Source organism: Channa argus, chromosome 12, assembly GCF_033026475.1.
Source record: "Channa argus isolate prfri chromosome 12, Channa argus male v1.0, whole genome shotgun sequence".
Classification (NCBI taxonomy): domain Eukaryota; kingdom Metazoa; phylum Chordata; class Actinopteri; order Anabantiformes; family Channidae; genus Channa; species Channa argus.
In genome coordinates, this window is record NC_090208.1 from 16,048,962 (window position 1) to 16,116,207 (window position 67,246).

General features: G+C 38.5%; 5 protein-coding genes across 8 annotated transcripts in view; 2 read left to right on the forward strand and 3 right to left on the reverse strand.

Moving 5' to 3' along the window:
• poln (polymerase (DNA directed) nu) overlaps positions 1-9,927 on the forward strand; it is a 52,248-nt gene extending 42,321 nt beyond the window's left edge. Inside the window, exons 22-27 of the mRNA XM_067523082.1 lie at positions 596-727; positions 5,828-5,938; positions 6,056-6,134; positions 6,880-6,947; positions 7,169-7,230; positions 7,844-9,927. Coding sequence (XP_067379183.1) covers positions 596-727; positions 5,828-5,938; positions 6,056-6,134; positions 6,880-6,947; positions 7,169-7,230; positions 7,844-7,936 — 545 coding nt within the window. The 3' untranslated portion in view covers positions 7,937-9,927. The remainder of the gene's footprint in view (positions 1-595; positions 728-5,827; positions 5,939-6,055; positions 6,135-6,879; positions 6,948-7,168; positions 7,231-7,843) is intronic.
• Positions 9,928-10,223: 296 nt separating this feature from the next.
• Positions 10,224-29,624, reverse strand: nat8l (N-acetyltransferase 8-like). The gene is made up of 3 exons (XM_067523682.1): positions 28,596-29,624; positions 27,066-27,230; positions 10,224-17,619 (listed from the first exon to the last, which is right to left on the reverse strand). Exons 1-3 carry the CDS (start codon positions 28,897-28,899, stop codon positions 17,252-17,254), a joined length of 837 nt encoding a protein of 278 aa, XP_067379783.1. The 5' UTR covers positions 28,900-29,624; the 3' UTR covers positions 10,224-17,251.
• Positions 29,625-40,889: 11,265 nt separating this feature from the next.
• Positions 40,890-46,257, reverse strand: nicol1 (NELL2 interacting cell ontogeny regulator 1). Of its 3 annotated transcripts, none has more exons than XM_067525303.1 (4): positions 46,097-46,257; positions 43,833-43,959; positions 43,163-43,275; positions 40,890-41,970 (listed from the first exon to the last, which is right to left on the reverse strand). In XM_067525303.1, exons 1-4 carry the CDS (start codon positions 46,097-46,099, stop codon positions 41,899-41,901), a joined length of 315 nt encoding a protein of 104 aa, XP_067381404.1. In that variant the 5' UTR covers positions 46,100-46,257; the 3' UTR covers positions 40,890-41,898. The 3 variants fall into 3 exon arrangements, with proteins under 3 accessions (XP_067381404.1, XP_067381405.1, XP_067381406.1); XM_067525304.1 differs by having other exon boundaries at positions 43,187-43,275; positions 46,097-46,251; XM_067525305.1 differs by lacking the exon at positions 46,097-46,257 and adding an exon at positions 44,154-45,557.
• Positions 45,568-51,482, forward strand: nelfa (negative elongation factor complex member A). The gene is made up of 11 exons (XM_067525302.1): positions 45,568-45,830; positions 47,243-47,414; positions 47,658-47,819; positions 48,012-48,101; positions 48,311-48,438; positions 48,555-48,624; positions 48,738-48,826; positions 48,978-49,086; positions 49,207-49,535; positions 49,670-49,769; positions 50,325-51,482. The coding sequence occupies exons 1-11, from the start codon at positions 45,621-45,623 to the stop codon at positions 50,507-50,509; spliced, it is 1,644 nt and encodes a 547-aa protein (XP_067381403.1). The 5' UTR covers positions 45,568-45,620; the 3' UTR covers positions 50,510-51,482.
• Positions 51,483-51,713: 231 nt separating this feature from the next.
• faah2b (fatty acid amide hydrolase 2b) lies at positions 51,714-60,587 on the reverse strand. 2 transcript variants are annotated; one of them, XM_067525300.1, is made up of 12 exons: positions 60,240-60,587; positions 59,355-59,604; positions 58,553-58,635; positions 58,166-58,302; positions 57,542-57,751; positions 56,390-56,509; positions 56,070-56,205; positions 55,482-55,599; positions 55,241-55,360; positions 54,215-54,326; positions 53,724-53,912; positions 51,714-52,575 (listed from the first exon to the last, which is right to left on the reverse strand). In XM_067525300.1, exons 1-12 carry the CDS (start codon positions 60,299-60,301, stop codon positions 52,400-52,402), a joined length of 1,713 nt encoding a protein of 570 aa, XP_067381401.1. In that variant the 5' UTR covers positions 60,302-60,587; the 3' UTR covers positions 51,714-52,399. The 2 variants fall into 2 exon arrangements, with proteins under 2 accessions (XP_067381401.1, XP_067381402.1); XM_067525301.1 differs by having other exon boundaries at positions 60,210-60,584.
• Positions 60,588-67,246: the final 6,659 nt, after the last annotated feature.

Genomic DNA, 67,246 nt, shown 5'->3' on the forward strand with positions numbered 1-67,246 from the left:
TGCTGCAACCCTCCCATTTTCATCCGGGCTCAGGAACGGCACCAAGGTGGCCCTTTGTTCAAACCCGCAGCCTTCTGCATCCCAACCGAATGCTCTACCACTGAGCCACCAGATGGTTATAATCACATAATCTTGATAGTAGTGGAATATTTCCACATTTTGGGAAATATGTTAAATTGTTTTTTGAAGTTTGATTCCACTCTAAATTGTATAGAAAATATTAAGTTTCAACTTGCAGCTGACTAAAGTCTGGAAACAAAATCTTACTACCAGTACCTCTAACCGTCACTAATTAAAATATTAAATCTTGTTTTTTAATCTATAAAGTGATTGAATTATAAAATTTGATGGCTCGATGTCTCAGCTCAGTACCTTCCTAACTTGAGCAAAACATATTTCCAACATTCTGAATAATAATTTAACATACTGAAGATTTGCTGTATTTTCTGCTAGCCAATGCAGTGCTTATTTTAGTATGAAATATACTTAAAAGCAATGATTAAGGTAAAGTGCATCACAAGACCAGTCCTTATAGATCTGTATTTAGTAGTTAAATATGAGTTAGATAATGAGTTGTTAATGTTGCTCCTTACAGGTCTTAAGCTTCTGTCAGGGATCCTGGGGGTAAGCGCTGAGCAGGCCAGCCAGTTCCAGGACAGCTTCCTCCAGACCTACAGGGAAGTTCAGGCCTTCATTCAGAGAACCATCCATCAGTGCCACAAGCAAGGTCTGTCTACATTTATATTGGGTTGCCTTTATGAATTGTTAATTTAAACAAGCAAATGCAAATGTGTAGGACTAAAAATCAGGCTCAATATCAAAGTAAGGAATATTAGGCAATAATGTTAAGGACTGGAAATGGTTGAAGTCAGCAAGATGTCCTAGGCAAATGTGTACGTGCATGCATATGTCTGGGTAAGGCTCTGCACTTTTGACATTTACTACGTAGTTTGAACTTTTTTGGCTCACACACAATGCTGTGTGTGTGTTTAGCTGAAGAAGAAAAGATGTGCTTGCATTGGCAGGAATAAGACAAACTGCTATGGGTCAATACTTGAGGGGGACGGGTCGAGGGATGGGAAGGGGCTGATGGCTGAGACAAGACACTATTTATATTCTGCCTGAACTGCCAACACAGCACACCTGAGACTAACACACGCTCACAAAATATAGTGTAAAGTCTACGCTTTAACCCTCATGGTGCACAGTACACGAGCCTAGTGTCGAAAGGCAGAGCGATAAGGTCAGAATGCACCAAAACAGATCCCACAACCAAAGGACTGTGTTTTGTTAAGTCCTCAGCCTCTGGCCTGTGATCTATTCCCACCATACCTTTATCTCATATTCCCCCTGGCTAACACAAATACTGATAGTTTTCAGTTCAAACCATTTCCTTTTTAAATAAATTAAGAAAAAGATCTAATTATGTCACAATGCTGCAGCAACTATAGCTACTCTGTTCCTGCATAGGTCATTTGTCATTTTATGTTGGCAGACACCTTTGTCACAAACACTGGCCGGCTGTCACACACAGTCAGGTGTTCCAAGACCCACAACAACCTTTCTCCAGTGACACAACTCTCTTGCTGCACATCTCTTCCCTTTCTCTGGTGTCAGCTTCCTTATCAAAGCTGCATAATAAACTCATTCTTCTAAAATACTGCACCCACATCACTGTGGAAGCCTCCTTGTGTGTAGGGGCACAGTGATGAGGCAGCAAACAGTCTGTTGTAATTTAGCTCATCACCATGGTGATTCTCCCATTGGAGACTGTGCTGGGAGTTATCTGCCCCACTTGTCCCACAGTCTCTCCCTGTTTTGTTGGCCCTCAGTCTTTCTGTCTCAGTTTTTCTTTTTTTTTTTTCTCTTGTCTAATCTATGTTAATGTTTTCACATCTTTCTTTCGTTTGTAGCTTCCTCCCTCATTCCACAGCAGAAATCCATGATCAGAAATCAATGATCTATAAAATAGTACTGTGTAATCCTAAATAAGAAGAGATGTATACTTTCACGCTAGAAACAGTGGCTGTTTTAGCTTCTGTGATGTGACTCAGGGAGCAGAGAATAATCTGTGCTGTGGCTCCTTGTCCACTCTACACTGAGTTGATTGCTATCTGATACAGCAATATTTAGCTCACAACTGGTGGGTGCAGGTAGGTTGTAGGGAGATGAGTTGAACTGTGCAGACTCAGCCACTGTGATACTTGTTGGAAATGTACTAGAATGGGCCCAGTATCACAGTTTAGATGTAATAGATGAGATTTAGATGTAATACCAAAAGGAGGGGAAAAAAGAAAAAAGAGGCATTGCTTATAATTAAGGAAGATGTACAAAATGCCATTCTCAGGAGGCTAAATACAAAGATAAAGATTTTTTTAAAATAGTTTTTACTATTGTTAAACTACAATATGTGATCTCCATGGATGTGTTCTCTGAATGGTCCACACTCATGACTTTTTTGGCTTTAATATGAAAATGAGATATGAAAAACAACAGGACAGTGTTGTGAGATCGAGCCTGAGAAAAAAGATGAGAGAAGGATATTTTCTTTTAAGCACAACAGAGGGAATCACAAAGGCAAAAATGGGCCAAGTCTTCTGAAGGCCCAGTAGACAGGGAAGCCTAGATTTGCATACGTGGATATATAAACACCCTACTGTGCCAACACAGACGCAAACACATTCTGTCTCTGATGCACTGTCAAACTGTTCATGCACATTGACATGTGGACGTGGATATTTCAACTGCAGACTTGCAGAAAAAAGAGCTGGCAAGGATTTGTAATTAATAAAAAGAATTTAAAGCTTGCCTCAGCTTAATATTCTGTTATGGATTTTGGCACATGTCAAAACAAATGGCAGCAGCAATCAGCTATGTGGACAGCTTATGTTCAAACAGTAATCTTTTATTATTTCTTGTAGGGCAAATATATACGATATCCATGTGTTCTATAATTGATAGAATGCACTTTGGCATTTAATAAATATTTTAAATACATGCTAAAGGTCCTGTAACTTGATAATATCCAGTACGCTGGGTGATATAACCAAAGTCTCTGTCACAATACTGATAAAAATACTAGTACTGTACTTGTAGGTATATCAACAATATAGCTAAAATATGCTTTTACATCTGAAAAAAGCAGAATAAACTCAAAGGCCCTACAGTTCTGAAAATGCGGTCTTGAAAATAAATGTTATGTTATAGTAGAGTTTAATATTTAAAAGGAATTTGTCATAATTGGCAGTTCACTTATTATCCACCCAATTATTATCATGTTTTGATTCAAATATTGCTAAATCCTGAGTGGTGCAAGGAAGTACATTATATGTGTAAGTGTGGCAGCAAATTGTGTCATTACTTAGCTCATAATAGGAAGCTGATTGGGAAAGTTGGTTTTCAGGACATGAAATACCACAACAAATAATATTTTATGAAATTACTGCGCATCCCTAGTTTCCAGGACTGCCGCCCATCAAATTTACAGCCACTGTGTGCACACGACTGACCATAAAAACTACTTGAACTTGAAAAGCCAAGGTTCACTGGCTTGAAAAAACACTGCACTGGGTATGACAAACAGACACATTCTACTGTGATTTACTGTCATTCCTGTCTACAGATGGAAACAGCATTTGTGTGTTGTGAAATCACTGACACATTATGCACCTCACATTACTGACATTGTGCCGCACAACAAAGGTCACATTCCTAGTGAAAAGATTACGTGCTTGTTATTATGGGTCAATTAACAGTGAGTAAAAGGTTTTGTGATTGTTTCTGTAGTGTTCACTTCCTACGCATTTATGCTTGTGCATTTGTATATGTGCCTGTGTTGTGGGAAGAGGGTCATTCAGGTTTTATGCCCCGGTTGTCTTTCTTCATAGTAAGGGATACTGGCAGGATTTAGCTACAAAGCCAGCTCCATTGTCCAGCTGGTGGAATGTACTGGTCCCTCTGTGTGTGAGTATGAGCGTTTCTGTGTTTTGCATAGCTGCATATGTCAACATACATGTTTGTGTATTATGTTCACATTAGTGCACACTCTTGTGTTGCCTCCCAGCATGTTTGTGGGAATGTGTTTTTTTCTTTGCATCTCTGTGTATCATGTGGAAAGCAGGGTTTGTGTGTGTGTGTGTATGTGTGTGTGTGTGTGTGTGTGTGTGTGTGTGTGTGTGTATTGGGTGCTTATGTGTGGGGAGTGTATGCTTGTGGTATTGTAAGCCTGCTGTTACCATAATCACCTATAATGCTGTCTCAACAAATGACTTTTCATTTAATTGTTTGAATTACACACCACAGCTTTGGTCGTGCTCAGCATGTAGTTATGGATGAGTCACTTGTCTGAAAGGAAGGACATGGTTCAGACAAAGTTGTCTTTTCAACCAAATTGTTACAGACCAAAACATGATAGAGTACTTAGACAGTTTTCCTACTAATAAAGTACTAGCAATGATTTTACTTTATATCAAAAATATACAGTACACATTATGTCATTCAAATATCAACACAGAAGTTCATAAGATGTTAAATGCATTCACTTGTGTGAACTAAATAACCATAATTCACCAAACAGCTAGCAACCAATTAATAAATCAGTCCAATAATTTTACAAATTATATTATTTTACAAGTTATAATACACAACTTATAATTTACACCTACGGTAAATCAGTCCAGAGTTGTTGATTAGATGTAGGTAAGCTGTGTTCAAAAACTGAGTTTATTTAAAATGGACTGTAGTGAAGTGGAAAACTGTCCTGTGGTCTGAGTCAAAATTTTAAATTCTTTTTGGAATTCATGGACTGCACATCCTACATGCAAAAAGGGACCTTCTGACTTGTTATTAGTGCCTAATCAATGATGTTGTGGAGGACAATTAGTGTAAAGTATGGGTAACTTACATTCATATTAAGGAACAATTAAACTAAACTAAATAATATGCCCTGGTTTTGGAGCAGTATATGCTGCCATCCAGACAGTTTTTCAGGGAAGGACTTACTTATTTTAGCAACACATTGCCAAACCACATTCTGTAAATATAATAACAGCATGGCTCTATAGCAAAAAAATTAAAATAAATGAGGTCTTGAACTGTTGAACTGCTTAAATCCTATATCAAGCAAGACTAAGGAAAATTTTGCCTTCAAAATTAAAGCAATTCATGTTGCCAGCATCAAATCCTGAATGAACAAATACTATAAAATAAATATATATATAAAATAGATATTTTTCTGTTTTTCTATGTGTCAACATTTGATGTGTTGGCTTTTTACTATTTATACACAAAAACGGGTTAGAAATGACTTCCGAATCATTGCATTTTCTCATTGCATTCTGTAACCATAAGCATACTGTAGAACAGTAGACAATGTTACATTCATAGTAAGCAGGCTAAATATGTAACACTGCAATGCAAAGCAAATACAAATTATGTATCAATTATGAGCAATAACTAATTTAAATGGTAATCCCTGTACTCACATCCTTATATAGGTTTTAAAGTATGTAAGGTTTAGGAGTAAGTCAAGCAAGGATGCAGACAAATCTTGGACTGACAGAGTTTTTCCTCACCAGTTGTCAAGAAGCCCGTATTCCTATTTAGGCATTTCTACTCAGCAGAGCTACTATACCTCCAAAAACCCATTGTGTAACTTGTCTTGTCTGTGTCTGCATCTACTTTATCATGTTGACTGATGTAAAATGTATTTATAGTAATGTATTTGTTTTGCTATTTGGTTAATGCTGTATCTTGTATGTCAAACAATGTACTCCTTAGCATGATAGAAAAAGTAAAATCAAATTTTTTAAAAATCTATTTTGTCTAGGTTATGTGCTGTCTATCATGGGTCGTCGACGGACCCTCCCCAAAATAAAATCTGCAGATTGGCGCATTCGCATGCAGGCTGAGAGGCAGGCTGTCAACTTTGTTGTCCAAGGTAGGATCACTGACATTTTAGGGGTGTTACATCCAATTGTATGCGCTCTGTGTGTGTGTGTGTGTGCGTGTGTGTGTGTGGGGGTTATTTTTGTTGTTCATGTATATGTGTGCACAGGTTCTGCTGCTGATCTCTGTAAGATGGCCATGATCAGAATCTTTAACCTGGTGTCCTCCTCCAGCTTGCTCTCTGCCAGGTATAACCACTAAACATGGCACTGAGACTGAGCTATTACAAGCTCATGTCTAACACTGTATCCCTTATTTTCTCTCTGAAATTCTAAAAAGCAGATTTGGTGACATGCAAGCTTTATTTTGAGTTTTCTGTCTAATATTTCTGGGCTGTTTGCTCAGGATACAATTTAGAGAATATATTTTGTGGCCAGTTTCTGACTCTGAGCCCAAAGAAAATTAATATTTTAGTTTTATTCTAAGCTAAGTTTAGCTTTCATAACTTCTGTGACATCAAGACACTCAGATAAAATCAAAATAAAAAGAACATTAATTTGACCCGTGTCATAACACTGAGGGGCAACCATATACACAACACTGTACATTAAAAAGCTTGTGCCCTTAAAGTTGATCCACTGTGAATCCCGCAGGTTATTTTTCTATTGAACAGTTAGATCAGCAATTGTATCAAAAGCAGTATTTAGGTCACACAGAGAGTTTATTTGCATCTAGATTTGTCTCGGTATCACCGAGCACTTTCATTAGGCCTTCATTGGTTCTATGCTATGATAGGCACAGAAACCACACATTTCTAACTGTGTATTAAATGGCCATTTGCTATATTTCTAGACAGGACTGTCTATTGCATCGCAACAAACAAGCAAATATTCACTGGTTTATTAGACAACTAAATTTGTTACCAAATTAGCTGCTGTTACATGCATTCAATAAGAGTAACTACACTACTACTACATATGTTTGTTTCTGTAGGCTAATAGCACAGCTTCATGATGAACTTTTGTATGAGGTGGAGGACTCGCAGGTGGAACACTTTGCAGGTAAATATACTGCATTTAGTATGATCATTGGGGATTGGTTAAGAAATATTTCCAAATTAGTTTTAGACATTAAACCCTATTGTTATTGATTTATGTAAAAATACTTTACAATGTGTTTTCAGTATGATTTAATACTGCCTTGCACTTATAAAAAAATATATGTGTATGTATATATATGAGTTATTAATATTACTGTTACATGTGCATGCTTATGTATGCAGCTTTGGTGAAGAGCACTATGGAGTCACTGCAGCACATCAAACATTTAGGTGTCCACCTCAGGGTGAGAGAATACAAACTGTACTTACCATTAGTCAATAAAGTTATTAGTATTTGGTTCACAGATGGTGAAATGCCTAGAATTTCCTACCTTTGTTAAATTCTGGATGAACATTTTTAAATTTGGTTTTGTTGCCATATGACCCAGGTCACTGAAGATGAACACAATAACAACCTTAAAGTATCAGACAGAAGAAGACTGTAGCCCAAGAAACAGGCACATGTTGTGCTTATTTTTTAAATGCTTGTTCTGTGGCTAAGACTCAAAGCTTTATTATCCATCAACCCACAAATTAAATATTATAAGCATTAGAAATTACTGGTGTTTCAGTAAAAGGAATACATTTTCACAGGAAATTACAAACAAGAAGCTACAGGCCAACAATCTTGTATTTGTTAAGATTTCTATAGATCCCATTTAATTTCTTTTAAAAAACAAACTGCAGTTGAAAATAATTGTCAGTTTAAGGCTGTTCTTGGTTATGCAGCAGTTAGTTGAGTAAGTAAAATCAATAACTGTAAGAGGTCACTGCGAACCCATGTATGCAGACACATTAACATCAATGCCTTCTGTGTGTGTGTGCGTGTGTGTGTGCGTGCGTGTTTGTGTTTCCCAGGTCCCCCTGAAGGTGGCAGTCTCCAGTGGCAAGTCTTGGGGATCCATGTCTGAGCTTAAGATCTCTTCAGCATCCCCCCATCCCTCTCTTTGAGCCTTCCTCCTCCCTTTATTCACTGTCCATCTTGCCATGTCCTCTGCCGTGCCTCTGTGTTTTGCTGTATTTGTATCGACTTTTTTCTTAATGTTAGATATTTCTCTTTTTCCCATCACCCTGGTGTGGTCTCATCTTTTTGCCCTGTTCTGAGGTTCTCCCCCTCGTACTCTTACTCACTCCCTCTCTCTTCACTTGTCTTCCATCCACATCGCTATGGAAACCAGGCAGCTGCAGCTCCTTGCAGCTCCCAGTTCTTGCTTTCTTTCCATCTGTATCCGGGGGCAACGGCTGGAGCCACAGACTGGATTGCACCAGTTACTCTTTTTTTTTTTTTACTTTTTTTTTCTCCATCTAGAAAAAAGATTTCCTTGTTATCTATTTTCACACATTTAAAGTGAAATGCACCTTTCACTGTCTTGTTGTCAAGGTGAAGCTGCACATTTGAGGGAGTGTTTCATATGTATTGGTTCATAGAATGGGTTGTTATATCATTTTCTTTTTAAACTGCAGTTGAGCTAAAACAGTGGTTGAGCTACTGTTTCCCTGAAATATGGCATACTGTGATTTACAGAAAAATACCATTGTTTAAATTGTTTTATGCTATGTTATTTTTGCATGAAGCTGAATTTATTCTCTGTGCTAACAGGACAGCATCCTTTCTCATCAGTTTTTGTAGTTTTTCTAGTCATTAATCAATTCTTTTTTTATTTTGCCTATTACATTTTATTGCAGTTTCTTATTAACTAAGACATGGGAAAATTGAAGCACCATAACCTTACATTACAACATCTAATAGTTCCCTGGTTCCATTCATTTCAACTTTGACTGGTGTTGAGTGGTTCAATAGACTTTTAAAAAGTCAGTTTTGTTTAGCGAATATTTGATTTCCGTAATGCTTTAAGGCCACAATATTTCTGTGATATTTTCCCTAATAAATTCTGTGTTTGCATTCAGCTGGTTTAAAACAGATTATCTAATTTTGCTTAGCTGTGAACATCCTGCGACTTGCTCTCTGCCGCTCTTCGTCAGTCTGCCTTTTGTTTTTTCATGCCTCTGTCACATGCACATTCCACCAATGCTTGTACACACACTTAGAAACACAGACACCATAAATGCACTCATACCAAGTCTAGCTTCCAGACACACTGACCAAGTTTCCTTGTCTCTGGCAGCAACAGAATTCGTCATTTTTATACTGTCCTCCAATTAGGACAGTTTAAGCCTACGGATCTAGGCAGAACCACACACCCCATGACATTTTAAACAAAGCCTATCCTTCATTACCTATTTGAAATGTCACCTCATATTGCCTGCTAATTATAGGAATTGTCACTTTTCAAGTCAGTACAAAGGTAGCTTGTGGGATATCCAGTAGACCCACTAGTTCTGTTTTTTCATAAATATGGAGCCCTCTAGTTTCCTTTCTTTTTCAGTTGAGCAGCCATACATTTTGCTTGTACCCACTGACAGGAACGCGCTCTCTGTGTGCTGATGTGAGAGGAGCTTTTCTCACCAGGTCAGTCTGAGTAGTTCTGTGCCACAGCAATAGACTGTGTTATGGAAATCTGCCCCTTTATACTCTCATTGTTCTCTGGTTGAAGGTTGCGAGGACTTCCCCCTATTTAGGGGGTGTGTGTATAATGCATGTATAATTTCTAGAGAGCACTTTTGGAGTACAAGTGTTCAAAGTAGTTATATTTAGTTATATATGGAGATAAAACAAATTATAGCTCTTTCATCACAGTTTAAAACCTTTTGGTGCACTTTTAGACACATTAACACTGCAATACAGCTGCAATAATTTGGAATATTTTCACTTTTTTTATTTCAGTAATGTTTCATGGTCATTATCTTATGTTTTACCAATTTTAAAGCAGTGTTGTAAACACAGGAGCAAAAATGACGTTAAACCACTTGGTTAACCTGGTTAACCACAAAATGTCTTTTACATTAATATAATTTAAAGATGAGAAGGAGGCAATACGCATTTTCAGTTGGATGAGTGATGCTCTCACTTTATGGTGTGCCATTAACAGAAGCAAAGACCTCAGGGTTCTCATGAAGTTTCCAGTTGTCAGTGGCAACAGCATGAGCTTCCCCTAGCTGCCATGGTGACCAAGAGATGTGTAAGTAGATCCTGCATCACATATCCTCATGACTGTTATTATTGCCATTTACATTGCTTCAAATCTAATGTTAACCTCAAAATATTCTGTGTGATTCATTTCCTTTCTCTTTTCTCTTGACATGAATTTCAAAAATCAGTTTACTGTTGCAGCATATAAAAGCTTAATGCAATGCATTTTTAATTGATACAATATATGTACATCCATGTTTGAGTCATCATCATAATGCAAGAATTCCCATCTTTACATCTTTACAGTGTTCCAATTGTTGTCAGTATAAAATAAAGGGTTAATAATCACAATTATAATTGTAATCCCAGTTTCGTAAAACAGCAGTCTTCTAAAGGAATGGCAGAAAGGGAACTGAATGGTAATATACCCCAATAAAACCAGGTTGTCACTGCAGGCTTGCTGAGGTTGAGGCAGACTGGATAAACCAACAGAACCAACATTATATTACAGTCTTGATGTCTGAAAGGCTTCTTTATCTCAAACCTAGTGTTGCTGGGAATCCCTAAATTTGCTAAATCACCACACTTCACGTTAGTGCATGAGAATCCCATTCTCTATAATTTTGACCCTGATATCCCTCTTTTAAATTTGTATTTCTTCATGTAACCTCTTTAACCCAGAGGGCCTCACTGCACTACTTCACATTTCTAAGAACCTCTTTCCTCAAATTCCTCACTGTAGCCAAAGTACCCCTCATTCCCCTACAGGCCCCCTAACCCTTAGTTGCAGTTTATCTCCCTTCCCCCCAAGTCCATCTATCTCTTCACCAGTTCCTCATTCTATTTGTCTGCCATGGCCGCCTGGTTGACCTGCCTGCCTCCCCCTCAACAGTGTGGCTGCATATCAATCCCCTGCTGTGCTTTGTGCGGGTCAGTCTCCTGGCAACGGACAACAGCCATGACAGGGCTCCAAGACAGACAGAGCCCCTTGCATTGCAACAGCTTGATATAGCTTGATGGCCCAGTTCAGAATCACTGATAATGATGGCTATTGCTGGTTTATGCTATAAGCTAACAGAGATGCTGCTGTTGCAGTTTTTAGACTTTGATGACTTGAGAGTTCAAGCAGACAGGCAGAACAAAGAAGGCTGTGTCTGATCCTGTCAGGGTGGGACTGAAACACATGGGCTTAGATGGTGTGCTTTGTAGCCCCAGAAAGTGGCTGCAAGTAGTATGTGATTATGGTAAAGCAGTACGGATGAAAACACCTGTGCTACTCTGGAATCTCATTATTAGTGCTGCAAATATCTTTAAAATATGTGTTTATATATTTTAAATCCAGTTTCTGTTAGAAAAGGAGTAAAAATAGCTTCCGGGTGCTATTTACAGTAAAACATAGTTTACAACTTTACATTTACTCACTTGCAGAAGAAAAAAGGAAGTACAGTTTGAGAGTTCTAATTATGGCAGCTACTGCATGTTTTAGATCTTATTGCCAGAGGGGTCATAGAAAAGTTGCAGTGCTTGTTTCAGAGATGAAGTGAATCAAACTCATAGTCTTTCTGGTTAAATAAAAGATTAGTTGAAGAACTTACAACAGATAGCACTTTGAGAATGTGGCCATGCAATATTTTTCCTGTCTGCTTGAACTGCTCATTTTAGTATTTCATCCAATATCCCCCTCTTGTCCTTTTCCCCATTTCTAAATGGCATCTGTACAAATACTGTATGCAGAGGTACACCTGTGTGCTTCAACCTTGAGTTTAAAAAACACATCTTTCACAACTCTGTAACGAAAAATACAAAAAAATAACCATTTTACAATCAAACATCCCTTCAGGCTTGAATAGAATGAGTAGTGATGTAGCAATGCTAATACTGTAAAAGCATTACTGCCACTAATTACTGTAGTACAGCTTAAGGGATACAACATCAATGCAGCATATCATGTTTTCATAAGATCCCTATAGATTGTATGTCATTTTATGATTTTGTCTGTCTATATTTATTGCTTGAATAGATGGCACGTGGGCTGGATTTTTCCAAATAATATAATGTAAGTATTGGGCCAATTTAAATAAAATATAGTCACATAAGCAATAAAAATGAAGAAACTATTAACTTTGGCAAATTTCCATCTTTAAAAATAGTTATGGTTTGTAGTCTGAATTGTACATTATGTTATCATGTTTTGTACCTATACTTTCGATGCGTACAGTCAGTAATAGAGGAGAAAGATAAACATTTTCCATATTCTTCATAGGAAATGTAAAAAATCAGAACTGCTTGTACTGTAATAGCAAAACAAGACACAGTTGTGCTACAAGTGCTTATGTGTTCTTGGCACCTGTGGCCTCAGTCCAAAGTTAGTCCTTTTGTATTTGCCACAGTGAAGAAAAGTCCTCACCAGAGGGAGAGAGAGAGAGAGGGAGTCCATGCTGTGGAGCTCTGTTTCTGCAGACCTCCTCCCACCAACCACCACACACCCCTTTTAACTGCCAATATGGCACATTCCTCCCTCACCCCTCAGCCTCCTTGTTAGGTGGAACATTCCAGGCGACAGCCATCTTCTGAGACAAAAATGTTTAAAACCAGCAAAGATGATAGGTTGCAGTAAATAATACATTAGCAGTAGGTCAAGATACAGCTATTTACAATCACACAAAATGGCTAACATCTAATGTAGTGGTGTAGTCACTTAAAGGAAAAAAAACAGCTGCTCTTCACTGCTTTTAGATGGTTCTTTTCATTCCGAAAGTAAAATAGCAACATGGAAAGATTCAAAATGTAAAAATCATTGTTAAACCTTTTGGCAGTTTACATTCATGCCTGTGACTTTTCTTCCCCAAGGTTGCTGGGCATGGGCCATCAGACTAATAAAACACACCCACCACAGGGTCTTTACATTTCTGTAGTTTGAAATTCTATGCTCCTACACCAGTAGAGAAACTGAATGAAATTTTGATATTGACAGATATTAATATTTTCAATGTTTTGGTATTTAAAGAGCCAAACCGGAATGTGGTCACATTTTATGATTTTAAAAAACTGCTGAAATTGACCTTTGGGTTAAGTAGCTTTAGCTTGTGACCCCGTGGCTACCTTTAGATTCTCATTTCTGGGTTCTAAAGCACTCTTGACAAAAGTGCTTTCTCCAGCTGGAGAGGCCTTTATGCAGCATACCTTCTTAAATCTCAACCACTAGGAAAGCACACTCGCACTCAATCAAACAACAGAAAACCAAATAAAAAATATGTGACATTGTTTTTGGATTGTACATCAGCAGAACATTACAGCGGCATCATTTGTAACTAAAATTACACTCTGATAGAAGTTGCATACACTTTAATTACTACATTCTAACATTAAGTATGCAGTACCAGTTGCAAATATGAGTTGAGATGACACTGGGCATAGCATTCACTTAAAGTAGAAAACATACATTAATGTATTTTAGTCAGTGCACTTCATAAAAACAACCTCTAACTAACTTGAACCATGCAGTCCGCAAGATATTTGAACACTAGTGTTTGATTCCAGTGCATAAGGCCTTAGCAGAAATGTTCTGAATAATGTTTCCTTCGTTTAGAATCTGTACCAGTTAAGATAATAATTTCCCCCAGAATTAAAGGAGTATTTTAAATTTCAGCAGAAATTTCCTGCGGCAGAAATGATTTAGAACTGACAAAATTCCAGACAATTTAGTTTTCTGTCCACTTTAGCAAACCCCCTCTAACTCTTAAGCTTTAGATCTCAATGAAGTCCTATAAGTAATGGGCAGAGTCATAGAGCAAAGACCAAATCATGCTTGTGACTATAACTTACAAGTCAGTTGACACTCCAACTGTATCTCTGCTATGGTCTTTCATGAAATCAGATGTTTCAGTGCCCCTAAAACCTGCATTTCACAATAGTGGTATCTGATTTTAATTTAATTACATTTTATAGCAAACATACAAGAATGCACATCCGTGCACTTATTCTACTTTGGCTGTTGTACTCTGCTAGCTAATCCTATGTTACTACATGAAGTCAGTGGTGGCTGTTGCTTCATAAATGTCACAAAATATAATCTGGTCTACAACAGCAACAAAGTTTAAAGTAGATGCATCAGCATGGGGAGGCATCCTCCACATGTTGGCTCCATGAAAACACCTGAAGTGTTTTTAAAAACAGCAGTGTTTCATGCTTTCAGTGCATTTGCGCCTTAAATTTAATTTATAGAACTCCATAGGGGAAATGGGTGGGACAAAGTGAAAGAAACCTTATTACCATTGGACAAACATTTCACTGATAATGAATGAAAAGATTTTACACTTTGCACTGCATGGGGAATACACATTTTCATTTGCATTATTCCTCAAATTCCCACTTAAGACCTTAGTCCTACAACGTTTTTTGCATCCTTACCAGAATCTGGTTGAATATAATAAGTGCTTTGATGCTTTCTGGGATGTAGTTATATGCCCTCAAACCCAATGTTCTCAAGGAAGGCAAAGTAACTTTTTCACCCTCCAGCTAGTGACAAATCTGAAATTTGGATTTTACAAACCTTTTGGAGTGGGATGCAACTTTTTAACAGTGGTTGGTTTTGTTCTAAAGATTTATGAGCACTGGCTAGTGACCGGTATTTATTTCACATCTTTGCATTGATTATAGAAATTAATATAATTAAAATAAAATAAACCATTAAAAATGACAAGTCTATGGTTCCACTGTATGCCATGTGCTAGGGTGTCTCTCCTAAAAGTTATATTTGCATTCAAAGACACATTTCATGCAAATGGTACAATATTATTTTTTCCAAACAAAACACACATTTCTGTTTATGTTAATCTAAAAAAGAAGCATTTTTTCATTATATATATTTATAATATATATATATATATATATATATATAGTATACATATCAGTTAATTTTTTTCTACAATTTTTTTTCAGGGCAGGCACCGTACACACACTTGGTACAGAGGCATGCCACACTTGCATTGCTTTTTGCATTCTACAGTTGGTTGGCTGGGAGGCACAATGTCATCCAGGCAGTTAGTGAGTATGTCCTATGTCTGTGCCAACACATTTTTTTACTCACTTTGTGTGTATTTCGTATGATAGCCATACTCAAATAACCAGATGTCATTCTTGCATCCTGCCTAGATGACATCGGAGTAGGGGAGGGGGGTCTAAGGTTGGTCCAACAAGCTTCAAATGGAATATTAAAAGCAGTGCAGCAAGGCTCAGTGGCGCATGCAAAGATGGGCAAGTAATCCTTGGGGACTGGGGCGGGGAGGGTCAAAGGTTGGTAGAAGGTGTGGGGTCTAGCCCAGGGTTGCAGACAGATTCATGAATGGGAGATAGGGAGAGTTTTGAGGGAAAGGCAAAGAGAGTCATTGCTAACTTCATGACAATTATGTTTGTACTTAATTTTTTTTCTCTCTTTTTTCTTCATATGTGATTTTTTTTTCTTTTTTTTTCTGTAGATTCTGCTTTTTACACATAGTTTGATGTCACAACCAAGACTCAGAGTAGTGGATGGTTGAATCTACTGCTGGTTGTAAGGTTTGGATGGAGATGGAGCGACTTGTTATGGGAGACATTTTGTTTGCTACATGATTCTTCAACTGTATACACAATAGAAATACATGGGGAGGGGGGATACTAATGGCAATATGTTGATTTTAATAATTATTTGCTATTTGTGCTCAGTAATGTACTGTAGGTTTGCAAATATTGCTAGTTGTCATCTCTTACCCAAGTTGTTCCCCAATATCCTGGATTAAGTTTGTGGAGCATAGACTCTAGCCACTTTGTAGTTGTTGTAGTTTTGAGAGTACAATTTGCATATTACAATGTGGTAATTTGTGTTTAATATTATAAAATTAATAATTATCAGTCAAATACTAAACTTATGCAAAATGTTGGTTTATCTTGTTTCAATTTGTAAACAATTCATAAGTAATATACAAAGATGTTTAGTCAGATAAAACTTCACTTATAGCAAGAAAGATGCACGTCTGTTCACGCAAAATAAAAATAGGTTCATTGTTTATCATACACAGTTGAGATGTAGTCTAATGTCTGACCACAGCCTCATCACACACACACACACGCACACACGCACACACAGTCATATATTCCCTACAATCACACATAAACAAAGGTTTGACATGCAGCTGTATTATATCCTGGGCTCTGTCAGTGTGACATACAGTGAGAAAGCTCCACCCTCCTGTCACCTCAACCAATCAGACACCCTCTTCACAGCTCTTTAATTAAAATGAAGGAGAGATGCAGTCAATTCTTAAGTGAGGAAAAGGAAGAGGAGTGTGTTTGAGGAAGATGCACTGTGTTGATCCAGGTCCATTTAGGACAGCACACACTGTGCGTGTTCCGGTAACCATACTGTCATCCTTCTCCCTCACTACGGGCATCAGAAACACACTCTCGCTGTGCTTCAATATGGTGTCTTGAGAGAATGGCTAAAAGCCAAAGAGTAGGTGTATATAGAGGGGGCAATCACACTGTCTACAATGCGCAATCAAAATGTAACATTGCAGAGCGTTGTAAAAGAGTGTCTAAGTATACACCACAAATCCCCCCGGCATGTTTTGTGTGTTTTTGCCCTCAAGGAAGCCATATCCACACCTCCCAAATCCACCCATTGCTATGTCCACCCACAGTGAAACAAATGCAAATGTCTCATTGCACTGTCCTGAGTTTAAATCTATCTGTTGAGTTTTGCTGTGGGGACAAGGGAATGCAGGAGGGAAGGGAAGACCAGGGTAATGAGGGAGGGATTTTGTGGAGCAAAAATAAAAGGGGGTATTGATCAGATTCACGCTGTTTTAAAACCATAGGGGCTGGGAGGGTGCCTAGTTGGGGTGCAAGTAAGATGACTTCTATGAATTTTTTTTATCTCCCACAATGAAAAGGAAGGGTTAAATGTACAAAAAAATAGATTAATAAAATAGAGGAAAAAGAAATAAACTCTCATTTAAATTGTAACAGTAAAATACAAACAACAACAAAAGCATAATAAAAAAAGTTAGTGACTTTAAAGATGAAATAGTAGTGTTAACTATTACTTGAAGATATCTCTAATGACACAAAATAAATAAAAGCTGTCAGAGGAGAGGATGTAGTTGGGGCTCTTAGGTGAAGGAGGGTTGTTGCTCTCTCTTTCTCTGTCCCTCTCTTTCTCCATCTCCCCCTCTCCATCTCTCTCTCCCTGTCACCTCTCACTCTTCACGGAGCTGCAGGCGGTAGCGGCTGTAGCGGATCTGGAAGAAGAGCCTCTCCAGCAGTGAGCGGCTCATGCCGGGAAGCCTGTAGTCCTCACTCTGGCCCGTTTGGCGGAAGCCCAGCGATTCATACAGCTTGTGGGCTGCCAGCTTGACAGCTGTCGTGCCAAGGACCACCGCGGCGTAATTGTTGCGCACAGCGAACTCCAGCACACGACGGCCCAGTGTCTTTGCGATGCCTTTGCCCCGGTAGCGAGAGTCCACCGACATGCGCCGCAGCTCAACTGTGTTGTCATCCTCACGGCCCTGGGCTGCCACAAGTCCTACCACACGCCCATTTAGCACTGCTACCCAGAAACAGGAGCCTGTCACAAACAAGACAGAATATGTTAGATAAAATTAGCTCAAGACTATGTTTTAAATCCCAGACAGAAATATTTGTGCCCAATATTTTCTACAGGAAAGAGGCTGCAGGAAAGTCTTAGAAACACTCCATGGCTAAATTATTGGATCACAGATCATTAACTGGAAGGAAAACTTCCCCCTGTTGTATGAGGAGTGCATTAGAAAAAGTACCAGAAACTCAAGTCAATGCAAGTCCTGTAAGCACTGTGGTGCATCTTGTCAAAATGGCTTAAATAGAATGAAGTGGAGAGAACAAGGGAATGAGTACAGAATAGGGATGAATGATGAGGGCAGAAACCAGTGTCTTATTGGTGCTTTGTGGCATTCGCCACTCTGTGATATGCTGTGTAGTAGATCAGAAATTTAAAACTACACACAGAGGAAGTACTGGCATCTTTACTTATACTGTACAAGGGACTTTCTGTATTCTAGAGTTAATAAATCAGACACTCGAGTCAGACACTGGTGATAGACAGATAAAAAGACCACACATAGAGACAGACAAACAAGGTTAGACTAATACAGATAAAAATATCATTAGACAATGCCCCTCCACCAGTGTAAGGGTAGGAGCTTGAATATCCACCCATTTTAATATTGATCTATATTTCTCTTGCAGTTTTTAAGCTGCTCACTTTGACATCCTCGATGTAACTTGAGATTTCTCATTGGCTCTTTCCCCTATCATTAGTTGAAATGTCTTTGTTTCTATTATGTTTCTGTAGTTTCAGAGCTAGTCACTTACCCCCCCATCCTGAGAAACACAACCAAAAATGTATGTTATACAAAAAACGCAACTACACATTTACGCAAACTACACATCAGGTGTTAAAATAAACACTGTAAACACATAAAGAGAAAATGTCAGTAAATGTAGATCCCCATTATGAAATGACTCTGCTCTGAATCTTAATCAGCAGGTTTTTAAATGAGTAAAGGATATAGATTGCTGCTCTTGTCTAATTCCCTTTACCAATCAGAATCTCAGCCCTCCTCAGTGTCAGTTTGTGATCTCTGAATCCTAATTCTTTCTGTGTGTCTTCACCTTTAACATAAAGATGTCTCTCCTTAATTTCTGCTGAATCCTTTCTACTTCAACACTGCATCAAAACGACACACAAACAGGCAATAACATTACCATCAGGCTGAGGCTTGAATCCCTGCATGTTACAGGGGATTTGATGCCCCTGAGGACCTGTGTAAAGCTGATCCAGTTGCTTCGTTTTCTAAAATCCGACAACTCTCATGTCAGTTTCAGTGGCAACAGGTACACCCAAGTACTCTCTGACATCCTAATGTGCAACTAGTTATTTGTTAATCAGTAAGGAGAATTGTGATTTTGAAGTGCATTAGTATAACCTGAGATTTCTCTTGTCAGCTGAATTACTAACAACAACAAATAAGAGTATCCTGTTACCCCAAGTGAGATGTCAGCATAATACATTTATGGAGGTTAAGGTTTGAATGTACAATGATACATTATGTAGTTTTTTTCCCTTTTTAAAAAACAAACAAAACAAATCCTTAATTTTAAACAAGTAACAAAATAGTTCTAACAGCCATTTGGGTGTGTGATGTTTGAGTTTGAATATGCAGGTTTCATTAAAACACAGAGTGATGTTTCATCATAGACAGATGTCAAAGCTGCTGTGCCATCTCCTGTGGCAGTCTCATGATCACTTTTTTTAGGTGTGTATGGGTTTGTGTTGCAGGGAGAGGAGCGGGTAAAAATTTCCATATCGCCGTCCTGACCATCTGTCTGAACTGAGCAATTGCCAGGAATGAGAACTGAACAGAAAACCATGCACACCAGCCCGTCCTCTGCCTAGCTGCTCATCAAACTTTATGATACTTAACACTGTGTCCCTCAAAAAATCACATGGGACAATGAGTTACTCTAAATAAAAACCCTCTTCTGACTCTGCTTTTCTTGTGACAGCTAAGAAGAGTATGACCTCTGAGCTTAGTAACATCACGACTCAAGCAGCTTAACATCTGCTGAATATGACACTGCTACTGTCAAAGTGTATGGTTTAGGGAGATATCATTATTTCTGCAGAGAACTGCTCTTCCTGGAGAAAATAAAGACTCCAAGACCAAAGAGAGAGAAAACATTACAGACAGAGAAGTATTTACGGTTAGGAAAAGGTATTTGAAGCACAATGTTAGGCTCCAAAGGATAAAGGAATAAAGACTAGATTCATCAAATATGCAACTGTAATGTTACATTGATCCAAAATGTGCTGTGTGGCACATTGTTGCATATGTGCTACTTAATTTCCTATTTTACAGAAACCAGGTTTATTATCAGAGGGGCACAGACTGACTGGGAAGTAAGCTGTGTGTGACACTCTGGACTATAACGTATCTTAACAAAATTACTTTTGTATTTTGGTACACTGTGAATGGCAGCATTTGCTTAATAGTCCCAGACTAAAATAACTCAAGAGCTACAGCTTAGACTATGGTAAATTTAATGCAGGAGAAACACAATGCACTACCCACTGCTCAGAGGTGTTTGTCCCTCTGAGGAGTGGGCAGTGCATTGATGTACTAAGAACATCTTCACCTTAAGTCTGAACTTAAGGAAAAAAATGTCTTTCCGTTATGAATGAATTTCAGTTATTTTATCTTTCTTCGTGTTCTCCTTTTCTTTTCTAACAGATAAGAGTTCATGAGGTAGAAGGTGCCTAATCCCTTTTCTCACCACAATATTGATTGTAAAGAGGGAATGAGTAAATCTCTGTTTTCCAAAGAATACTCAACATTTTCCTGTGGTGTTTTTGAGGATGGTAATTCACTTCCTGTAGCTCCCTCCCAGTGTAATAAACCGTCTATATTTTGCTGTGTAAAACTGAGGCTGAAAAGCCATATAAATGAGCTTTCTTAGAAAAGGAAGTTAAAGAAAAGAAGGAGGGACATTGAAGAAATCTTTTCTCTGTCCTCTCTGAAGGAAAGAGTGAGCATATGAGGAGGAGAAAGGTAACTGTCCTAACAGTAATAGTGACGAGTCTGAAAGGATCCATTATTGCTGCATGTGAATATAAACTCAAATGGGGGAGGGCGGCCGTGAGAATCTACCATTATTATAGAGGGGGAGGGGACCCTAAGAATACACATGATCTCAAGACAAAAAAATAAATCAGGGCCAGAACAAAAAGGGAATGTCTCCAAGCCCTAGAAATCATTCATAATGATTCTCACATAATCAAAATCTGATTACTGTGTTCTTAATGCAACAGATGTAATTTCTTTAATGGCTTTACAAGGCTATTAATATGCCATCATGCATGTGTGTGGGAGTGTTAAATACTGGCTGATAAAACCAAAGAGATCACACACATACTCTAAGACTCGAACACAGAGAAGCACATAGAGGAATAGTTTTTCTGGTGTCTAAAAAGATTATTCTCGTTTCCTTCAAAGGGAACCTAGAGGGCTAATTCAGTTGATAAGTGTTCGGTCTAGATGTCGCCTCGATGTGCTGTAGTCCACTTCTCTGTGAATCAGACTCTGTCCTGAGCACTCCTTGAGGGAAACCCAGATGAATGCTTATTAGCGGCCCGACTCTTTTCTCAGTGTATTCTTGCTAATTGTTTTTTGCTAATTGGTTCTAATAATCAGACAGTGTATTTATGGTTGCATGTTATTTTTATATTTCTCTGCAGTGTGTCATTGTTGCAGGGTACATTATCAAGTGATTAATGTTTCATTAGTGACTCTAAGCTGAAACTGTTGCATCACTGCATGATTAATCTGACCCTCTCAGGCATTAAATAGTGAGTGGGCATTGCTTATTTTGGCTGATGGAGTTCAATCTGGTATACAACAGACGTTATATTAGATACTAAAAGTATTAGATTATGATCAAGACGTAATTTTATTGTCCTAACTATAAGTTGTGACCATGTGTTTTGTGACTTTGCTAAAAAGACTTCAAAAAATGTTATTCTTGAACAGTTACTTAAAGACAAAGGCACACATTTAATTACTTTTGATGTACTTTATATCTAGATCTTATATTATATGTACACAATTTATAGTGGACATTTGGAGTGATTTTTTTCCCCCTTGATATACATAAAATACTGCCTCCCTAATGGCCCTCCTTCCAGACACACCCTCCTCCTCAGGTCAGAGTGCACCCAATATGGATTACCCTGTCACATGTAACCCACGCATCAGCAGTTTCTTTCTCTGTCAGACAAATGAGGGTGAGAGACTGTCAGACACATGACACACTCTGCAGATATGTACACAAACACGCAACAAAGCTGTTACAGACTTGAATTATTCATGTGTGTTAAAGCCTGAATTGACAGTAAAAGAAGCCTTTATTATCAACTTGGCCTTAAAGCCGAACTAAATATGCAAAGTAGACTCATGCATTGAACTGTGTGCTCTCTTCCCCTACATTTCCATTACTTCAAAAGGGCTCATTATCTGGCCACTCACTGTTGGTTTTACTGCCCGCCAGCCCAACAACACATGGTGTGTGTTTATATACATTATGTAAGCCTGCAGGTATATACCCACATTTTGCACACGTTCTACACTTTATTGTGTGCATGGCGTTGTTCACATAGCTGCTACAAGTGAGCCCCTCTCTCCCACTTCATTCTCTGGGTTAAAGGTCATCAAAATGCAAAATGTGATTCTAACCAATTACATAAGACCTTTGTATATTTTGTCTGTGTAAATTAAGACCAAGCTGATTTAGCTAAAACTGTCCAAAAGAAATTATTCACTAATCAATATCGGGCTTTAAAATATTGTGTGTTTCGTGATCAAGCATTGAGAGTGGTCACCAGAGACTTCAAATTGTAAAAGAAAAAAAAAATGCACGGGGCTGCAATTAATGTTGCTGCTGTTGGCATGTCATCTACTCTTCCCGGTGAGTGTCTTTGTTCAGTATTGATTTAAGCAGAATGTGAAACAGAGGCTAGTGAGACTACAATACATTATTAATGATTGGCTACACTTGCTCAGAATGCTGGATAGAAGAGAAAAACACATGCTCATGTACATTCAGAGTATAGCCAGGCACTGGACTAGTAAAGTCTCCAGTTTCTCAATATGTAGAGTTTTAGAATAGGGGGAGTCAGCCAGAATCACTCTACTAGTTTAAATATTCACTTAATATACAGAAGATGTTTATAATTCAAAAACTACATTTACGATATAATGTTGTCAGTCTAATACCCTAAACTAATGAAGTTACGGTTTTACAGTAAACTCTTTTTTCTTGGTAAATAAACTATTAGTCTATTATCAGAATAATTGGTGATTCTTTCAGCACTTCATTTTTGATTACTTTGACTTTAAATTTTAAAATCACCTAAATAATGGTGTTTTCATCTGTTTGTTAATTTGACCTTTGTATCTAGCATAGAAATGAACTTGCTATTTCTATTAGAGTTAATGTAACTGTTCTCTCCCTCCAATAAATTATTAAATGAATAGTAAATCACATTTTTGTATTTTTTTATATTGCACAGACTGGGAGGAAGCATCACTTCCTCTATGTCAGGGTGATAGATAACCCAGTTGGCCACTGCAGTGCCTCATCTGCACCTTCAGCAGAGATGAGACAGAAAGGAGGAGGAGAGGGGGAAGAGGGAAAGATGGCATTGTGCCTTAAACTGCAACAAGAGGTAGGGAAAGAGGAGGAAAGCAAGCTAAGTGCAACATGCCTTGTTGCAGAGTTATACCCAGTAGATCTCTCTCTGTTTCTTACCTTTTTTCTCTCACATACAAAATATATACTATAGCTCAGGAGTATACTCCTCCCCCTGATGCCCCCATTTCTATCTAGCACTCCATTCTTACCTACCCTCTACACATTTTCTTTTCCACGCTCTCACTTTCGGTCTCCCTCTTGCTGTTGTTCAGAGCTAAAATAAGCAGGTACCGGGGGAGGAAGCTGCTCTCTCCCCTCAACCAGAGTGAGCTCAAACCCATCCCGCATACACACACATATATTTATATACACATGGAGCTATAATGAGATTGACCAGCAGGTATTATAATGTCTCCTGCCTTGATGAGACCCTGCAGTGGTAATGACGCCTCATTAAACTGCTTGTATGACTGAGTGGGTATCACTTTCAGCCAGAGAGGGTTTGGCTTAGTGTCTAGTGTGCCCTCATTATATTACATTCACATTTTAAGTCCTAAGCTTCTTCAGAGGAACCTAAAGTAAGCAAATTATGAGTTCATTGGAGGGGCTTTTTCATCTGCCTACTGCTCAAATATAACAGGAAGCCTACACCTTCGCTTTTCAGAAATGCTGTTTAGAAAATGTTGCCATTGTTGGCCCTAAGGGATTAAGTGATGAAACATTGCGGTGATGGTATTTGTAACACAGACCTTTCCTTTCATTATCTGTAAGACAAGAGAACAAGCAAGCCGACACAACTAAATGAGATTAGTGCCTGCATGAACTGTGCTCAGATCTGTTGAGAAAACGCTGGAAATATGAGCACAACACTAAAGTCAAAAACAGCTGTTGCTTTACCTTCCAAGTGTTTTATTAATGTTATATTTAAAAAATTAAGTGACATAGTAAAGCCCTAAAATGGAAAACAATTAATGCTAGCTTGATATCCCAGGAGTCCAATCAGAGTCCATTCAGGCAAGCAGTCAGTGTAATCTGTTTATGAATAAGCCTTGTGGACAAAAGAACGTCCAATGGAGCATTTGCTGTAGGTTTTTATGTTGGAGAAATATCTGCAGTGGTTAAGCATCATTGATGTTAATTGACATACTGAATGGCATATTGACTCAGAAAGGGAAATAAACCTGACTTTAAAAGTCTGAGACCAGTAATTAAATTGAGTATGGATCTATTTGTGGACAATATCAGCATCTGTTTTTTCACTGCCATATACATTTGTACTCCTACCATTGTTCCTCCAATTTGCTTTATGACCCTTCCAACTGCACACTCACTCACACATGCAGTTTATTTGGGGGCAAATGAAAAGCCGACAGCTGGCCTTGAATGGCAGCAGAGTGAATGATCACCACCCACACATATAGGAGCTAAAAGGATTGATTGGTGTAGTCATGGCATGTGTATAAGGATAGATAACTGCTTTAAGTACAAGTAGTCTGTGTCTAGCTATTAGAGATTTATGTATTCAATGTTTCTTAATTGTAAATTGGAAAATACAGAGAACTGGCAACTGCTCGAAGTATCCCTTCATCCCCACCCTTTCTTCCTCTCTTTGTACCTCGTTCTCTGCATTCTAATTAGTCTCCCCCTCCCTAAGCTGATTAATTGCTGGGTTGCAGCAAGGTAACATTTACATTTGTGACGCTCCACTTAATCATCCACATTTTGGTTATTAAAATTTTTTTAACCTCTAAACAATGAAACTAAACCGTCTCTCAGAATAAACAGTAACATATCAAACATTACACACATACACAGAGCTCATGCCACCATGTGCCACTTTCTATGTCTTATGTCTTATGTTTCTATGCTTTAAAGACTCACGTTCCTAGAAATATCTTACCCACAGTCCTTATGTCCTTTGAACATTTTCATACACATGCATCTCTCATCCACCGTACATACAGACCTTTGTTTTTTTTGGATGTCTTGTTGCCCATTTTATGCAATATATGTCCAGTATTGAGAGGGTAAGTTTGTGTTTTCACTTGAGTCAATTTCTTAGTTGTTTCACTACACTTTTTACAGTACAACTTCCTGTGGACATAAATTTTGGAGTTGTTACTGTAGTTCAGCTTTACAGACACAAATGTAGTCTCAGAGGTACCGTTTCAGCACCAAACTGTGCAATAATTACTTTTTTGTTGCTGACAAGATTTATTCAAAATAATGTCAACTCCACACAGCTCTGCTAAGCAGCTAATATTACCTACTCAGTGGAATGAAAGCTTGTTTGTAGAGATGAATCACACAAAGCTGATGTTGCAAAGTCCTTAATACCTGAGCATTTACTACATGAAACTCCTTTTCTTTGAACTCCTGTCTAACATTCTCTTTGAATAATTCTTTTTATTTTCTAATTCAAATAATGAAAGAATAGTAATACATTTCCTTCTCAAAGGCCATGAAAACATTGTTTTAAATATTTTCTCTGCAACGAATGGAGAACATTACTGTATCAGCTAATTAAAAGAAAAACATTGTTGGGTAATATTTATCATGAGCTTAACTGTCAAACAGTCAGCAGTATAACTGTCAGAAGTATAAGCAATATATTGCTGACACTTTTTCTCATATGATGTGATGTGTTGTTTAGATGTGATGCAGGGAAATCTTCATCAAATCATTGTTATCATTTTTAGATTTGCCAACTTCAAACACAGAGATCCAATGTAAAATAACTTACTTTTTTCTAACTCAGGCTGAAATTATGTATAGGTGCTTGTCCTCACAGAAAGAAAATGACTGAGAAAATCTTCCAGGGCCTTTTAGTTTAACAAGTTCTCTACTGTGTGCCAAATGTTGCATTCTGCACATAATCAAACACTCCGATGTGCTACATGCCACACTGTCCTCTACACACTTAGCTCAACACATGCTACAAGAAATGACAGGAACAACAGGGGCTCCTCTCCATCAGGACTGCATGTTGGTAGCCAGGTGTTCATTCCACTGGGCCCTTTCAGTTTGCATGGATATAATCATTAGCATTGTCCAAGAGCAGTGGTGCCTAACCCTCTTTAAACCATCACAGCCCTGCAGCAATAATGGGAATGCTAAATTGCAATTGTGTATCCAGTGGATTACCAGACCAGAGGGCACAATGTCATAGAGAAAGAGACAATGCTGGGCAATTGACTGGCTTAACTAACACCTGCTTTTTATGTTGGTCACATGGTTTGGGTTAACAAGGGATAAAAGTGCCCAAGAAGTTACAGAGCAAGGAATACTCACAACCAAAATGTAACCCCTGAAAAGAATGAATACTTTGAGCGGAGACTGGAGGTGGAAGGATTTTTTCCAGTTAGAAGTGTAGTGGAAGAAATGAGCCCTACCGACACAGAGTGAACAGCAGAAAGTGTATCAGCAGTTTCCTCCATGCGATCAATACCTCTGTGATGCACCCTCTGCCTGTGACCAAGTGCAGCTCAGAGAGGCAGCTAGTGGGGGAAGGAATGGAGCAAGAGAAAGGGAGGAGGAGATAAAAGAGACAACCTGCATATTTGATGCATTGCCTCTGCACTGCCTGAAGACTCTCCCAACCTAGTCATGTTCGACAGATTAATGCAAAGTTATGGCGCTTAATTTTAAATTATGGATGGAGTGTTTTTATAGCCTATTTCTGTCATCCTTCATCTTGATTAACTTTTAAAATCAACACTGGTGGTGGAGCATTGTCAAATGCCAAAGTGAGTTTGAAAAGCTAAAGTGAATTTTACTGCATCTTACCTGTGGGTTTCATGTAATAAGCTTCAATGTCAGCCATGTCCGTGTGCAGAGCACAGTCCAGATAATTCTGTATAACTTTCTTGCTGTAGTAGTAGCGTGCACTCATGAGAAAGAGGGGTGCACAGCAGGTCAGTGTGACGGAATTGGTCACGAAAAAGCACATTACTATGGAAAAATGGAAGAAACATAAACGAAACCTGTCAGAAAAGAGAATCACATGTTTGAATTTGGCAGAATGACCCCATACAGACAGAAGATCAAGAGCAGATAAATATGACATTTATAAGCATCAGTAAGAAAAAAAGGTTGCATTAAAATATTCATATTTATACGGTGTGAACATTTTGATAAAGAGAGATAAGAATTAGTTTTACACAATGGGCAAAGTAACATTCATCAAGCTATTAAAAATGTAGATTATAGTATAGCAGGAGCACATTGAGAAAATTCCAGGTCTTTGAGTGCACATGCTAGTGGTAAAATCAAACCAGTACAGTCTATATTCAAGTAATTATTTGGATGCGACGCTGGGGGGCGCAAAAAGAAACACAAACAAGCAGGCGGGATGCTGCAGCTTCTTCTTGCGTGGCATGCAATAACCTAGTAGTTAGTTTACTCCACAGAGCCCCAACGTAGTGAGAAACTTCAGCGCTGAAATGTAGGGCAGTTACCTTTCACTCTATTAGACAGTGTATGACAGTTCAAGAAGAAACAGCAATGAGATTGTTGGGATGTTTTCGGGCTTAAATGAGTTAAAGCCAAGTTGTAGTAGGCTACATGGGTTCTGTAGGAGCTTATGTGATTTTGACGTCCGTAACGGCGGCGTTAACGACAGACGAGACTTACATCAACAAAAGCAAAACGAGATCAGCGCAAGACTGGCGCATTGGCTATGCAGAGGCGGAGGGGGAGCGCCCGCACGGTGCGTGTGCGCGCCGCGGGGGATTTTAATGTGTGCTGTGCTGTGTATGATTGCGCGGGGGAGTGCTTTTTGGGTACGTGCGCGCACCATGTGGGCCAATCCTCAAATTCATTCACTCATTCATTCACAGCACCGGCATGTCACCACATCATCAGCGGCCCACGGGTTAAACACATGCACCATGCGCCTGGCCATGCCTTTTGTTGCACGATGAGCAACATGCCGGTGTGTGCCGACAGTAGGAGAGCCGCGATAACACCGCGAGGTGCTGCAACAGATTTCAACTCAACTGTGCAGCGCCTACAGGATCAGATAGTGCAGAGAAACATTAGATTTCTGTAGGATTTAAGACAACTTCTTTAAAGAGATCTCATTAGGATCAAAACATCAGAAAGAAAGAAAGAATTAAAGAAAGAAAGAAAGAAAGAAAGAAAGCGCAACAGGGACATCAACCTATAATGTGATTAGAGCTTTATTATTTTTTATTATCAGAAATTACATCAAAGTTATTTTTCTGTCATGAAAAAGTGGGTCTAAACCCTTTTATATGAATATGGAAAAGGCCGGCACATGTATGCTACTTGGTGCAAAGTAAAGAAGGAACTTACCTGTCAGAAGAGCATATAAAAACTGAGTTTTTGGCTGCTGCGAGAGCCCCCTAAACGCCGTGTTGGGTACCCTCTCCATAATACCCTCGTAAAAGATGCGGCGCACCTCCTCCTCATCCCCGCGCTCGAACTCGCGGATAAAAACCGCATCATTCCTCACATCCTTTGCCTCTGCGGGGTTCAGAGCCGCGCTGGACGGAGGAGAGCTCCACATGATCGACTCTTTTTTGGTCCCAGGTATAGCATCGTGTTCGTCAGCAACAATTTTAGTCTCGCAAACCATTTTGGGAGACGAACAATGCATGCAACTGGCCGCAAAAAGCAACTACTGTTCGGAAAAAAAGGGGGGGGGGATGCGCTGAATGAGGGTGAAAATGAAAGATAGGTGAGATTATCTTAAAAAACAGAGAAATGATGAAGGGGATAAGACGAAGGGGATGTTCTGCTGCAACCCTGAGCGTTTCTGACGACCAAGACTTGCCGGTGTGATTCAAGCTGTATTTATAATCAGGCAGGGCGGGTAGATTCAGGTTCAGGGGTTGGGGTGGTCCCTTGCTGCTCAGATTGGTGGAAGCGGTGCGCCGTTAGATGCTGATGGACGAAGGGAGGAGGGAGAGACACACACTGGATCTCTCTGCATCTGAACATGTGTGCCGGCGAAGTGTGTATTTTGAGGATGTGAGCCCATGATGAGGGGTTGTGATGGCGGGATGGCATAGAGAGGGGTTGTTTCTGAGCAGGGTCGTCTTCATAATGTTTTCCAATGAGGAGGATCCCCGTTTTGTTCAGATACTTTGGCTATAAGGATAAACAAAGGCAGAAGGTAAAGCACGGACGACGCCTTAAAACGGGAGGTGATCAGACTGCAGTCATTTGAAAAAAATAAAAAGAAAAGAAAAAGCTGTGTAATATTTTATCATTTAGTTTTATAACAGAATTCGAGATGAAATGGTTACATTTCGCGTTAGAATCTAACAGCTCATAACTGCAAGTGGACATTGTGTTATTGCGCAGATAAAAATGCTGCTGTGACAAAAGGGGGGAAGGGAATGACTGATGTAAGACAAAGACATTCCTATTCGGAAATATTTCAGCTTTTAAAGGACCCCATGAATCCTTGGGTTCAGCAGGTAGTCACCGTATGTTTGGGCAGTGGGTGTTCAGGCTCCTCTGCTGTTGACTGACAGCTCTGCTGCACTGCAGTGATTCCTCCACATCTTCCCTTCGCTTTGTCACCCTGCTCCTGTCATGCATCACTCCTAACATGGAGATCATATCTCGCTTTTCTGCGCATCTGAAACCCCCCATTAGCCTGTAGCCTGCTTGCACAGTACAGTAAGCACCGTCGATACAGTCGTGCTGTATCTGCGGTGATGATGATCCTCGATGCGCTCCTTTGTTGTTCCCCGACACTCCCTGTAATTAACCGTGACTGTTATTACACAGAGCCAGGCTTTCGTGAATTAACATGCTGACATTATTTGTGTGTGCTTTTATTTTGACACGTTTAATATAATTGGGTAATGGGCGTTTAGTTGATACAATTATACTTTCACCATCCGTCAAAGATGAGCAAAAGGATGGAAATAATAGCGTATTATTGCACAGCTGGATACAACATTAAGATCTCCGTTAGTATAAAATGTATAAAAATTGTATAAAAAAAGTCTTTACATCACCAATATTGTGCATTACTGTGGAAACGTCCATATTATTCTGCAAACGTTCCCTTTGCATCATTATAAAAAAAATAGAATTAATGTTTTTATTGAATACTGAAGACGACACGTGGAAATTCGAATTGTTTTCTTTCAGTCTGCAGGGTTTTGTGTGTGTGTGTGAAAGTGGCATCTCGCAGTGCCATAGAACTAGTTTGAACTGGATCATCAGAGACAACCTGCTATTGATAAGGCTGCATCCACCCCACTCCCTCCTCCTTAAGGCAGCCCGCTCACCCTCCTCCTACTCACAAGTTCAGCCAGGGGAGGAGTAGAGCAGGAGGACACCCTGCAGAGTCAAAAAGTGCTCATACTCTGCTCCACCCGGGCAGTTGCTTTACAAATATGCGTAGAAAGAAACATTTCTACGCATCTTGCTCTGCAGCAGGTCTCCCTGTGCCGGCCAGATCTGAGCATGCGCGGTGTTTCCAGTGTTTTGTCGAATCCGGTCAACGCTGCCTTCAAGTGCAGTCGGTGATGTCGCAACCATGAAACTGCAAAGTTGGAAGGACATCTAATTTTATTTAAAGATGAAGAAGCAAGTAATCGACACTCTTTCACCTGTGAAAATTCCAAAATTAATAAAACTAAAAATATTGATAACAGATGTGCATATCATGGGTTATCTGAAAATTAGTATACTATTCTCTCATCTTTGCCACTTCAGCACCACGTCTGAGTCACATTAAAGAAAAAACATCAAACGTACCATTTCTTTGTTGTATAGACTGATTTCTACTTTCTAAAATCTACACGTCTGAAATTGATAAAGAAAGCCCACGACTGAGTGGGATTTAGAATTATACAAATATGAACGTCCAGATAAAGAAACAAAAAAACAATAAAAGGTAATGACTGATGAATTGATTTGTGTTTCTATGTCTATTTATAGCTAAATCAGTCCCACAAACGTAAAACATTTTCACACCTGCAATGAGCGTAGTAGGTGTTTGTTTTGGATGGTGGTATCCTTACTTTTATATCTAACACTGTTGCTTCCTCTAGAGAGAATATAAACACATACTATTTGTGTTACTAGTTTTGGCAGTCTGAAGGATGCGTTAATGACAAGGGTTTTGCACTTGACAAGGACGCCAAAAAAGTTAGAGTGAACTCTGTGTGCACTCGCGACAGTAACATCACATTATTGGTCTTAAATCAAGAAACCTAGTGTTTGTAGGATGTGTTTTACTTTCCACAACAGTACACCAACAACAGTATCTGTATGCTATAAGGATGTCCAGAATTCCTGGTTGTCCTATAATGTCCTGGCTTTTTATTGAAAAGTGTTACCCAACAATCATACACTTTAACAAGCTTTCAAGTCATGTTTACTGGATACACCAGCAGCATGAGGAAGCCTCATTCATATACTAAAGGAGCTTATGATACACCAGAAAATTGTTGTATGGACAACTCTTCTATTTGTCCCTTAAAATTGGTGAAGCAGAAACTACAGAGTTTTTCTTAATGTTTCACCTAGAAAAGGCCCCTTTGTTTAACCACCATTATATGTTATATCACCCATAAAGTGGTAATGTCAGGATAACTAACTCTCAGTTTTTCAAACCTGGATCAATATTTACAATAAAGCAGTGTCAGCCTCATGCTTTATACAATACTTAGTTATATGCATGATTGGCATTTTTTCTTAGCATTACAGCATAATTAAAATCTGGACAAAATCTCATGACTGCTCATCCAGTACTGTCATTTGTCACAGTTATTTCTCTGCATTAGATTGACCAATTAAGTGACATTACCCTACTGAAAATAAGGCTTGCATGAATATAAATAAAGGAACTACAAGCTAATATGTCCCCAATTAGTGAGTGTGCTGTTGCTTGGAAAAATTCCCCACACAGAGCCCCACATATTGTTCTAATAATCTTGAATGTGACCTCTGACATGGCTTCCCTGCAGCCGAAGACCCCCTCCCCATTAAAGGTCACATTTTGCTCAGAAGTTTAAGGATTCAGCATGTTTCCCACACTATGCATGGTTTACCAAGTGGGTTTTCTATTGCCTCCTTGTTTCAGCTGCTGTCAGCTGCTTCTTTTCAAGAATTTCATGGTGCTCAGTGGCAAGGCAAATACCCCAAATTAGATTAGTTCATTAAGTAATTGTTATTGATCAGTAACATACAATGTCAGTTTATGAAACATCTGGCCTCTGGGTACAGACATGTAAATGACCTCCTCTTCTACCTATTTGAGTGCCCCAACCCCTAACAATCTTTTTTGGTCAATTTGCTTCTTGTTAGTTTATTTCTTGCAGGGTAACCTGCAAGGCTAGGATTCTTCTGTAGGGGGTACAACAGATCTAACACTATCCAAAACTTGATACTTTATTGTTTCTGAAGCTAAAATGAGGCTAAGTCTTTACCAAAGCTATCGGCATCAGTAAATCCACATTCACACAAAGCGAACCTGTAATGCAAATCATAATTACTAAAACTAAGAACTACAGGTTCAAATATATAACAAACATTGCGTTAAATACCAAACAATACTAATCAAATCCACCATATTTAGGAATCATCAACAAAAGAAACAAAGCCAGTGAATTCATAATGTACAATATTTTTACTTTACAAGTATTATGTATGTCCATACAATGCTGCCCTGTACATTCATAACTTCAACTTACTGTACACTATATACATATAGTGTTAGTCTAATACAGGGTGGTGGCCTAAAATACTTGGTCCTTTAACTAAACAATAAAACTGTATAAAATGACTCCATTACTAATAAAAGACCAACATGTAAACAAATATGCTAATATCATCCAAAAGTGAAAAACACCCTGGCACAATGACGAAAAGAGCTAAACATATTTTTGTTTGTAAAATCTAAACCTGCAACAAGTGACTATGGGTGTCCCATTCATGTGTATTTAAAGCATATTTGTCTCTGAAATGTGTTGGAGTAGAATTATAAATATTCTAGAAAATACCCTGGAATTATACTTCTGTAGAATTGAGTTACCAGAGGTGTGTCTCCCTCTTGTGGTCACAGGGCAGAGACACAAAACTGTGGGGTTGGGTCTATGCTGTTTCCCTCCAGTTATTCAACTATTAAAAATTGAATGGCAAAGAATTAACTCTTGATTGACAAATTTTAATCAAATCCTCTGACGTCAACGTGCATCGGAGCTGTTTAGCTGTGCAGCATTGATTACCACGGTGATCTAACTGTAGTAGATCTGCAGCAATAGTTGGATACTACTTTTAACTTTTACTAAGACAACATATTGAAAACTATTGATCATAGTGCATCAGATGTCCTGGGGCATTAACAGGAAATGAAGCATACATTTTTATTTGTGCTTCTTGGCACATAGGCTGAGCTGTCTGACCCCAAGGGCTCAGATAATATGTGCCAAGTACTGCAAAGTAAATATGTCATAACCATGGTGAGCTCATGCAGCAAAACAGAAAGTAGCAAGTAAACAGCAAAAGCAAACTTAAAAACTGAAAGATAGACTTGGATACAAACTCTGTGGAACAAATGCTTTTAATTTTATATAAAATAATTAAATCTTGCATATATCTTTGTAACTCCAGGCTAAATATTTAAACTGCATCCAAATCCTGTCAAAAGAACATTTTTTAAAATTTGTGTTAAAAGCAGTGAAAGGGATTTCCTGGACACAGCACTAGAAAGTTCTGATATTCTATTTTAGACATAATGCGTCTGAAACGTTCTATCGCAACCGTGATATCCTTAAATATTTTTAAAGGATCTATTATTTCACCTACTGGAACTACTGTTGGCCGAACTATTGGACTACCGTTGGTTGAAGAAAGAGAGGAGGAATGTGTGTTCTTAGGCAGAGAGAGAGGAGGAAAGCTAAGAATGTAGGAGTGATCGTAGGGACTTTGAATGTTGGGACTATGACAGGGAAGGTTAGAGAGTTGGTTGACATGATGCAGAGAAGGAAGGTGGATATACTGTGTGTCCATGACACCAGTTGGAAAGGTAGCAAGGCTAGAAGCTTAGGAGCAGGGTTCAAGTTGTTCTACCATGGGTCAGATAGGAGGAGAAATGGAGTAGGAGTAATCCTGAAAGAGCAGTTTGTGAGGAATGTTCTAGAGGTAAAAACAGTATCAGACAGGTTGATGAGTCTGAAGCTGGAAATTGAAGGCGTGATGTTAAATGTTGTTAGTGGTTATGCCCCACAGGTAGGATCTGAGTTAGAAGAGAAGGAGAAATTCTGTGAGTTAGATGAAGTGATGCAGAGCATCCCCAGAGGTGAGAGAGTGGTGATTGGTGCAGATTTCAATGGACATGTAGGTGAAGGGAACAGAGGTGATAAAAATGTAATGGGGAGGTTTGGTCTTCAGGACAGGAACGAAGAAAGGACAGTGGACACAGAGACTTGGTGGTTGAACGAGGAAGTTCAGGAGTGTATACAGAAAAAGAGGTTAGCTAAGAAGAAGTGGGACACTTACAGGACTGAAGAGAGTAGACAGGAGTACAAGGAGATGCAGCGTAAGGTGAAGGTTGAGGTGGCAAAGGCCAAACAAAGAGCATATGAGGACTTGTATGCTAGGTTGGACACTAAAGAGGGAGAGGAGAGAGGTGGAGGTGGGTCTGCATCAAGGATCAGCTCTGAGCCCCTTCTTGTTTGCTCTGGTGATGGACAGGCTGACAGATGAGGTTAGACAGGAATCTCGTGGACTATGATGTTTGCAGATCACATTGTGATTTGTAGTGAGAGCAGGGAGCAGGTGGAGGAAAATCTAGACAGGTGGAGGTCTGCTCTGGAAAACAGAGGAATGAAGCTTAGCCGCAGTAAGACAGAATACATGTGTGTCCATGAGAGGGACCCAGGGGGAACGGTGAGGTTACAGGGAGCAGAGGTGAAGAAGGTGCAGGACTTTAAGTGGCACTGAAGAAAAGACAGGAGGCAGAGCTGGAGGTAGCAGAGCTTAAGATGTTGAGGTTTTCTTTGGGAGTGACGAGGATGGACAGGATCAGGAATGAGGACATCAGTGGGACAGCTCATGTTAGATGTTTCGGAGATAAATTTAGAGAGGCCAGATTGAGGTGGTTTGGACATGTTCAGAGGAGAAACTGTGAATATATAGGTAGAAGGATGCTGAGGTTGGAGCTGCCAGGCAGGAGGTCTAGAGGAAGACCAAAGAGGAGATTTATGGATGTAGTGAGAGAGGACATGAAGTTAGTTGGTGTGATAGAAGAAGATGCAGAGGACAGGGCTAGATGGAGCCACGTGATTCGCTGTGGGGACCCCTGAAAGGGAACAGCTGAAAGGAAAAGAAAATGTGTTTGTCAGGCTGTGAGTGTGTCATATTATGACGAAGAGTTGGATAATGATGGTCAGGATGAAGAACTTGATGATGAGGGTAAAGATGAAGAGTTCGATGATGACGGTGTCAATAGAGATGACGATGATGAAAATGAAGATCGTGATGACGAGGGTAAAGATGAAGATGTGGGTAACAACAATGGAGATAAAGATCTTAATGACAGTGATGGTGGAGATGAGGATATTGATGACAGCAATGACAACGTACCAACTGTCTCTCATCATTTTCAAATGATTTGTTTGTACCACAGGCACAAACAGATTAAAAGAAAAAGTCTACAGGAGACTGTGAGTCAGTTTTTATATTAATTATAGTCATCTGTACTGTCACACCTGTTATTAGTCGATTCAGTTTGTTTTTGTTTTTTCATAGAAGAAAGTGTTTGGCTGAAATGAGCCTCACTACAAAAAGCAAACACTATATCTTGTGCTGTAAGATCATTTGATTAATGTTTAAAGACATTTTGGCCACCATCTTGGAACATCCCAGAGGCATCTGGGGCATTTTCTGTCAAATACTGTATACTCCATAAAAGGACTTGACTTATTTGAATGCATTTGTTTACAATCTCAAATGTACAAGATAAAGCCAGTGGCTAAACTGACTATATCTGAATTGACATCCAACAGAAAATTCTGACCAATTCCAATGTAAAGTAACATTTAAGAAAATAAGACACACAGCACTGAGTGAGGAACATGTCAATCCAACTTATTTTCTGAAGTGTCTGTATAGAGAAGATAAATCTTTCCTTTTTTCTTCATTTTTGCTTTATATTCATATGAATGTCTGTTTCTGCATCCTTCTCTAACATCTAATCTTCAGCACCAGGTCTTTGTCATGATCACCTAAAATACCAATACAAATTATTTTAGCATAAAACAAACATTATTCTACAGTAACTGAAAAGGCTTTGATATGTGAAACATTAAATCAAATGTCTACAGTATTAGGTTTTCTTTTTGTATGCTTAAGCTATTAATATATTTCAAAACCCTATAAAGTGTATTTTTCTGTATGTTAACCATATTGAGAAAACCAAAATCCTGGGTGTGGATTCAAAGTACATTGTACAAGATGTATGAAATATGTAATTTTTTTGTTATAAATGATATAATATTGGTTCATTTAGTATATTTTAAAGTTTGTCACTGTACTGGATTTATCCAACTTATTGTGGTTCTTTGAAGTGCTACAATGATGTTCCCATTTCTAACTTAGATTTCTAACATGCAAAAACTGGTACTCATTTTTCACTCTTTGCTTAGAATATTTAATGAATTTCTCCTGAGCCACAGTGAACAGTGACTCTGGATAGCTCTGCTCTTAGGGAAACTCATCACTCTTTTTTTTAATAATGCTAACACACAAAACGACCTTTCAGTGGAAAGGCTTGGTAGTGCATACATGGTAAAAATTAATTTAGCCAAATTTAGAAAGGATTAAATATTAAATAAATTACTTCTCAAGTTACCCTGGCAACCACCTGGGGTACATCTACGCTGTACTATGAAGGTAACCTGCTGATGCACTGTGCTGAGCTCATATGTTAAAACATCTCTTCAAGTTCAAACAGTGATTTCTTCTTCAGAATGACTCTTCCTCTGTCACTTTCTAGTCTCTCTCTTGTCTCTCGGGTATTTTTCTTTTGCGGCAGTGGATCGTCATGCAATGAGTAATTTATGGAAGCCCTGCAAGAATATACATATGTATTTTTAATGCATTATCATGCATATGACTAATTCATTGTGCCCTGCTAACTTTGGCAAGTTGTCCAACCTCCTGCTGTTGCCATGGCCTCCCACCAACTAAAGCATTAGCATGGAGCTGCCTTGAAAGACACACAGCACAATGTTATTAATAACCAGAGTTTACAATAATTTTTACACAGATTATAAGATATTATACTTAGAGATGCTCCTTGATCATCATGATTATGTAAAAACAATCAAAACTAGAGCAAACACTTGAATAACAGTCCAGATGTGTTTTAATGCTATCTATGTGCAGCTTTCAAGTCATAATACGATCAGGCACAACTTAGAATATCTTAAGTCCTAAAATGAGTACAGTTACCACAACTTTATAGATTGGTAGCTTTCACAGACAGTCTTCAGAAGTCCTCAGAATCTAAAAACTAATGTAACAGAAAACCCCTTAAATTACTTGTGTGTTTAATATACATGTTATGGAAAAAAAAATACAGACAATACAATTCTCAGAAGAATAGTACAGCATAACATTTTTTAAAAGGGTACTAAACTTTAATAGAACTTTTTGCATGATAATATGTGCTTCAGCTGAAGTTCACATAGCCCGTAAACAGCACAACATCTTTTTATACCAGATGACCCAAATTTTCTATTCCTGTAATATTGGAAAATGCAACTAATGGGTGTTTCTTGTTGCCCAGGGGTGTCCTACGAGAGAGAAAGAGCATACCAAAACTGTATATTGGACAAATTTAGATCTAAGGTGAAAACCTTAACCAATGATATATTACATTTTGGGGTGAGGCAGTGGTAAAAACAAGCAACAGTTCCCTGATATTAGCTTAACCTGCAAACTCCATGGCCACATTTTTAAAGTTTACTTTATGTAAACATCGTAATACATAACATGAATTGGCATTTATAATATACGTGTGTTTGTAGAACACTGTCTCATTCTGTCTCAGAATCATGTGGGTCATCAGTTTGTCTTGTTTTTGTTGCACTTGTTAAATCTGATGTTTGATTTTTTTCCCTGTCCCTCATCAAGAAGAGGCGTTAGCAGCTGTTAAACAGCCTTTATTTTTTTCACAGCTTCATTTCACACCAGCTGCTTGTCTTTGTTTTCAGCATCTCATTTATTGTTTTGTTACAGCCACTGTGTCAACACTAATTTCTGCTGCATTCTTTTAATCTTAGCATGTTTGAAAATGACTTTGTCTGGTTTAGGTGTGTATGAGTGTGTTATTTCATGTTCATTATTCAAACCTCAACAGAGAAATTAAATCTGAGCTTCTGGCTATTAAAACACAAAATTGTATGTATTGTCCAGAACTACATTTTCACTGTTTAAGATGGTTTTGCCTACTTTAGTTACCAAAATATCTAATTAGTGAAAACATTTGTTTTACATATTATTTGTCCTATCTATTTTGTAAAATTGGGTTTTATTTTCCTTATGAAACCTTTACACCACAAGAGTGTCAGTGAATCAGCTGCCATATTTTAATTAAATTATTAGCTGACAAACATAAACCCTTTTAATGGTCGATGTCAAATAATGTATAAACTGTTCAAATAATTGGCTAGAATTGGGTTAAATTACTCAAGGCATCATAAATGTGTTCATCTAGTCATAGAAATAGTTAAATGTCAAGTACAGTACATACATGTAGCATTAATATAAACAGAGTCAATGCAAACTTTTCAACTATCTGAAAAAGTTATTGTAACAATATCACACAACCACGGCTCTAGTTTGCTCATAAATACGCATTTTTGTTCAGTTTATTCAAATCAAGCACATAATGTTATATAATTACATCTGTCAGATCAGTCATTGTACGGTTGTTTTCCTATGTGTTAAATATCACAACCCCACAGATGGTCAGGTTGGCAAACCTTTGGTGACAAGTTCAAAGAAAGAAATGCCCAAAAACTGAGGAATAAAGGAAGAGACAAATATAGAGTATTTGCTTGCTTGGCCTCTGCCAAACAAGAACAGCTGGAACACCTCAGTAAGCATTTCCTGGAGCAGATGAAAGAGAAGTTAAAAAGCCTGTGTAAGAGAGAACAATCCAAGGAGTGAGTGGGAGATGGAGTGAGAAAGAAACTGGAGGCTGCTTGACAACAAGGATTTTGGTTAATGATTCAGATTATACGCCCCTGCATAATAAAACCTCATCCAGCACAAGTCTGATGGGTTAAAGCTGCCTCAACAACATTATCAGGGTTCCCTGTGCTTGTGTGCTGTGATGCAGTATAAAGAGATTTGCCTCGGTAGTGCTTAGATCCCTGCCAGGTCATTGCAGGCATTTTAGTAGCCAGTGCAGCTCCTCAGTTTTCTCTTTTCTAATCCATGTGCAGTATCTCACCCCATCCGCATCCACAGCCATTTGGGAAGTGTAGAGTATATGGACAGTGCTGCATCACTGCGACACAGCTGGCGGCATGCCTTTACTTAGGGCTCCTCCTGCTGGTGTAGATAAAAGAGTCTGGCAGGTTTTCTCTTTTCCATGCTGTAATCCCTGATGTAAATAAATAAAGAGGTGTGTGTGGGAGGGGATGAGGTCAGCTAAAACCGCAGGACCTCATGACATTGCTTCTGTGACTGTTAACCCACGCACACACTGCTCTGGCAGGGTTGTGGCTCTGCAGACCAGCTAAATGAGCAGAGGAGACATGTTATGGTTTAAGATGGTTTTCATAAAAATATAACTGATTTTAACCTAAGGTGAGTCTAACCACCTAAATGGATGGTTTAGGGGCTGGTACTGTACACTGATCATAGAGGTTTTTAATACCAGCAATCACAGTAGACAACTACTGATTTCTTATACTAAGGTGTCTTCATCAAGGACTGTAACTATCTAATAAACAACAGCGGAAACAGTGACAAATTAACAGGCCCAAAGGTGATGTGTCCAGACATCTTGCAACTAATAGGCCAAAACTCAAATATTTAAGATGCTCCAGAGTGTTTCAGTTTGTTGTGTTTTTCTTGGCTATCAAAACCTACAGACATGAACATACATATAAAAAGAAACATGGGCCTCTCTAATTGTGTTTACACAGGAATAATATTGTGTGTCACAATTATTACAAATGAGAAAATATCTATATCAGTGAGTGAAGAACATGCATGAATATATAATTAGTCAATAATCATTAAATTCGGAAAGATCTATTTTGATAAACAATTTTATGGTTTAACTTAATATTGTTGTATTTAGGCTGTTCGTCAAATTAAACAGTTTGAAAAGTTTCCAACTACTGTTAAAGCATCACGTTGGTGTACTGGTCAGAACTGCCACCTCACAGGTAAATAGAAGGTCATGGGTTTGCAGCTGCGGCCTTCCTGTGCCTGCATGGCTTTCTTCAAAAGTGGTGAGAGGTAATGGATGAATTTATTTTTTTTTGTTAGTTTGTTTTTTTTTGACATTTTATTAACCAAATAACAGATTAAGTAAAAAGATGCATCTATACAACCCCCCATAGTGCTACAGTTCCAGATAGAGAAGACCATCTCAGCTTTTGGGTTTCTTCATTGTTTTTATTCATAGGTACAACATTAAGACAATAATGGGGTGTTCTGTGACATGATGTCAACAAAGTACACTGTTTATAAACAAGCAAAAATAAGACAATTATTTTTTTTCTGTCTAAGTCCCCTGCTGCAGCAAGCATTCCTCTACCCATCCTCCCCTCCCCTGCTGATATTGCAGTTCACTACTCTTGCATATGCCTTTGTCACACAGAGAAGACAAAATCTGTAGACACCTCCTAACATGTACCTGTGTACATATACATAATTTATACATACAATCTAACAGAAAGTGCTGTAAAGTCATGCTACAGTGCTGTGCTAAGTCAAGACTTACAAGTACGCCTTTTCTGCCTTAAAAAAAAGTCTGAAAATATTATTAGTAAAATTTCACATTTCTGTCTGCTGACCATTTCTTTACAAAAAATGTTAAAACAAATAAGTTTAACATAAATAAAATGTAATAAGTTACCTTTTTTGCAAAAGAAGCCAAGTTGGAAACTAATCAATTTTGCTGATTCCTAAATGTAATTGAGTTAACTAATTTAAATTATTCATATATCTTTAGCAGTTAAATAAATTGCAAATGATGCTACAGTTTAATGTGTATAATCATCGTAAACATTAATCTCATACAACACATTCAACAAGTAAATTTACAAATGCATTTAACTGTATCTATGTTACACAGTCAAATACTAAAAAGTACAAAAAAATAATTTATGCTTCGTAGGAAACCGATGAGAAATGACCCAAATCCTGTGATGACAAAAACAAACTAACTTCACAGGTGTGGTGTGAAAGTCATCCCGACTAAGGCAAAACAATGAACATGATGCATCATTTTAAATCAAAGCTTCACTCAACACATAAGACAGGAAATAAAATAAAGTGCCTATTGTGTAAATAAGCTGTACATGAGTAGAGGTTTGGAAAAGACCGTTTGTATCCTGTTGGGGTTGATGGTGGGTCAAAATGTCCTCAGGTGGTGCGAAGTTCAGCGCAGTGAGTTGGTGGGCATACAGTCACACAGAGCCCTCCTCTCTGCTCTCAGTACCAACATCTCTGTCTGCATCAGTCAAAAAAAAAAACATTAACATCAGCTGTATTCAGCATCATTGTGCATCTGATATGGCCACAAATTGACATTGACTGTTTTCACATCAGTTAATTTGTCGTAAGAGAACAAATATTTGGTTAATTGGACATTAATTAGATTTGTTTTCATTTGATTTCTGCAGGTAATAAAATTATACACAACAGAGACACAAAAAAGACCTTAGAAATATCCCTATTCCCCTATTTCATTTAAGTCCAGGGTCTGCAAATGAAAATAAGTTATTTGTTAACTCTGGTCTTCTCATTGCATTAGTTTAATGTGTTTGTACATGGGCTGTGATAAATAAATGTCCCAACAATCATAATAACAAATAGTGATATGTTAATTTAAAGTTTTATATAAATATATAATCAGAAATATTTCAGGAACACCTTTAATATTTTAAAAGAGCTAAGTTATAACATTACTATTATAATGATATACAGTATATAACTTTTTTCTTTTGCAATTAGTTTCAGACTGACTCCTCAACACATTTTTTCCTGGATTTGAACTGGCCAATGTATGATAACATAACTCTATAGTTATGTTATTGCTTTGTTTTTCAACTTTATTGTTTGACCCTGTTCATAGACTGGAGCTTGGGCCCTGGTGGCTCAGTGGTAGGGCCACCTTGTTGCTGGTCCCGAGCCCATATAAAATGGGAGGGTTGCAGGAGGAAGGGCATCCGGTGTAAAAACGTATGGCAAATCAATGTGTGGAACACATTCCGCTAGACTGGAACTGCAATGTACTGTAGCTTCATCCTGTAGACTATAGCCTGTACATTGAATTAATAAAACTAATTAAATGTCCCTGCAAATCCACAAAGCCGTTGAACAGCCATGGATATACAATACAGCACGGTGATGTATTGTATAATAAAACATTGAAAACATTTGCTATAAATAAGTATAACACGTAAACTCATAAATAAACACAGCACATAACAAATGTATCACAAAACCTCCAATACATCAAGCCTTCATAGTTCATCCTAATGTTACCCTCAGCATACACCAACTGCTGTATAAGGGATTGATGAACCACAAACATTTAATACATTTAATTGAGAGCATGGCAGATAATGAATTTCTACAGCAAAATCACAGAAAGACCTGTTATACACAAGATGTGACATGCTGAAGCTCATCCAACCTACCCAGATCGGTAGTACTTCGCTTACCCTGGCATCAAGGTTGAACGCAGTCTTCTTTAGGTCTTGCAGTGCCCTTTGCATAAACTCAAATGCGTGACAGTCTACACATGGGCGACCTTGAAATAAAAGAAAATTGTCCTTAAATAGAGAGAATAATATGTGTTGGTTTTTAATTTCAAAGTCAATATCCCCTGAATTGTTTTGTGAGGCTTTTTTGTAATGAATTAATTTCAAAGCAGGCGAACCTGTCATTTAATGTGTTCAGTAACAAGATCAGGTCTGAGTAGCTTGCAGAGTTGCCAGTGTGGCCCCAGTTACAGGATAGTGGTACAGTAAATGTGGGAAAGAGACCAGATCCTTTTACTGGAGAAAATACTAGATAACAAGGTCGAATTCTTCTTTATCTGGTGCACTGTGCAGCAAACCTCTTGCTTGGTTAAATCTATAAAGATGATAACTGTTCAAGAGGAGCAGTGCAGGCCCAGTTTCGTGTTGTGATATATACACTTATTAATATGACCTACAATTCCCAGTAAGAAACCCCTGTGGGGACCTGCTGCTCCCATTAGACGGTGTAAATAAATAACCGTGACAGAGCTAATTACATTTGAAAAACATACAAAACTGCACCAAACAGGCAGAAAAGCTCTGTCTCATATTGAAATGACCCTACTTTCGGCAGGGATGACAGTCCCGGTATCTTGATCAGCTGCACCGAGACAGAGGAACTGGACCGTCAGAAGAAGCACCGCAGCCTGCAGACAACCACTCGATGCCATGGCGATGGTCCGATCAGTAACCTTTAAAATGAAGACCAAAATTAGCACTTGGTTGGTTTGTATAGATATAACCACGGGAAAATGTCCTACATAGCCGCGAGTCAATTAAATAGAAATAACACGACCGGCTTTGTTTGTCAAATGGTCCAGAAAATGTGTATGTGTTTAATGCCATAAGAATTGATGTTTCATTAATAAACTGAGTGTTAACCCACCGTAAAGCAATCGATGATATTTTGCAGAGCAGCAGCTCAGCGCAAGATGCCCAGTAAGGATTGTTTAATGTGGAGTACGGGAGTGCGCATGCGTGTTGCTCATCCGAGGACAAATATTTAGACATCCGGTGACTTTCAAATTAAAAGCCTCAACTCGTACAATTCGTAAACAAGCTCTCCACATTTAGGATTTACATTAATGACATTAAATGAATTGTCATCAAAGGTGGGACATGTTTAAGTATACATTGACTGAAATCATACTCTCAGGGACTTTACTTGATGCCCTGCCATTTTTTCTAAAGATTAGGCTACTTTTCTAAAGTTGTAGTCTACTTTTCCTTCAGTTCATTCATTTCATATTTTAAAGTAATAATTATTTACTCATACTCATTTTTCATATTACAATGTATGTATATCTGATCCTTTCTGTGATCCCTGGAGCCCTTTACCTATGGAAATAAAAAGCTTCACAACATACAGCACTAGCTAGGTACGTATTAATACTCCAATACGTTTTTAAAGAGTACCTGCTATTAACTCATTCTAAGAGCCACCTAGAGGCTGAACGATGTTGTAAACTCCTCCTTCATCATGATCCTTTCTTTTGATTTTAGCACATTCAGAATCATCAGTTAAACTTCTCAGTGGTCTGTTTGAGCACTTCTCTAAAATGACTGAGACACATCCCTTAACTGTCACTGTAAAGCAGTATCCTGAATGTTATTACAATGCAGCTTTTCTATCTTTACTACAATGTGTTAATTATCAGTGTACATGCTGTATCATAGCATCATATCCATTTTTTTGTCCAAAAGCTACAACTATTTTAAAGTACTTGAAACTTGCTGAAAATATAGACACATTTTATACTTGTATTGCTACAATCCATAGTATTCACATAGGTTGATATTTTGCTATACAGGGACAAAATTAAAATTTTAACTTATTGGTCACACTGAACCGGAGGCTATGGTTTTAAGACAACCTGCCCTCTTTGCCCTGTCGGCATACCAGCAGTTTTATGGAGGCTGTAGTCCGGTTGGTACTTTTGTTCTTCAAGTAGAGATTCAAAAGTACCACACCAACATCAATGCAAGTTCTGTATGGCTCTGCGAGGGATTGTAGTGCACAGAATAGGATTGGTACATATATTAGTTACCCATGTAAAACTAACTAAATGGGTAAAAAGTCATTTATCTGCACTTTTCTGCCAATTAAATCCGTACACACTTTGTGACATTCACTATATATTTTTTTAAAGAAAACTGTCTATACAACAGATGGACAAACAAATCGGATGAAGCCACATAAATAACCCTAGTGTCTATTATAAAATACACGTGCTTTTGTTATATACTTTTCAGTGTTGATACATGTCTCCACTCGTGTGGGCGGGGTCCTGACTGCTGTTTTTCTTAGGTAGCCTGTTAAAATGCCCGAACTCAAAACACTTCTTTTTCCAAAATGGCGTCGATGAAGGACAGCGACACCGGCCTGTGGCTTCACAACAAACTAGGATCTACGGACGAGCTCTGGACGCCCCCAAGCATCGCCTCCTTGCTCACCGTGTCGGTAATTGACAATATACGACTGTGCTTTTCGAGCTTATCGCCGCCGGTGAAGTTGAAACTCCTGCTTGGGATGCTGCATCTTCCCAGGCGCACCGTTGACGAGGTGGGTTGCTGTGCGCTAGCTAGCTGCTAGCTGGACATGTACAATACGCTTTTGACTTAAGACTCACAGATGAGAAAATAGCTCAGTATCCAACTAATTGCTCGACATAAAAACAACACTCTTGCTGCCGTTTTGTTTTTTGCTAGTAATATGTCTAACCACGCTAATAAACCAATGTAACATTAGTCAGTGTTAGCTAACAAGCGATGGTTAATATTGTTAGCAAATGTAAAAACAAACAAACAAAAAAACTAAATTTGGCTAACCATGTCCTGCCTTTAGCTCTGATTCAAGAGAACACCATTTCTACGAACATGCGTTGACGTTTGCCTATTAGACGACCAACTTGTCCTTAACGCATAATAGCGTTTCTCGGCAGCTACTGCAGGTAACCGTAGTCTGGCGGTTTTCGTACAGACATTGTGGTGGGATGGGCAACCGAAGGCTATCTAACCGAGCTGGAGGGCGGTACCAGCACCAGCCCGACATATCACTCGTTCCGCTCCCGAAAACGTTACACAGCCGTCATCAATATGTTCTGCATATTCAAGAACAAATGAAAGTCCTGCCTCTGCAAAACTATCCAAACTGAGAGCTATATTAAGTCTCTCAGTGTGGTTTATTATAACACTGTACCATTTGCCCTTATGGTTCAAGAGAGATTCAGATATTATTACCATATTAAAGCAGCAGCACCTCAATATAAAACAATTTTACTAGAAAAAGCTGTAGATAACTTTATATCGAAATGTTACTTTTGTTATTGATTCTTGATTCTGTCATCTATCATCAACTATCATCATATATGACAAAAGCTTATATTTGAGATGTCAGGCTTTTATAAGTAGTAGTTACAAAACAAATAAATTGATCATTAAATAATATGATTAGGGTTCATTGCTTATTATATAAAATTACATATAAATGTTTCAGATGCTCGTTTTTGAAAGCCTGATCTATTTGCTTAAATTACTTACAATTATTCAGTACTGTGTAGTCTCTGTAATAATGGATAATTTCTATAAATGAATTATGTTTAGTATGTCTGAAATTCTGATCTGTGTAAGTAAATGTTTTAACTAACTTTAGTAAAACAAAGTTATATATTTAAAATAAAGTAGAAAGAATTGGGTTTGTCAGAATTTCAGTAAATGTACTTAGGAACACTGCCACAGTGTCTTGAAAGTTTTGTCTAAAGTAATTGGATCATTTATACATGGAAGTTATTTACACCTTACCAAATGTGAAAACTTAAAAGAATTGGAGAGTTCCCACAGCTTCTGATTACACCTGTAATAAAAAAAAAGTGAACATAATTAAGTTATTCAGAATTTATCAATCTTTTAATGACTATCAAGACATTTTATGATTTAAAAATAAAGTTCACTTCCACCGCATTCCTTTTTTGGCAGATGAAGGAAGCCCTGTCGGAGATAATCCAGCTTGCTACGGTCGACTCAGAGCCCTGGGTGCTGATGGTTGCAGACATCCTCAAATCCTTCCCAGAGACTGGCTCTCTCAATCTGGATTTAGAGGAGCAGAATCCAAATGTGCAGGATATTTTAGGAGAGCTCAGGGAGAAAGGTAGGGAATGACTGCTGGCTCCTCACTGGTACCCGCTTCACCTTACATATGATACACAGTCAGATCATATTACCTAGCCTATTGTTTAATATGTTAAAAGTCAGATACCAGGTTAAATTTTCCTAACATAAACAAAGCCTCTCAGGGTAGGTGGGTCAAGTATCAAAGTTGCACAGATACCAGGCTAATTTCTTTAGTAAATGTGCAGCTGAACTTAATCTCTTTACATCCTCTTCTTTTCAGTGAGTGAATGTGAGGCGTCTGCTATGCTTCCTCTGGAGTGCCAGTACCTGAACAAGAGTGCATTAACCACTCTGGTGGGACCCCTCACACCTCCTGTCAAACATTTCCAACTTAAGAGGAAGCCCAAGAGTGCAACCCTCAGAGCAGAGCTTTTACAGAAGTGTAAGTAAATTTAAAATTAAATTGATTCCACCTATCTGTTCCACAGTATTTAAAGTTTCACTGCAATTTCTTCTTCTGTCACTTGCTGTTGCCATAGTTCTTTGTTAGACATGGGCTACAATTGTCCACAAGCTCAAAGACATTAATTTTTTATCTTAAAATATTCAAGTTTTTTCTTTCCTTCTATTTTAGCCACAGAGACAGCCCAACAGCTGAAAAAGACAGCTGGAGTGCCTTTTCACGCCAAAGGAAGAGGATTGGTCAAAAAGATTGACACTACTAGTGAGTTAAAAGACCAATATATATATATACACATCTATAGCATTAACTGGATAGTTAAAGTAACAGATCTGAACCACAGATGTTTAGAATTGATGCCTGAAATTGCATGTGTATTTTTAATAGCTTATGTGAAATACTTATTTTAAAAATAAGCCAAGATACTTTTCATTCTGATGTCTGTCATTGTTGCTGATGCGTTTGTATCGCAGCTCCTCTCAAAGGAATTCCCAAGGCCCCATTCCGCAGCCCCACTGCCCCCAGCATGTTTAGCCCTCCCAGTAACCGCACACCTATTGCACCTGCACGGACACCCCTGCGTAAGGAGAGAGGGGTCAAGGTAATATTTGAATATTCTGCCTAATTACATGTTTCATGACTGTTTTGTTTAATATTCATTCATTTCAGGCAGGATCTGTGTATTAAAGTGTAAATTTGATGTTTTACTGCTTTCAGCTATTAGATATTTCAGAGCTGGATATGGTTGGAGCAGGAAGAGAAGCTAAGAGGAGAAGAAAGACATTGGGTAATAATATTTTATAGAGAGCGAGCGAGCCTTCCTTTAATTCATGTTTTATATGCATTATACTTTTTTTTTTTTTTTTTTTAAGTTTATGTTTTTTTTTTATTGTGCTGTAGAAACAGAGGCTGGAGAGAAAGCAGCCAAAGAGGAAGCAGTGGTGGAAAACACCACACCCGACTATGCTGCTGGCCTTGTCTCTGCACAGGTATGTTTGTCTTTCTTTGTCAAACTCAAACATGAATTCATACTGTTTGCTCATCTCTCATATTATGCATCTGTGTTATGCTTCTGTCTTTCTCAGTTCTTAATTTCTCAACATAAATTAGTTCAAATGTAGTTGCGGTTTTGTTTTTCAGAAACTGGGGGCGTTAAATGAGAACCCTCTTCCATCAACCAGCTACCTACCAGCTACACCCAGCATGGTTCCCTCTTCCTCGTACATTCCAAGCTCAGAGACGCAGCCAGGTTAGACATGACCATACAGCGCTTACACTGAGTTAATTGTTGTAAAAAGTAAACAAAAAAACTGTAAAAAGCAATCCCCCCCCAAAAATGTGCATCTTTCTCCATTATTCTTTTGTAAAGCAAACGCTGGGGGTTCAGGTCGAGACACGCTGCAGTCAGCTCGCCAACCAGAGGAGTCTGCAACAGCAGGTGCTGGTGCCACTGCTACCTTACCGGGTCAGTACAAACAGAGGACCCCTATGTACAACGCAAGCAACACAGCAAATCCTGCAACCCCCACATCCCCCAGCACACCAGTCTCCACCCCTGCCAACAATGGGCCTGCAGCTGCTGCGACTGCCAGCCAGCCAGAGACGCCCTCTCAGCCTCTGAGCACTCCTCAGACCCCTACCCCGACACCAACCCCTACACCACCACAGCCTCAGCCCAAAAAGAATCTTTCACTCACGGTAAGGTGTAAGAAAAGATGCTGAGTACCTTTTAGGTTACCTGTAACCCTTCTAAAACAGTAACATTATTGATTCAGTCATATATTCCAGAGCTTCCTGTTAACTTTCTGCCAAATGCTGTTTTTGCTCTTCAGAGAGACCAGATGTATGCTGCCCAGGAGATGTTCAAGACAGCCAACAAGGTCACCAGACCAGAGAAAGCCCTCATTCTGGGCTTTATGGCTGGATCAAGGGGTACAGGACTAATCCTAAGTCAGATCAGCATTTTGAAAAGCAAACACCCCTTTAGTGTCAGTTTTATGCCTTAGTATATGTGATCTTGTGACTGAGTGTGGGATCATGACAAGTTTTCTTTTACACCCCATATTCTTTTCCTAATGAGCCACAGCACTCAGAAAGCAAGGAAAACACTGAAGCATTTAACATGTTGGTATGAGGTTAAACTACTAAAGTTTAGTAAGAAACTGTTATTGGTCTCTCTCTGAGTTCCAATTAAAATAGCTTTAACAGTTTAACTAAAAATATATATTGTATTTTTATTCCATTTCAGTTTTACTGTAGTTTCTTAGAAAATATAAATTTTTGTGACAGTAACTTTGAATCACAAAACTAGAGCAGATTAAAATAAGACTAAAACGGGTGCATGGAAATGTTTGTAAAATTCAAAACAGGGGAATATAAATTGCCAGGATTCAGTCTTAGTTCCTGCTTACCTGCTGAAGTTTACAAATCAGTCTGAGTGCACATTTGCACACAACTAACATGTCTGCTTCCTCCTGTCTCTGACAGAGAATCCATGCCCAGAGCAAGGGGACATCATCCAGATCAAGCTGAGCGAACACACGGAGGTTCTGCCCAAAGCCGACGGCACCGGCAGCACCACCATGCTGGTTGACACGGTCTTCGAAATGAACTACTCCACAGGGCAGTGGACTCGCCTCAAGAAATACAAACCCATTACAAATACCTCCTGAAGCACTTCTTTCTCAGAATCCCACATCCAGAATTTCTTACCCACATCAGAAAACAAGTTTACACAAATATTCAAGTATTTGCATATACATTTGGGCCAAATCAACCACTGGGAGGGTAAGAGATTGTCAAGGAGAGAAAGGTCCTCCCTTTTCCTGCACCACCAAAAAGCAGGACTCTGAAGAAAGTTTCATATTTTTTTGTTTAGTTGTTTCCCTACACTTTTATTGTTTCGGTTTTTAAGTCCCCTCTGATTCCTGAATGATGCTGTGGTCAGAATGGATGAGATTTATTAGTCTCAGCAGAGGAATTATTCTCACAGCAGGCACCTTTAACATTTGTACTTAAGTACAAGCATGTCACGTGTGTAGAAAAGAGAAAAGACGATCAGTCTGTATTTTTCTGTATGAATGTGATGTTTGCAGCTTCATCTACCGTTCAGAACAGAATCATGGTTTGGGACAATAACGACGGTCATCATAGAGGTGATTGAATAGTGAGCGGTGAGTAGTTGTCAGTGCTGTCATTTTCTGTATGGAGACTTTTTCATCCTCTTTCAAAAGAAGGGAAGAAAATAAAGTGACGGTAGACTCCAGGGCCCGTTTGTCATCTTTTAAATTTATTAATTGGAGCAGACTTAATTGGCCTCTTAAACTGCCCGAATCTTTTCTTCCCTAAATCAAATAATCACAAGCTGATCATTATATCTTTAGTAAGGTAATGTGTGTCCTTGTAATTGAAAGGCAGTAATAACCAGTATTTGTGACTATTCCTCTGGTCATAGCTACTGAATACAGGGAAGGATTATTGTGCTCGCTCGTTAAGGAGCAGTCCCTCACATAAACCATGGTTACAATCATCGTGTGCTGTAACACCTTTTTGTACAATAAATAACGTAACTATTCAGCTTCACAGTATTTCTGTAAACCAGTAAAATTGACCTCTTACTGAAGTAACTTGGGGTCACGTTGTGAAGTCCTCTTTTAAATTTTGTACACTGAGAAGGGTGTGTCTTGACAATTTTGCAATTGCTATTTGTTTCTGTTGCCATATGGAGATTCATTGCATGTGTAAGATTTTTTTTTCCTGTTCTTTGGCTGTTTACACACCTGCCCCAAAGATAGTTGATATATGACCATGAGAGTATAAGTGAAATCAAATACATTTTCTTTTTTCAATTCGCTGAACCAAATGAGTTGCTGCATATAACAAGCACCACAATCATTTAACTTTTATTATGCAACATTCACATCACACAACAAAGGTTTTGCATGTTGTGGTCAGCATGTTGTTATGTCAGCTAAATCTTAATTTTGTTTGATGAATAATTAATCTAGACAGAACAGAAATGACCTGTGTGTGGAAGGTATTTAAACTGTGAACCTCTCATGTACAGACTTGAGAGTCAAAAGAGTAACGCAGAAGATATGCTGCACATACATGTAACTGTTGAGCTGCCAGTCCAAAAATAAGGTAAAGCCTATTGAGAAAAATCAGCTGGAAATTTCAAGTTGTGTAAATTAAGGGTATCTACTATCTGATAGTGTTATGCACTACACTACTGTTGAAGTGCTAGCACACACCGATCTGGTGCCAGTGTACTAAAGTAGTCACACATTCGATACCATGTCCTAAACCGCACAAAACATAGCGTGACAATTTGAATGCCTAAATTTTTACAGCTAATATAAAACCAGTCTCTTTAAAGCTTGTACTCATGACAGGGTAAATTTAAACCATGACAGACACCTACAGGACACGCAAAGAAACAAAACAAAAATCAATCTCTAGTACTTGGAACATTCAGCGTGCTGTGCCTCTTCATGACTGTGTACAGCAAGTGACTGGTACAGCTATCTTTGATCCACCCAGCTGGCTGTAAGCGTGTGGTTTTAGTTTGCTCCGGGGTCCCTCCAGCCCCCAAATTTCTTCTCCAGGTAGAGAGCCATAGCCAGAGTCAGGTGGTCCTGAAGCTTCCCAGCAACAACCTGCACACCCAGTGGCAGACCCTCCTCTCCAAGACCCAGAGGACACTGGGTGACTGGTAGCCCAAGGATGTTGAGTATACCTGCAGAGAAGAATGGAGAAAATAGTTTTATATTGGAGATGAGACATTACTGGAGGATATGGTGAAAGCAGAAATACTTATTCTAACAGAGCACTTAAGATTAAGTGAAGTGAATGGAAATACAGTATGATAAAAGTTGCAGACCAAGAAACAAAACTGCTAAAAGTACAGAGTCAGACTAGTGGGGATAACCATTTCTGGCAGGGCTTTATTCTTGTTCATTTGTGAGGATGTGTAGGGGTGTGTTAAAACCTAATGTTGTGAGGGATGACCAAGAAATGGGTCTATTATTAAGAGGAAAGACTTATGAAGTATAAAGAAAAATATTAAAGAATTAGGAATAACAAGGTATAAAGAGACATTTTTTAAAAATTAAAATCCTTTTTTAATTTTTTCTAAATAAATGTCCACTACTAACATCTATTATAGCAGAAGATGTGATAAGTAGCTCCTTTAACATTAACTTGAAGTGAATCTACCTGTTAAACAACCACTTCACTTCAATTTTCAACTTGGTTTCTATGGCTTTAGTTTGGGTTGTAAATGTACATTAACTCTTTAAGCTTCCTTCTGACTTCCCTGTATTAAAATGTTTCTCTGCCTCTAGCTTAGAAACTCCTCCAGATGACATCACCCAAAGGAGTTTTTCATCATTAGGAGTTTAGATGTTGTCATATGGAGGAGCTCTGGAGAAGCAATTTGAATTTAAACACAAACTCCATGATATAAGCAACAAGATGACATGATCTAAACTGAAGGTCCCTCCAAGTGATATCATCTGGATGCATTTTTCAGCTAGAAGTAGAGATATTTTAATGTATGGAAGTCAGAGGGATGTACTATGCAAACTAGAACCAAAAGAACTAAGTTCAAAATCTGTGAAAGCATCCTTTAAAATCCTACCAGACACAGACCCAGTAAAGAAAAGCAAGCAGAATCAATCTTTGAGCAGTGCTTTCGCTTTGAATTATAAAAAAAAAAACTTTAATAATGACAACAATTTAAAAGGAGTCCGCAGCAACCTGCAAGATCTTAAGAGTTGCAAGTTGGAGCTTTTAGAATATTGTAAAAGAAGAAAGGATCTTTAGTCTAACTGTGGTATGGTGGCTACAGTATGACATAAATATGTGAAGGTGAAGATCACTGACCAGTATAGGCAAAGTCAAAGGGCCTGAAGAGTGGGTGATGGTGTTTGGGTGCCACTCTGGTGTGTGAGGGGTAAAGTAAAACACCGTCAGTGCCCAGCAGCTCCTCCATATCCTTCTGCAGCTTCTCCTTCTGTTGGATGATGAAGCTGGGGGGTTTGGAGACATGAGTCATCTCCAGCAGAGTCAGACCTTAAGATGACACACACACACACACACACACACACACACACACACACACACACACACACAGTATTCAGCTTTTCTGTCAGAACCGTGTTTTAGTTTGTTTTCACCATTGAGAATCATGAAATTTCATAATTTATTGTTTTAATTCAGTCATGCCACTATGTCACTGTTGGTTTAATTTTATATTTTTAACTAGTCACACATTTATTTCATATTGTCTTTATATTTATGTATTATATTAGCAATGGCAATGTTTATTCCCCTAGTTCCAACAGAGAAATTTGAAAAACCATAATCGCCCTTACCAATTGAAGCCATGGTATGCTTTGATTTCCCCAACATCCATTTCAGCAGCTCCCACAGAGGCCACACTGGTGGTCCTGGTTTCCCCAACAGTTCAGTGAACGACTGAGGAGCCTAAAGAAAGAAAACTTTTAAAGATTTGTTACAGAAATATATGCTGTTTATAAAATGTTATTTAAGGGTTGATGCATGAAATTGTTTTCAAAATCCACTTGAGAGGTTGGACAGACGAGAAACAACTTCTAACAAAATATATTGTTAGAGTAATCTTTGTGCAATACTGTAAATAATCATTATTTACATACTTATTATTTACATACTTATTATTTAAATGAAACCATCACCAGAAAATGGGAAGATAGGTGCTAACAACTTACATTCATATTAACCATAACAAGGCTCCACCAACACAGCCTTTCTGTATCTATATTAGGTAAATTGAAGGCTTATAGGCTTAAATTATAAGCCTATAACTATTTAGAGTGCTAAAGAAATATTTATGTTTAATTTAGAGTACAAATAAAGTTTTATAGAGTAGCATGATTCTTAAATTCTCATGTTAAGCACAAGTACCTCAAAACTGTAATAAAGTATAGTACTTCAGTAAAAGGTGCATACTTTAAAACTACAATAGTTTTAATTTTGCACCAATGAAGACACTGAATAGGTAGTGGTTTAGGGAAAATAACTTAGACTAACAGAGGAGCCCTGTACCAGAGAAGTGTGTGTATGTAATTCCCATGTTATGGGAACATAACATTCAGTGTGATGTCCTCTGAAGTGATGGAAACATGGCTGTGTCTGATTTGCTTTGTGCCAGCAGCCTAACAGTGAAGCATTTCTGGGCAGTAAGTGACTATGATTGGGCCTTTTCTCTTTCACTGTGTTAATATGTTCAGAGTCTTGGCAACAGCAAGTAACTTGTTTTCCTCCAGTTTTTGTTTCCCTGTTTTTAATACTTTTCTACAAGAAAACTGATGGAAAGCTCTCGGTATCTTCTGTCTGATAGGGCAGATAGGTGGACATACATTGCCCTCCTTGTCAGGGAGACCCATGTAGGTGTCCCAGATCTGGAAGCTGTAGCGAAGCTCAGGGAAATGCACTTCTTGAACATTCACACCAAGGTCGGCCTCCAGACGCTCCACCACCTGGAGAACATTACACGACAATATAAGTTTCCAATATGCCTGGTTTTACAGCCCTCATATTCTATTTTTGCAGACTCAAGGCTCATGGAGACTCAGGAATTATCTTACTGATTCAACTCACTTTTTTCTGAATGTTTAAGAGTTCTTTCCTTAGGGGGGATGTCAGAGGAGAACCGCCATCATGAGGAATGCTGAAGAACCGCAGCTTCTTTAAGTCAACTTCTGTGTTTAAGGACAACCTGTATGCACAGTGTAATACTGCAAATTACACCCAGGTACATTGTAACAGTTCAAGAGCATAGACTTAACAGGTTATTGGTGTTTACCCGACACAGGCTTAGGGCCTTTTAGTCTTCTTGTTCTTGCTGGTGGCACACAGTATCCTGACACTCAACAATTACTGAAAAAACATGTAGCCATTGGCAGGAACATGTTTTGCACAATGTTTGTTTATCAGATACAAAGTGGGGATCTAAAAATAGGATGAGATGAAGAAGGCCACTTGTGGCCCCGCCCAGCCACCAAGGACCACCTTGGGGCCGGTCCCAAGCCAAGATAAAACTAAAAATTGGAGGGTTGCGGAAGGGCTTAAAAACACATTCCAAATCATCGTGTGGAACACGTTTCGCTGTGGTGACCACTGAAGGGACACGCCGAAAAAGACAGCATGTCTTCAGAGTAAAATTGAACACACACACGCAGAGCTTACATCTGAGCGTTTGGTCCTGCCATGATCTTAAGCATGGGCAGTAGGTCCTCAGCGTAGCGACACATGGGACCAGTGCTGAGGTACTCCCCCTGTCTGCCAGAGAAAGGAGGGTACTGGTTGTCACAGGACACCACACCTACAGAAACACAGTTACAATGCAGTCTCATATACTGTAGTAGTGTGCTTTTTGAAACTATTTGGCTTCCTGGGAGAAGTGGGACCATACTATCATCAATCATTTACGCTCAGTTTTCCATCTTTACCAGCTCATAAGGAAAAGAATATCTGCCCGCAGTGATTGACACTATGAGAACAGTTACCAGGAGTGGTTTTATGCCCAAATATTCCATCGAAGAAACAGGGTATACGAATGCTGCCACCGATGTCCGAGCCAATGCCAATGACTGCACCTGCTCCTCCCAGTATACTGCCCTCTCCACCTTAGGAAAACAGAAACAGAGGGGAGATGAGGTACTCTACCTCTGAGCTGGGACCTACTGCCCAAGACATCATCCAGAACACTGGCTGAGCATCTTGACAACAGCTACTACAACATTAATATTAGCAACGTTATTACTACTTAATTTTTCAGATGAAATAGTAATTTCACCCAAAAAATCCATCCATCCATCATCTTAACCACTTATCCTGTTCAGGCTCGTTATGGGCTGGAGCCTATTGCAGCTGTTATTAGGGGAGAGACGGGGCACACAGGTAACCAGTCTATCTCAGGGCTACACTGAGACATACAGACAGACAACCACTCACATTCACAGGCAATTTAGAGTCATTAATTAACCAAACATGCATGTCTTTGGACTGTGGAAGAAAACTGGAGTACCCAGATGAAGAATATACAAACTCTGCACAGAAAGACCACAGTTGGCTGGTAGATTCAGACCTGGGACCTTCTAACTATGAGCCATCCACCACCATGCTGCCCCACCCAGTAAACAATTTTCTAACATGAACATTACAACATGACACTGAAACATATCCAAATATGGCTGTTAAAGTTATTTTACAATTATTAGACACACAAAGAAGCTTCTTTCTGTGTTTAGCGAAGTTTGTAAACCTACTGTAAGAGAACTTACACTGTTACACAGTTTTGTTGTAGTCAAAGTTAATTGCTCAAAAGGACAGAATGTTTCATATAAAACTAATGTATCAAGAAAGAGGCCTGTCTTTTCATGTATAATCAATCCTGTATGATTAAAGTAACTACTGATATTCCACCCAAGACTAACCTGAATCTGATGTGTAAAAACTGATGGGGTTGCCCTTTAAAAGAACCAGAGTGAGCGGTTTTGTGTTTGTGTGTCTGCAGTGCGCTGTAATATGATTATGAAGCAGAACCAGGGCTGCTCCTGGAGACTAAGAGGTTGATTCCAGAAATAAGCTGTATGTAATAAATGCTTCCTGAACATAAGCATCAGACACTTTTCCTGTAAAGAATCAACATTTCTAACCCGAGCTTCCTCCTGGTATTCTCTCCAGGTCATAAGGGTTGTTGGTGATGCCGTGCAGGTGGTTGTGGGACTCCAGCCACATACATAGCTCGCTGGTGTTTGTGACGCCAAGTGGGATGGCCCCTGCTCTTTTCAGCAGGGCCACAGGTGGGGCGTCAACTGTGGCCACAATGTGTCGCCTGGCGATGGAACCTGTAGTAAAGGGCATGCCTGCAAAAGAGAAACAAATTTAACACTCATTTCTAGCACAAAATACACTCAACACCAGTATTTTTACCAGTTTCAAAGCCATACTTATTTGCTGAAAAAGTAGATTTCTTTGTCTTTGTATACTTTGTACAAATTAGAAACAACGGTCATTGGCCCTAAGGTAAAAGTGGCTTTCATAAGAGGGTTTGGTAATAGGATTAACAATGGAGCCTCTCAAACTTACATACATGTGATAGTTACAACTGCTTAACAGCATTTCGAACTGTGTGAGCAGTTGTATGTTCCTAGAGAGTGTGTGTGGGTAGATGGGACTTTCACTGTATGTAATGCTGACTCGAATTCTAGTTTTTTGATGAATTTACATAAAGTAAGGCAAAAGGTGTTGTGTCTCTGAGAGGGGATTCTGGAAGTTACCCTGCAGGGCAAAGGACTCTTTGACTGAGAGTGGGACTCCCAGTAAGGGCAGTCGATCCTCCAGCACCTCTTCCCCTCCATTTTCCTCCTCTATGAGTTTATCAACTTGAGCCGCCTCCTGAAGGGCAGCAGCAAATCTGAATACAGAAAACAAAATAAATTCAATTCAATTAAAGCGTGATGTTCGACAAGGGCATTTTTTGCAGAGGTGAAGTTAAAAGGAGTTAAAACTATGAAAAAAAGAAATGGAAAGACAGCGGGGCTGAAAATGGATGGACTATTTTCATTCTGAATTAAGTTTTGCTATAATTAGATTATTTTTCCAGGAAATGTCGGGAAATGGATAGTAATTCAAATTATCAGATGAGAAGGAATTATCTTTCTTGCCTGTCTTTTACGACAGCGTTCAGCAAAGGGTTGACTTCCTGTATCCTGTCAATGTAAGCCTGCACCACTTCCACACTTGACACCTGTGGAAACAGTTAGACTATATCAATTTGTGTTAGTATTTAACTTCTTCATGAGATCAGATTCGATTACTTGTTTTGTCCAACCGGCATAGCAAAACTTATTACCTAAAAAAAGGAATTTGTGACATTAGGCAACCTGAAATGTTTTCATTTCAGGTTGCCAAATTTTGGCAAAGACAATTAATCAGTTAATCATGCAGCTCTACAAATTAAGTTATAGTGGTTTAATAGGTTTACTTCCCCTGACAATATAAATCAGTCGTAACTATCAACATACAGAAAATAAAAAAGGAAAGCTGCAGGATTAACCTAGTGCAGAAAAGCTGCTTCTACTGTATTTAAAGTGTGTTTAGTCATAAAGTGGGCAGATACACTTTATGTGGGCTCAGGTGTTGTCAGTCCACAGGTGCTTGAGTCTCACCTTCAGGGCTTGCAGACTTAACAAAATAAAACTGTAGGGAAGAGATCCCCAGGGAGTGGACCACAGGAGCAGCTGTGTTTAGCTATATAAGGTGTCAAATTAAAAACTGCGACATAAGACAAAAACAAAAACATAAATCACAAAACTAGCTAGATTTAAAGCAAATAGCTAACTGTATATGTAGAGTAACTTTCTTGAATACAGTCATTTATAGCAAAACCCTTATGTAAGAATAAACAATTTCTTAGGGTGAATTTGTCCGGCTGGGGGATGTCAGCTGGTTTGTACGGGTACACACCTCTTTACGCCGGATCTTCCTGGCGAGCTGCATCGCTGACTGGAGCAGCAGAGGGTTGCTGACGGACGGTAGCTTCTTCCCAGATGTACCGGGTTTCCGAGAGGAGAAAAGCTGAAAAAGCACTAAGAGGACTCCCGTGACCGCGCCGAAGAGCCATACCTGAGCTTTCTGCAGGAGGCTCAGGGCCATTTTTACACTGCGGTGACAGGAGGGAAGGTCAACGGTCGCTCGGCCGCCGTCGCTACGGAACCTGTAGGTTGGATGGTATTTATACCCGTTACGTCAAGTTGGCATGAGCTCGTGACGATAACGACATTACCGGAAATGATTTGTTCGGACTTCAAAATAATGCAGCAATTCAGCTGTTAAAGGAGCACAGGGCAGAAATAAAGGCAACAAAAAACAAAAAATAAAAGAAGGTAATAAATAAATATACTTAAAGGTATATGCGATATAAATAACATTTAAAAATAGTACTACTTCATTAAACAACACCAACATCTTAGATGCAGTGACATAGTGGTGTTTCTAGTAGTAAAAGGTCAACAAAGTGTAGTAAACCTTATGTAAAATTAAACTTTCTACTGTAAAATGTTATTCCAGAATAGTCTAATTAATAATGCTTATTATTCATCCGTGTTCATAGAAATGTTACCTAGACCTAAGTATACTTTAATAAAACAGGTAACATATTCACAATATATAGCTTTTAGTGTACAACAGTAGCTTAAAATATAGCATAAAAACTATAAGGTGTATACTAACATAGAGTATAATAACAACACAGCAGTACAGAAATATACTATAGTGTTAATTTTAGCATGAGTTTCACATAGTACAATACCTAATATATACCTGTATAAAGGAGCATACAGGCGATCTTACTCGTATCCGCTTGTCCAACAATTGCGCATTTGTGAGATCGTTGTATAACAAACACTCAACATTTATTGTAGTTCACGTTTCTCAACTTAGTCAAAAACGGAGTAACTCTACAGTACACGTTTACAAGTGGTAATTTCACAATTTCTCAGAGTGATTCCTAAATCCACAGAACGCGGTAAGAACCCGTGCGCCTCTGCAGCCACGCACTGAACCTTGTAGTCCGCTTCTTCTATCCAGTCTAATCGCTGTACATTGGTGGTCCTATAGCTGTGGCTGTTCTTTCCAAAGGCTGAGCTGTTAAAGTAATAAACTTTTATTTCTACGACAACTAGTTAAACGAACTTAAAAGGTAAACGTCAATGGCAAACTTCAAAGGCAGTTATATGACGTCATTAATGACACCATCATTACGCCTAAACATTAGCTTCTTAATCTAACTAACCTCACAATACGCAACATAAATAAAAACAGAGGAAACGCTGGTTGGCTCATACAAGTAGTAAACATATTTTTTTAATGAGGTACAAATATTTTATATGTGTTCAATATGTGTGCAATATTTTTAAATCAATCCAGTGGCCTGAATATTAAAAGCCTTAACTATTTATGCAAGATGAGTTTTATTTTGAAACTTTACATTTGTTTTCACAGTTTGTCACAGGTAACCTGTAACCTACAGTATGAATTCAAGTGCATACATAGTTCTATTGTTCGTGTTTAAACTAATATTTGAATTGGAAATGTAGAGATAACATTTTATTACTTGACAATATAACATACACTTCACAGTGGGAAAATTAACCTTTGCCTTCACACGGGACAGGATTTTATAGTTGCTGCATAGATGGTTTATCTATTAAAAGTCTAAACTTATTAACATGGTAAATCTTTAACATGCTATTTAAAGATTTACCATGGGATTTTAGTAAAATAACATCTACACAATTCGTCTATACTATGAAATACTAAACTAACATAAATACAATCCAAACAAAAGTCTATTACCTATCATAAACAGGGTTACAGCCATATAGGATTACTGATGAAAACCTAACCTAAACACTAAAAAAGAAACAAGATGTATTTTTTTATTTAACAAATCAATTGCATTTTCAGGACATAAAAATTCCTCATTACTTTTATTTACGTTACTTGAGTAATGTATAAGACTACAAGGGTTTCCTCTGTTTATGTTGTGTATTGTAAGGTTAGTTAGATTAAGAAGCTTATGTAGGCGTGCAGGTGATGTCATTAATGACGCCATATAAACCTGCCTTTCTGTTTGTTTTGTAGAAAATAAGTATATAGAAAATTTGTTAGAAGATGGGGAGTTCAGCTAAGCCTTTGGAAAAAACAGACCCAGCTATATGGGCTACAAGATGCAGCAAAGACTAAATCATTAGAAGGTATTCATAAACTGCAGCACCATTTTTTTCCACAGCAACATTAAAGTAATGGACACATTCTGCAAGTGTTAAAAGCATGAGTTTTACATTTAAGTAGGAAAAACTATTACTACACTCATGGTATTTCCACTTATACTCACCCACTTTTCTTCAAGCTCTAAATACCCCCAAAAATGCCACATTTAAAGATTTCGGCTCTAAAATGAGGCTCAGAGTAAGTAATCTGTCAACACTAGAGGACAGCATTGCTAAAGGCTTCAACACTGCCCCTTTAATTCCTAATCAAACATACAGAGCACGTCTGAAAAAGAAAAAAGCTGCCTCTGCAATGCAGGTCAGTGGGTTAGTGGAGAATCTATACTGCACATTGGATTCTGAGAGCTATGCTGCTGCTGTGTTACACTCCACCATCAGTACACATTGAGCTTGTCTGGATGTTTTTAAGAGCTGAAATTTACTGTGGTGGAACATGCACCACCTAGAATTGTATAGATTTGATTCATACATTTTTTAAATGTATTTTTCAACTGAAATTATGTATTTTTTAATTAAAACTAACAACCACTAGAGCATCTTAACAATGTACTGTCAAGGCAATTGATCAATTTATCATCCAAGATTACATGTGAAATGGCTCTTTTAGGATTTTACTAATGAAAGGGGGACTGTGCCTTTTTATATTGTTGGTCCTACATCAGATTAGGGGTTGACTGTGTGACTAAACAAAATGTGAAATCAATTAAATGAACAGATTGGCAGCATTCACCCTGCTGAGCTATTTATTGATCCTCCTATTTCAGGAGAGCCCTAATTTCAGGTGACCCACGAACGCAGGGAATTTTGCATGTATGAGGAGACTTCACTTTTCATTCTGTCAGCTGAAGGAGGTGGATGTGTTGCACACTTTAAAATGCTGCAACCTTTGGCACACACACACACTGACCTATGACCTGTTATCTTATTAAAATGTGACAGTTACAAAATGTAAATTTAAATACTCCTCGAGGGGTATGCCCGGTCTAAAGCACGAACATATCACAATACCAGTGGAGCAGATAACAACACATCATTCCTTATGTGTAAGGTGAAACCAAGGCTCAGAAATCTACTGGGCATGTAGAGACAAGAGGGGAAACACACAACTGACAGTGTTTATATATATCAGGCTGCAAGAGTCCTGCTGTTGTCTGGGAATACTGCATAGAGCAAATGTAACTACAGTTACTGCCCATTATTATGAGATTATGAAATGACTGCAGTGACTGTACCATGTTCTCTGTTGTATTCACGGGAACTTTAAAGTCTTTGTCAAAGCACACCTTCAGGGTAAAATGATATGGGGTCAGGGAACAACAGAGGATGGCCTTGGGCACATTTCTTTTGATTTCCATCTTCTTTCCAGTCTCTGTTGTCATGAGACGCCACATGTCATCTGCCTATAGCTCATTATTTAAACTCGCTTTTTTACACTCACAGTAGGAACATGTCTGTAACACCCACGACTGTGCAGGCCAGCACCCTTTTTGGTCAATAATTTTATACCTTAAACTCCTTAAAATAAAGATCAAGACCAGCAAAACCAAGCATTTAATTTTCCTAACGAGATCAGAGTCAAAGCCCCTTCTGTTTTCAGTCAGTCTTGAGTATACAATAATTTATTTTACTTTTCCCTGAGGATCAAGCAGCACTTCACTCTGATCCACTTTCCAGCACTTCAACTCTACCCTGGAGACCATTGCAGACAGAAATGTCTGCTCCTTGGAATGAGAAGGATCATCTGTGAGCCTAAATTACCATTTTCATTAATTAGAATTTGAAGTATTTTGAGCAAGAAAGCCTGTTACGTCAGACTTTTTCCACTAAGTTTAGATTCCATAAATAATTTCAGAAAGTTCTTTAACAACAAAATGTGCATCTAAATCCACTGTTTAATGGTGGGAGGAATTTGCCTATAAATCAATATTAAATCCAAACAGTACCAAGATGTAACAAGATTTGCAATATGTGCAGAGACAAAAACATAGTTTCTGTTTTAATGCATTTTTGACATTATTTAACATTGTAAATAACTCATATACAGTGACTACATGAGAAAACACACAGCTTTCTGCTATCGGATGCCTTGAAAATTCCTTGTTTGTACAATGGAGCATTTTTGTATGTTTAGGTCCAATTATTTTCTAAAACAAAACAATAATTGCCTGGCAGAAAAAATGTGTTGCAGTGTAATCAATGTGGTTTTTGTCTCCATGGTCAAAACACTTCTAACGCTTACTCGTTTTGTTTTGCTTTTCTACAGCCATGGAGTGTGGACATAGAGTAAGTGATAGGTTAGTGCTGCCTTTTTAAAAATGTCTATATTGCGAAGGCCAAACACTGATATGTTGGTACTGATTGTATGCAGATATTGAATTATGGAGCATTGGAGTAGATGGAAGAATTTACTTTAAAAATTAGTCACAAAAAAGAAACCTGTCATTTAGAAATGTTGCTTTTGTTACTAGTAACAATGTTTTTTCTCACTCTGCTTTTGTATAATATTGATCATTTCTAAGCATATGTGTGCAAAGGTCTATTTGTTTATTTGGCAACAGTCTCTCTTGAAAGATGAGAGGAGTAGGTTGATGATGTGGAGGAAGGGACCGTGGACCATGTGGCAGCCCCACCACCCCCATCCGCTTACCCCTGCACCTCCTTCAGGGAACAACATGAGGCCATACAAGACAGCTGTTCTCAAAAACCCTATTATAAAGGCCCCTGGCCCCCTGCCTGGCTCCCTGGAAGGCCGTATAGGGTATAGTGTGATCGTCAACATCCACAAATAGGTTAGATTTGGGGGGGGGAGATATAGATTTGCACTATCCAGACCTGAATGTATAGCTGGGAATTAAAATTTCAGATGCTGGGGTGGGTTGCATTTAATGTTTTATTTACACTGAACTGTCTGTTTTGAGGGGCCTTGACCAGAACTCTGTTAGGATTTGGGGGTGTTCAGGTGTGAGGCACAACAGACATACATCATTAAAAATATTTCTGTGACCATTAACATAGAAATGCTGTAGCATTATTGTAAACAAAAATAAAAACCCAAATAGGCAAGATACGTTTGTTACGGTATAAGTAGTGACATATTTTTGGTGGGTGTTTGCTTAGTGCACATTGAACTGTCACGTGGGTGGAACCTGAACAGTTCAGGTGGTAGACACAGCAGGAGCAGGCTATCGATTCCTTTCTTACCAGGAATTGTTAAAAATGTTCATCCACAAAAGGCAATCTCATTAAAATACATTTTTTTGTCCTTGGTGAAGACATGAAAAAGATGGATTCATATTGATTCTGGGCCCACATGCTGCATGCAGTCCAACCATAATGACAAAGAATGAATCAGGATTATTCAGACACACACAGATCTATTAAAACCACATATTGATTCAGGTCTTTCAGTAATGTTAACTGGTTTCTAATTGAGGTTTTAGTTAGGTTTGATTTATTGATATATTAATTTATCGATTAAATACAACACATCATTTCCTTTACTGACTACAGTCCACTATCCATTTATCAAGTTGGAGACAGCCATTCAGTGGAATTAAATGGTTACTTGTTAAGGTTGCACTCCTACAACATTGATTTATGATGTAGTGTAACGAAGCGTAAAGAAAAATCACTTTAGCAAATGTTGTGTGGTTGGCACCTACATCTGGCACCTACATTAATGCAAGTCTTGCTTTAAGCTGAACGCTGCCATGAGTACTATCTTAGTGTAGCATGCCATGTAAAAAACAATACAACGTACAACCAAGGCTGATATGAGTGACATTTAGTGACATCATAGTGTTGTGGGTTATAATCTAAAGTAATTGGGTTTATGATGCACGACATTTTCGCCCTGTGGTGGGGCTGAATGAAAAGGCAAAGGATTGTCAAAGTTATTACAACTAGTCATGAATATTCGTACCAAGTTTAATGGCAATGTAGCAAGTAGTTGTGAGAGACAATTCACTAAAGGAAAAATATGTGAACCGTGTACCACTATACATGAAAAGATAAGGGATTTCCAAGTCAGTAGAACTCATCAGCTGAGGACAAATAGTAAGGGAATCTGGACCAAAGTGGAAGAACAGAGCTAAAAAACGTATTAAGGAACATTGAATAACAACTTCAGGGGTCTAGTTGTATTATAGACATTAAAAAATATAATGGCTGTATGACACTTTAAAATACAGAACACACACAAATCTAAAATATCTACGTTACATATTGAGTATTTGGTTTGTTGGTCTCAATCCTCCTTATACAGGGCAGTCTAAAGAGACCACAGAAAAAAAGAGAATAAATAGTCAGACTAGTTACTAAAGACGCCCTGACACAAGTCACCATGGTCAGTGTTGGCCAACATAATCCTCTATCACAAATATATATAACCACACACGAATGCTCACACATAATCCTCACACACTTCGTCACTGAGGTCTGACATATGTTCGAATATAACTGTCAGTGTGATTAATAAATGATGAGCGACACTAAATAATACATAGTACATGCTATTATCAGCTACAGCTGTGTGACTTTTTGTGTTTTCCTCTGGCTCTGAGACAGAACCAACAATCCAAAACCCACAGAACTATTCAGGATCCAGACCTTGAGTGCTACACCTCCCTATGAACGTGTTTAACGGTGCCTCGTACCTCAGACTTTGTAGCTGTGAGGTGTGAGATGGCTCCACTCTGTATGACACACAGGTTTTTATTGCTCTCTGGCATTCAGCAACATTGGCTGCTTCACACAATGTTCACAATCATGTGTGAAGAACACTTATATCAATGTCTAATTTATTATCTTCAATTTTGAAACCTTTTATGCCTGAATTTTTATTCATTTGATTAAGTAAACTATATAATTGCTTATTGTACTTTGGCTCAACATTTTTAATTTGTGTTTTAAAAAGTGCAATGTACATACTTATATATTCAGATGCATAAATAGGCTATAGTAGAAAAACCCACTTGGCCATAAAATGCCTTTTTTCTATTAACACAGTATTTATCTTTGTGTTTTAATAACATGAGCAGGGTGCATTTTTTTATATTTTTCAGAGGCTAGTTTGGATTCCCTCATTCTAGCACATCTCTGTTAGACTTTGCATTTATATGTTATTATATTCTCGTGTAAGTGCTACTGAAATATTTCCCACTAAGATGATTTGTATTTCAGCTGGAAAGTGTCCACTCAGCAAGTTTATAGACAGTTTAGTGGGGAGTAAGAGAATATATTTCTGCTTTGAGATTCAGTAGACCATTCATATGCAGCCTCTTCAGCTTGTGACTCCAATAGGAGATGTCCAAGTTAAAGATTATGAGCAAATAAAAATTAAATTTATCAAAAAGCTAAACGTTTTTGTTCTTTTTTAATATTATACAGATTCTCTCAAGAGATACTGACTGCCCAACCAGTGCTGGATCAAAAATGTGTGAGAGAAATTGCACCAGTATGTCTTGTATTATGACTTGATGCCCTCTGTGACAATGTAAGATAATTTAATTATTCATTTACTTCACACAGCACACATCCCAGATGAATGTGATACATCAGATTATC

Excerpts from the sequence above, each read along its gene's own strand:
- nat8l (XM_067523682.1), bottom strand. The coding sequence starts at position 28,899 with ATGCATTGTTCGTCTCCCAAAATGGTTTGCGAGACTAAAATTGTTGCT. Across the intron at positions 27,231-28,595 it reads TTTATATGCTCTTCTGACAG|TAATGTGCTTTTTCGTGACC; the intron begins GTAAGTTCCTTC and ends ATTTTTCCATAG. Across the intron at positions 17,620-27,065 it reads TTATTACATGAAACCCACAG|GCTCCTGTTTCTGGGTAGCA; the intron begins GTAAGATGCAGT and ends TGTTTGTGACAG.
- nelfa (XM_067525302.1), top strand. The coding sequence starts at position 45,621 with ATGGCGTCGATGAAGGACAGCGACACCGGCCTGTGGCTTCACAACAAA. Across the intron at positions 48,625-48,737 it reads GAGGAGAAGAAAGACATTGG|AAACAGAGGCTGGAGAGAAA; the intron begins GTAATAATATTT and ends ATTGTGCTGTAG. Across the intron at positions 49,087-49,206 it reads AAGCTCAGAGACGCAGCCAG|CAAACGCTGGGGGTTCAGGT; the intron begins GTTAGACATGAC and ends TCTTTTGTAAAG.
- nicol1 (XM_067525303.1), bottom strand. Across the intron at positions 43,276-43,832 it reads GACTGTCATCCCTGCCGAAA|GTCGCCCATGTGTAGACTGT; the intron begins GTAGGGTCATTT and ends TTTTATTTCAAG. Across the intron at positions 41,971-43,162 it reads GCGAAGTACTACCGATCTGG|ACAGAGATGTTGGTACTGAG; the intron begins GTAGGTTGGATG and ends TGACTGATGCAG.
- faah2b (XM_067525300.1), bottom strand. The coding sequence starts at position 60,301 with ATGTTGAGTGTTTGTTATACAACGATCTCACAAATGCGCAATTGTTGG. Across the intron at positions 58,303-58,552 it reads AACGCTGTCGTAAAAGACAG|ATTTGCTGCTGCCCTTCAGG; the intron begins GCAAGAAAGATA and ends TTCTGTATTCAG. Across the intron at positions 55,600-56,069 it reads GCAGGACCAAACGCTCAGAT|GTTGTCCTTAAACACAGAAG; the intron begins GTAAGCTCTGCG and ends CTGTGCATACAG.